General features: G+C 42.0%; 1 long non-coding RNA gene across 1 annotated transcript; it reads left to right on the forward strand.

Annotated features, from left to right (window-relative positions):
- The first annotated feature begins 33,082 nt into the window (after nucleotides 1–33,082).
- On the forward strand, nucleotides 33,083–46,242 carry LOC142828950 (uncharacterized). Its single transcript, XR_016349557.1, has 3 exons — nucleotides 33,083–33,264; nucleotides 41,545–41,578; nucleotides 44,889–46,242. It is a non-coding gene; the product is annotated as an uncharacterized LOC142828950 (long non-coding RNA).
- Nucleotides 46,243–72,089: the final 25,847 nt, after the last annotated feature.

Genomic DNA, 72,089 nt, shown 5'->3' on the forward strand with positions numbered 1-72,089 from the left:
TCAGGGCTCAGGGTCGGGGGTCTCACTGGACCAACTTGATTTTCATGCAAACCTGCTCCTGGGTTCGCATGTGGCCTTTGGTGGCCAGGCTGGCAGCTATCCTGCCCTAGACAGCCCCTTTCCTGTGCCTAGTGTGGAGATTGTGGACGTTGGAGGCCTCCCCCCAAACCTGGATGAGGTCCATGGTCTCTGCACTAGGCCAGGTGGGCGCCCGCCTCTTGCCGCCCGGGGTAGGCTCCTGGGAGCTGCCAGCCTGGTCCTGGGAAGAGGCAAAGGGCTGAGTGGCAGCGGGTGGCTGGCTCATGCCGTGCCAGGTGCAGGGTCTGCTGGCTGGGTGCTGGCAGCTTGCACCTGGCACGGGCACCGTAGCCAGATCATGCCCCTTTAAGGGCTCTGGGGCTGGGAGGGGGGCAGAAGAGTTTCCTTGGCTTGGCCCAGAGTGGCCACCAGGGCAAGGTGGGAAGGGCTAGCTTCCAGCTAGTTCGAATTAAGTGGCTACACAGCCCTTAATTCGAACTAGGCGTTAGTCCTCATAGAATGAGGTTTACTTAGTTCGAATTAAGCGCTCCGCTAGTTCAAATTAAGTTCGAACTAGCAGTTTGCATGTGTAGCGCCTATGAAAGTTAATTCGAACTAACGGCTGTTAGTTCGAATTAACTTTGTAGTGTAGACATACCCTGAGTGACTTTCCAGCAGCTTACTGGCAGGTGCTCCCTTCTCCAGCCTGCATGCTCCTCTGGCAGACACCCCATGCCCTCCTGATTCCCAGCTCTTTTATTTGCCCAGCTGCTGTGAGGTTGCCAATCAGCAGTCACCAGCAGTACCTTCTCTAACCCTTTGATTGCTAGGCTACCATTGCGTATATATACCCCATGACGTGCTCCTATAGCCTATAGCTGGACCTGTCAATCACACAGGAAAGCCTTAGTTAGGGTGAGATTAACATTAAAGCCTACGGCAGTTAGATGCCCAATTCCCATTGAAATTTAACAGGAGCTGGGTGACTAAGTCCCTTAGCTGCCTTTTCAAATGTTAGCCTTAAAATCTTTCTTGGTTTCAGATCCCCTCTAACAATAATTTGGTCACATTGTGCCATAGACAGGGGTCTGTGTTATGTTAGAAAAGAGCTAAAAATAAATCTCCTCTTGCAATGCAATTGTAGGGAGGAATCCAGATGCTAAGTGATACACTCAGTGTTGGTCTATGGACAATATTGTGCCAGACCTAAAGACAAGTCAATATCAACTGCTGTGCACCAGCTGTTTTGGTATGGTAAGACGGTTCCATAGATCAACTCACACATGACCTGCCTGTCCCTCGTTCAGCATGTGCCTATTTGTTCTGTCACTACTGGCGTGCAGAGATTCTTCAGATATAGATTATCTTTGTCTGTAGGAGTTCTCCTTTTTCATTTCCAAATAATGCTGGCCTGAGGGAAGAAAGTCTTGGCTATGAAGTCAAAAATGGAGTAACATGCTGACTGCAAATCAGGCTCATGAATATCACACTAATGCTCTCCCTGGTTACGTCTCCACCTGACCTCTCCTTAAAGGACCAGGTGTTGTTTTGCATCATTCCTTTCTTAAATGAAAGTGTGAATCATAAATAATAATTTTCTAAAGATACCATAAAGGATCCAGGAAAAGGAAATATATGTATTGGTTTAATTATTGAATTAGAAACCACTCAACACGCTGCTGATTATACTCAGTAGTAGTAATTAGAGGTGGGGTGAACAAGTTAATTAACGTTGGCTGTTAGTCTTGACAGGCAATAGAATGTATGACATGGGCAACATATTGGGATATCTATATGGTGTGCACTAAAACCTCTGTGTTAATGAGAGAAATCTTCCCTAAATGTCACATCAACTTTATTGACCTTTTTAAGTTCACCCTTAATTAAATTTTCTAAACAGATCGTTTTATACTATGCATTTTTCTCTTTTCCTTGATATTAAACTAAAGAAAAATCATAACAATCCAGGATTTTATCATATTAGGGATATCTTGTTCCTCTTCTTCATAGTACTGAATTGTGTGCTTGGTAATTTTGAAAAATGTGGTCCCTGCCCCAAAGATTTCAAAGTCTTAGAGGCAGGTTCCTATACCCTTCCTCATGACAAGCCCCATGACTTTATAACAAGAGTCCAACTGACCTCAATGGACCAGTTTGTGGAACTTGGTAAACAAGATATAAAAAATATCCAGAATCTGGTCCTGATTTTAGTTTATTAGATATTAAATAGAAGCAGGGGGGCTGACAGACTCAGGATAAATGTATGTATGTCTTGGGGCAACCTTTTATTACAGTGTGGCATCATACAAATCACAATATAGACTGGAGGATGCTGTCCATAGAAATCATTGCACACTTATTTTGTAGGACTTTGTAAACACTGAAAATGTGGCTCTAAATCAATGGGTGAAGCAGCTTTGTTTGGATTAGGTGAATGAGAAAATAGGGAGTGTGGCTCCTATTTTAAATACATTTCCTTTTTATCTTGCAGTTCAGCATAGCTACTGTGCTGGAGATGCAATGAAGATGAAACTAATCACACTCAGGTGAGCCACAGCTGAATGGGTTGCACAGGCTTTTGTTCAGATGTTTGTATTTATTCAGGCAACAACAAACATACAACACATTACTGCTGGATGGTATCTCTTTGGAAAAGGAACTAGCACTAGAATAATCAATAATGGTAAATATAATGACAAAAGCACAAAGCCTCAGTAGAAATTATACGTGTCTTTAGCTCTGTTATATATATTCCAGTGCGGAATATTCAGCCTGGTGGATAATTGTCAGTTGGTGGTGGTGAATTGTGAGATAGTCGAAGCATAGGTTAAATGAGTGACACAAGTAAACAGCAGCAACTGCAAAAATCATTTTACTTTCATGATAAGAGCCATGATCTTCAAACTCTGTTTCTACAGCAGAAGTGACTTAATGTTCAGAAGCAGCCACCAATTTTGCACCTGCATATAATAATGCCTATAATTTTCTACCTCTACACAATCACATAGCCAACTGGAAACATTTAGACATCTAACCACCTGACTGAGCATGCAAATCAGTGGCTTAGATATCTCTTTCTCTTTTTATGTGTGGCTGTAACTAATTAGGGGGTGCAAAATGCTGCCCACAACTGGAGGCATTTTTTAAAACAATCAGGTAGCTGATACCAGAAATGTACTGTAGGGATCAGTCCAGAATGTGCACAAAGAGACCATCTGATGACATAAGTTTCCATCCCTAATTTCTGTGATAGGAAGTTATTGCACAAAAGTCTAGGTATTTTTAGAACTCCTAGTGCAGGAAAGTGATATAAAACATTTTGTAAGTAACGAAAGCTCAAGTGTATTGTATTTGAAATTCTTACCGCTGCAGTGAGTCAGCATTCTGATGCGCTAGCTCTGATTAAGTTGGCATAATATCCGTACTAGAATGCATTCAGTGAGCAGCAGGCAGAGCTCACCCACCTTGCATTTAAACATTCGCTCTGCTTTTCAGGGCAACAAGGAAACTTGGATAGCAAATTTTAAAACTTGCCATTTGCCAAGAATCCGAAGTCATGCAGTAGACTGGAAAGCGACCATCAGTGGAATTATACATGCTATGCTGCTTTCTGAGTTCCCCAAAGCAGTTAAAGAACCAGGAGACTGTCATTCCACGGTCTCCCTCCCCCTGGTTAGGAGAATAAACCTCTGCCAGACACTCAGGCAGAACAAAACACTTAATCAGTATTAAGGATGCATCTGTTCTCCCAAGAGAGATGAGCTGTTCATTTATGCTTGTTTACAATATGTTTATAAACATTAGTGGACAGGGATAGATTACCTCAGTTTACTGCCACATAAAGGAGTCAGCTGCTTTATATTTCCTGTCATAGCAGTGTGCTTTTCTTTTACATTACTCAAGTGGTACCTTATGGCAAGTGAATTAGATCAGAAGTGAGGAGCAACCCGGTAGGTTTTCTACTATTTTCTCCTGCAACTGTCTCAAAAAAATCTGAATTTCTGATCAAATCCCCGTTCCTGCATGTGCCAACCCTTTCTGAACAGCTCAGTTCCCACAATTTATTCAGTCGGTGATGGAGGGACATTGACTAAGTGCCCCAGATTAAAAAGCATGTTGTTTATTTAAGCAGGAGCGGGAAAGCTGTTGTTATAACTACAACAATCCTAAGTACACCAGATGTTCATAATGTTCCAAAGAAAGGAGTGTTTGTATGAAAACTATTATTTTTGTTATTGGTGGTGGCAAACAACTGACCCAGAAAATACAGTCTCAGAGGAGTAACCATGTTAGTCTGTAACTTTAAAGATGAGTAGTCCTATGGCACCTTAAAGACTAACAAAAATATATATAGTATCACAAGCTTTCGTGGGCAAAACCCACTTCATAAGATGAGCTGGAGTGGAAATAACAGAAACCTAGAATTTATAACAGAAAAAGAAGGGGGTGGGAGGAAGGTACCTGTCAGTTGTAGGACTAGTGCTAATGAGGCTAATTGAATGGTCTGGAAGTGTGCCATACTTAGCTTTTGATGTAAATCAGGTGTTAAATGCAGGGAAGGCTGGCTTTATAATGTGACATCTAATTAATATATCCGCTGTACTAAATATGCAATAAATGGAAGGAAAATATATGGTGTTGATCATGTGATAGTCATATGATGAATTTCCGTTTTGTTTTGTGTGCATGAGAGTGAGTGTCAGGAGTTCTTGGTTCAATGAGTTCTTGCTCTGCCAAAGACCTGTGGCAAGTCACCACTTTTATGTCTCTCTCTCTTGCATCTCCTATCCTTTCTCTGTCTTGTCTATTCAGGCCACTTCTCCCTAAACACTTTACTGGTATAGGAATACCAGTAGCTTATCACAGCACAGTTTTCCTAGTGTACACACAACTATATTGGCAAAACTGTGCTTTGTGCTGGTAGTAAAACCACTCACTGGGCGTGAAACAAGTTGGCCAGATACAAATCCAGTTTTACTGATAGAATTGCGTCTACACTAAGGATTTGTGCTGATATGTTGCTCATGCCAATGACCAATGTAGCTGAGCGTGTAGAAGTGTGTAGTCCTGGTCTTAGATTGCAAACCTTCTAGGGCAGGAATTGTCTCTCACATTGCATTTGTACAGTGTTTTACACAATGGGGCCCTCAGCTCAGTAAAGACCAAAAGGCATTAATATAGTAATAATAATAATTGAAGAAACAAGAGAGGCAATATCATAATACAGAACTGTATTGCTGGAGATATGGCTAATTGGAAGCAGGCTGTTGTGATGAATGTTTAAGTGATGATGTCTAGAGCATCTGCAAATCCACCTACTCCACAAATTGCAAAGATGGAGTTGGTAGCAGGTCCTTCTGCTTAATTTGATATTTAGCCTAGGCTGTGTCCAGACTCAAGGGTTTTTTCGAAAAAAGTAGCCTTTTTTCAAAAAAACTTCACCTGCGTCTAGACTACAGCCGCGTTCTTTTGAAATTAAATCGAAAGAACGCAGCTTTTCTTTCGAAATTAAATCGAAAGAATGCAGCTTTTCTTTCGACGGCGGAAAACCTCATTTCACGAGGAAGAACGCCTTTTTTCGAAAGTACTCTTTCGAAAAAAGGCGTTCTTGAATGCAAACAGGGCTTTTTCGAAAGAGAGCATCCAGACTGCCTGGGTGCTTTCTTTCGAAAAAGCGGCTTGCTTTTTCGAAAGTACTGCTTGCAGTCTAGACGCTCTTTTTTGAAAGAGCCTCTTTCGAAAGAGGCTTGCAGTCTAGATGTAGCCCTAGATCTTAAATTTTTCATTAAAAGGAAGAAATGCCGATATTATTGTGATACGTTCCCCCAAGGATGCCACCAGGAACTGGGTACCATGGAGCACTCTGACCCACCAGCCTTGTGGTAACCAGAGATTCCTCTCATGTACTCCAGCAGGGCTCTCACAGTGATTCAAAGGGCCCAAGCCTCCAGCCACCATCCCTGCCACAGTGGTTTAGATTAAACAAAACCAAGTTTATTAAGTGATTACGTTTAGCAAACACATCAACACAGATTATCTAGCAAATAAACCAAACTGCAAACTGAACATAATATAGTAAATGCATTGGCTCTGAATTAGCAGATTCTCACTTAAAAAACAACAAATGGTCTGGTAGCACTTTATAGACTGGTACAGGCAGACTTAAGGCACAAACTGCATTAGCTTTACAGCTTGGGTTTCTCAGGTTAGAAATCTCTCTAGCCTATGTCCAGCATTTGCCCTAGTTCAGTCTCTGTTCTCAGGGGTTTCCAGGAGTCCTCTTATGTGGCCAGATGATGTCACTCTCTGCCTTATATAGCTTTAGCATCTGGAGGTATCTTTTGTTCCAAAGCTTCGTTGCCAGACCAGTTTATGGAAAAATACTGACATCCCAAGATGGAGTCCAGAATCCTGCTGTTTGGTCACATGTCCTTGCAAAGTCATAGCAGCCATTACTTATAGGCTGTCCGTAGAGTTCTCAGGAAGGCTCCCCAGATGGGAGATAAGCTTCTCCCAAGGCCTGTTGTTTTCCCTAATGCCCTGAATAGGCTCTGCTCAACCAGCTATGTAGACTGAAAGCATCTTGTCTAGTGAGCGTGACTCAGGTGTAACTACGTTTGAAGTACAGATCCAAAGCCAGTATTTATAGCTTCAGATCCATAAATGATACATGCATATGTAGTCCCCTTACTAAAGAGGCCTCTGTTTTATTCTGAAAAGACCCTGTGTGCTACAATCCAGACTACAATTCCCATGAGCCCTTGGGAAAAACAGGAAGGACAGACTCTTGTGTGGGAGAGGTCTGCCTCTCTCCATGTGCTTGAAGAAAGGAGGCCTAGCAGTCTGGGACTCTGCCTTGGAGTTTGGAACCGAAGGGGAGCCAGGCTGGTGCCAAGGACTTTGATCCAGTCCAGGGGCTGTTGGATGCAGCTACAGACTGGGACTAGATGCCTGTTGGAACTGAGATTTAGCAGGCTGCTTCCAATAGGCACAACATGAGGCAGTAAGTTTCTGGACCTTGTTGAAAAAGTTCTATCTGGGTCAGAGCTGCTGTCTAGCCTGGACCGAATCTCCGCTACTGCTGCAACATCAGCGCACGCCAATGCAAGCAAGAGTCTGGGACTGTGAGTCCAGGGGTGTGCATACTCCGGGGTGGGGTCACTGTTTTACAAATGTTAGCTATATAAGCTTCAATTATTGTTATGTTTTGTTAATGCTATTCATTGTTAAATCTGTTAATCCCTGTTTATTTAAGTAAAGATTGTTTATTTTAAAGTATTCTATTAGATGTATATGATTTGTAGTTGTTCTGGAATTAGATCCAGATTTATGTTGGAATGAGTATGTTCCTGGAGGCTCTCAAGGCACACCAGTGAGTGTGTACAGGGCCAGCCAGGTGGAGGCACCGCCATTTTACATTCATTGCCAGCAAGGGACTGCAGCAAGGGGGTGGATAGGGCTTTCCCCAACTAAACACCAGCACCACTGGGGTGCTCAGGATCTCTTTTGGGTTAAAACATCAGGCGCCCAGGCACAGCTGTGAGTGTGACCTGCTCCCCAGTAACCCGGGGGGAGGGGAAAATGGGGATTACACATACAAATAGGATGATTATAATCAGAAACTCATAATTTTTCCAAAGACACTTCACAATTTATCCTGCATAAAATAATCATAATTATGCTATCATCATGTTATAATAATATCACCATTAAGAAGATGGGGTGCAGTGTCACAATTAGGATATTGTAGCACTTCTCATTAGACAATCATCTTAAATGATCCAGTAAGTCTATGGGTGTGTCTAGACTACATGCCTCCTTCGACGGAGGCATGTAGATTAGCCAGATCGGAAGAGGGAAATGAAGCCGCGATTAAAATAATCGCGGCTTCATTTAAATTTAAATGGCTGCCCCGATCTGCCGATCAGCTGTTTGTCGGCAGATCGGGGGAGTCTGGACGCGATGCCCCGACAAAGAAGCCTTTCTTCATCGACACAGGTAAGCCTCGTGAAACCAGGTTTACCTGTGTCGATGAAGAAAGGCTTCTTTGTCGGGGCATCGCGTCCAGACTCCCCCGATCTGCCGACAAACAGCTGATCGGCAGATCGGGGCAGCCATTTAAATTTAAATGAAGCCGCGATTATTTTAATCGCGGCTTCATTTCCCTCTTCCGATCTGGCTAATCTACATGCCTCCGTCGAAGGAGGCATGTAGTCTAGACACACCCTATGTCTGTGGACATGGGGCAAATATCCATGAGCTCGCTATTCCCCAACAAAAATTCCTGAGTTACCATGAGGTATGACAGCACTGAAGAGTGTGTAACTTATGGAAATCTAGATATAATAAATTATTGACTGGGAATGCCCTTACTCTTTTGAGGAGGGCAACCTACGTAAAAAATATGCCCCTCCATAAACTGTTTTCATGTTCAGAATTACTGTACAATTAATGGCTCCAAGTCTAGTAATCCAGAATATTTATTTTGAAGATAGTCTTTTTACTATACAGTAGGATTCTAGCTCTGCTGTTTGATGTTACACTACTTCATGTCAAAAATCAAGGCCAGTGCAAACCTGACACAAGCAATTTCCTACTCTGTTTTCCCTGCCACATACAAAACAGTGCTTGCCAGGTAAATAAAGGGCCTTTCAACACATACAGCTTCTTTATTCTTAGTATTCAGGTGACAATGAGGCAGGGGCAATCTGGTTCTCTTTATTTAATCTTCAGATGGCAGTTGAAGAAGCTATTTAGTTGTCAGATTCATCAAGGCCTCATCTCAAAAGAATAAAACACAGAAACAAAAGGTTAAAATTCAAAACCTATCTATAGCAGACATGCGCATGGAAATATGATTTCTTTGCAGGTCAGACTAGCTTTGGTATATCAGATTCCAAAGATATGGATAGATACTTGTGATTTTCCTTTATGTTCAAGTAATGATTGTTGCATTGTTGCATATGTTTTGGGCACAAATTCATGCACTAACCTTGAGCTGAACCAACATTCCAAAGACTTGGGGTTCCCTCTGGTGCTGATTCTACAAAGCATTGAGGTCTTTCTCTTCTTAGTACTGCATGGTAAGTTACATTAACTTCAGTGGGGCAAAGAATCTGTTGAACTTAAGTACTTTGCTGAAAAAGGATGGACTTAGGCACATGCTTAAGTGCTTTGTTATATCAAGGTCCCTGACATCCAGAATAATGTTTTAACTAGCCAGTGCTCTTCAATCTGCACATTGTCTTCCTGTCTTCTACGATATAATGTTTAAACGTCTTCTCTTCATGTCCCAAGTGCTCTATACAATACTCTACTCTCCTTTCCTATCCGGACACCCCAATCCTCCATTCAAAACTCACTCCTTATGGGAACTGTCTGGAAAATAACAGTTCCTTCTCGTGAAATGTTCTGAGGGTTCAAAATGTGTTTTCATCCAAATTCAGAATGAACATTAGACCTTTCTGGAGAGGAAGTAGGCAAGAGAAAGGGAGCAGATAAATGACACTTACTCTATAGCCCAGTGTCTGGGGCTCTGACTTGGTCCAACTCAGGTGCAATGTTTAAGTTTTGGTGAAGCAGCATTTTTGTCTATAATTTCATTCAAATATTTCAACTAGCTCCATCCTTAACCTTAACCTTTGGTCTGAATTGCATCTCGGACTCCATAACATTGTAGAAGTTTTGCCACTCACTTCATTGAGACCAGGATTTCAGCTTTATTCTTGCCATTCACTTCCACTTTCGTGAAGTCTTTCAGGCTCCCAGGGGCAGCCTGCATCCTGAGCCCCTCATCCCCAGCCCCACTCTAGAGCTATGATTTAAATGAAGATAAACAACAATTATTGAGTTAAGAACTTGAGTAATTCCGGGAAAATATATATTAATAAATATGTGTTAGAATAGCCAGCAAAAATGACAATGGGCACTGTACAGATGGAAAAGAAAAAGTAAAACCTCCCACTTCCTTGAAGTAAAAATAATTCTCAAATGGAGTCTGAGGTTAGAAATGTATTCCACTCATTTCATTATCTGATTTATGGTGGCACATAGGTTGCCAACCAAGTTTGGAGTCTTATGACTGTACAAATACATAATAAGTCTAATGCCTTGCTCTGAACATTTTACAAGAGTGACAAAAAGGTGGGAGCAAGGGAGTATTTCTATTCCCATTTTACAGATGGGGAAAAGCGGCACAGAGTAACTACATGAAGTTCCCAAGGTCACATAGAAAGTCAGTAGCAGAGCTAGAAGCTGAGCCTACCTCTCCTAGCCCAGGTCTTAATCCCAGATAATATCTTCCTTTCCTGGTGTTTGTTGGGTTTGAGGTAGTGAATTAGAGGCCAGTTTCTACACAGCCTGGTTTGAAGTTTCTCATTTTGAAAACCAGTTTTGGCATAGAGGGCTTTTTTATGATTAATATGAAAAATGTTTAAAGATATTTTTCATGGCTGTAACCTCCTCAGTGGAATGTGTGGCTGATTTGAGCAATCCAGCTAGTTAATGGGCAGGCCATTAATTCCTGGTTGCACCCTCTATACATATGAATTGAATTGCATCAACCATTAAAAAAATCCATATGCCTATGTTTTCCTTCATTTTCCTCTTATAATAGCACTAGCAACCACAGAATGGGGCATTCTTGGGGATTAATGACCAACTGGGACTAATGGCCCCCTTGGCTATACCTCTAGGCATTAATGCCAGTCAGTCCACCATTAATCCCCATCCTAGATCATTACTGCTTAACTGATAGTTGGAATGGCCAGCAAATGTAAAAATAGGACTAAAGAATTCTCAGCCATTTATATGTGGTACACTGTGTGTGCCCCGCTCAGAAAAGTTAGCCTTAATAATGCTTCACAGAATCTGATATTTACTAACATTCTTTGAATGTGTCTGACATTCATTCACTAATTTTTGTGTAATTAGTAGTCTTGACAACCAGCTAAACTCTGGAAAACATGGGGAATAAAAATGTAGTGTGTGCTAAGAGTAGTCTATAGACTCTATATTTACTCCTGCTTGTAAATGGGAGGAGTGGAATGCATGCGCTATTTTTCAAAGCTTTTTTTTTTTTTAAGAGTGTGGGGAAAGAAAAAAAAAAAGGGAAATAACAAAAATATTAGGGTGAGGCCAGGTTCTTCCTTTTTTTCTTGCCACCCATATTGATAATCCTCCCCTCCCCCCAATTTTGGAATTTTCACAAAATTTTGAAATTTCAAATATTGATTTAAAATATACCAAAGAGGGAACAAAAATGTTATAACTCTCCGGTTCCTCTCCCCTCAGTTTTTCATTTAGCTGTTATCAAGACGCATTAGAAGCTGGATAATGTATGTAGCATTTTGAGGTTTGATTTACCTTTCAAGTGGGAATAAGAGATCCTCCGGAAAAGAGCTTATTTTCCGGAGGATCGCGTCCAGACTGGCGCTTTTCTCCGGCTTATCTACAAGCAGGAAAAAAGCGGCAGCCATGAAAATGCAAATCCCGCGGGGGATATTTAAATCCCCCGCGGATTTGCCTATTCCCAAGTGCTACATTAGCATCCCTATTACGGAATAGGGGCCAATGTAGACACAGCCAAAATGTATAGAGCATTTACATGTGCAAAATGCTTTACAAACATTAATTAATCCTTACACAACTATGAGGTAGGCAGATTATCCTTATTTTACAGAAGAGGATGCTGAAGCTGAGAGCTCAACTGACTTGCTAGAATTTCCAGAAGTGACTCAGTCGGTGTCAGAAGCAGAATTAGAAATCAGGGCCTCCTGAATGTCAGTTCCAGTCTGCTCTAAAACTTTACTGAAAGAGTTTTTCCGTTAAAAGCATTTGCGGCAAAAGAGCATCTAGATTGGCACGGACGCTTTTACGCTAAAGCAGTTTTTGCGGAAAAGCGTCAGTGCCAATCTAGATGCGGTTTTGCGCAAGAAAGCCCCGATCGCCATTTTCGCCATTGGGGCATTTTTGCGCAAAACAGTTTTTAGCTGTCTGTACTGGCCCTCTTGCGCAAAAGCATTTGTGCAAGAGGGCTTTTTCCCGAGTCAGTGTTCTTGTGCAAATTCAAGCGGCCAGTGTAGACAGCTGGCAAGTTTTTCCGCGGGAAACACTTGCCAGTCTAGACACAGCCCGATGGCCATATTTTGCCCAGTGATTTCATTGACTGAGGTGATCTTTGTTTCTTGTCTCTAATGTGCACTATAGTGTGGCTGTTATCAATTTAATCAATGCTGACCTCTTATTTCTGACCCCAGAAGCAGCTGCATTTTGGTAATGCTTGCAGAAAGCTCTCTCTCCTACAGGAAGAAGGGGCATCTCTATCTTGGGTCACTTAAAACTCAGCTAAAAAAACCCAGTACATTATTCCATTGGAAGCAATCCTGCATTAGGCAGGAGAAGGGTAAACAGTCCTAACTTGTCCTTTCTATCTCTATTGTTTATGTTGTTGTGTTTCCTGCCATGCTGCTTGGCGGGGGCAGAAATGGGGATTTTTTCCTTTTCCCTATTTGTTTAATTTTTCAGAAGAAAATGATAGAAACTGGCATTAGAGTGTGAATTGAGGCAGTTTGACCTGCAGCAATCACAGAGGCTAGAACAGAGTGCTTAGCTAGCAAAGGGATGACATGCCTCACTCTGCAATATAGAAGTATCCTTTCTGTCCTGAGACTCAAACCCCCGAATAAATGTCCATCATCTCCACAAGTTTGCATTCATTTATCCTCCACTCTTGTGAAGAAGAAAGGAAAAGAGGATATTTAAATCAATGGGATTAAACGGCCCTATAGCCATTTGCCCTGAACACCTGTCTCCTCTTAGATAAGCCACAAATGAGCACTGACTGATTCCAAAATACACACTCAAACTGTTGATCTAACTATTTAAGCTATCCTCTATGCATTCTTGAGATTTGGATGAGTGACCACTGGAACTAATCCTACCCATTGCATGCAACCGTATGCTTAGGCAGGCATCCATAAAACATAATAAACAGCATGTGCAAAAGTATTTCAAAATAATTTTTTATCATTAGCCATTTTTAAAGGAAGGAAATCAACATGAAATGTTAACAAATCCAATTATAAAACAGCTCTGTGTACTGCAGTTTATGTAAAATAATAACACAGACTTTTGTCAATAAAACGGTATGAAAATTAAATTATAAAATGAGTATAAAAGACATGGGAAAGCTCCCCCCTCATCCCTCAAAAAAGCAAGAATAAAGGAAAATAAATGAGACCTGGCAATGGAGCTCAGTGTGGCTCCTTGTTGCCCTCCAATGTCTAGACCATGTATAGATGTGGATATTTATTACTCCCTCTAAGTTAATTGGCTTGAGCTTTCCTTAACCAAAGTAATTGGGGTTGTTTATATTAGTGGTTTTCAAATATATATTTTTTTAAATTTGCAGGCCGTAAAAAAATTTCAGCTGGAAGTGCAGAGCTCTTTGGAAAGCTTAGACATAGTTTGCAGACCCCAAGTGTGCTGCAGACCTCAAGTTGAAAAACACTGCTTTATCTAAAGCAGTTAAGACTAGGGCACTTAGCTCCAGAAGTACCAGGTTCAATTCCCCATCCAGTACCTCAGTTCAACACCTTTCAGTCTGCTCCAGTGTTTTTCATAGTGGTCCCTGGATCCACTCTGAGAAAGCTGCTACTGGGCCATTCTGGTTTGTTTACTTACCAGGGGCACAGCGATGGAGCCTCATGGCTTCCTTTGGTTGCGGTTTGCTGTTTGCTGTTTGCCATCCATCAAGGCCTTGAATCTAATTTCCAATGTCTTTAAATCAGACAGGATCCTTGTGGGTGGGTTCTTTTTCCTTATTTATTCTGCACCCATTTCCCCATCACCACCAAATTGCAAATAGAGGGTCACTCTGGGATCCATGAAGGCTTTGTCTACACTGCAGGGTTTTTGCGCAAGAAGCTTTTTGCGGAAGAGATCTTCCGCAAAATATTCTTGAGCAAAAGCGTGTCCACACCTCAAAAGTGCATTGCAAAAGCAATGTGCTTTTGTGCAAGAGGGCATCCACACTGCATGGACACTCTTTCTTTTGTGCAAGAAAGCTCTGATGGCCATTCTGCAAATGGCCATCAGAGTACCTGTGCTTTTTCTGATAGGCTCTTTTTGCACAAGAAACCCCTGTTGAGTGTCCACACACACCTTTTTTCATCATAGAACTTTTGCGCAAAAAGGAGTTATTCCTCATAGAAAGAGGTATACCTACACTGCAAAAAGCCTTCTGTTCTGCCATGTTACTGTAAATTTTGTTGTGCAAAAATGCTCTTGAGGTGTGGACACTGCGGATTTTTGCTCAAAACGGCTGGTTTTGAACAAAAACCCTGTAGTGTAGACATAGCCGAAGAGTTGCATTGGTAGGAAGGTAGGAAGTCATGTGAACACAGAATCTTTGCACTCAAGGTACAGCTACACTGCAGGGCATAACTCAAAATAAGCTACGCAAATTAAGCTACGTCAATTACATAGCTTATTTCAAAATAGATTATTTTGGAATAGGGAGTGTCTACACAGCACTTAGTTTGAAATAGAGCACTTTTTCTCTGACTTTACTTATTCCTCAGTTCAGTGAGGGTTACAGGAGTTGGAGTAAGAAGTCCTCCAGCTTTACAGTATTTTGACACTATTTTGAAATAAGTTCTTGTTGTGTAGATGCAGACTAGGTTATTTAGGAATAGTGCTAGTTATTTTGAAATAATGTTGCTGTGTAGATGTACCCTAACTGAAGAATTACAGACGAACATAAGGGAGAATATCTTTTAATACTTCTAATAGCTCCATGTCTGATAAGGCTCAGAACATGAGAAATGTTGGCAAGCCATGAGCATGTAGTATACTTTGAAGAGGTACAGCATTATGTGCATACTGAATATTAGAATTAACTGTAGTATTATTTAGAATCTATATTGGACTTTTAGCTATTATCTGTGGCTCCCACACCATATTTTCTATATGTTCAGGCTACTTAGGGATAGAAGTTGCTATCACAGCAGTATCTCAATAATGAGTAGATTTATACAGAAATCTTCACCCTTTTTGTTAATTATTCCTATCAATTAAGGGCTTACCCTAGATACAATTATTGTAGGAATAGAAGCCCTTGTAATCAGACAACATGCTTTTATAGTGATAGAACTTTGTTTTGCAGCTGTACCTCAATTAGAAATTGAGACCCATGAAGAAAGCACTGTTGGTTAATTATGCTAATAAGGAAATTAGCCACCATCTATGTGAGGTGTTGGTTGGATAACATGTCACTAAATGGTACCTCACTTCATTGCAAACATATTCAAGGGGTTTATTTAATTTCTGGATGCATAACTCAAGGGAGTACACATTTTTTATGCACTGTTCAACCAATTTTAAAATCTGCACTCTGAATTCTTGTAGGAAATATTCAAGGGTACAGGAAGTTGCGGGATTATGTCATAAAACAGAATAACAAATTATAATTACTTTAAAAGTTCAAGGAAGAAAAATTGCTTTGCTGAAGTCCAGCCTATGATTTGTGCTGTTGATTCAGCATCCATCTATTTATTTCAAAGAACTACTTAGTACTTAATGGCAACAATTTAAGCCATCCTTCATCTTAAAGTTGCATTTAAAAATGGCTTATAAAGGTGACTATAAAAATGATTTTATAACTGTTATAAGTACGGAACAGTCTTGAGCCATGTTACATGCTGTGGTAGCTATAAGAAAATCCACAGAAGGTGTTATGAGTGATTTTAAGCTACTATTATAAACAATCTATTGTATTGTGGGATTCTATAAATAATCTGTACAAAGAATTAACCTCACTTAAAATATGCTACTCATTTATTATGAATGGAACTTTCATATAAATTGTGATTAGAATGGGTTTATGCTGAAATGAAACTTCACAACCACATTAGAGCTTAGGACACATGAAACCTAATAAAGTCTTTCCTTGTTAATATTACTACTGCCAGCTAAAAATGATGTTTGTTGATTTGTTTTTACTTTTCTGGTTTCGCAGTAAGGTTAGGTAGGCTAAAATCATGTAAATTAGGGACAGGAACTCCTAAAGTTTCAAATGTTCAGCTTCCAGATTTGGGGCCAGGTTTCCAAAAAAGCTTAGCATCACAAAATGTTGAAGTCCTCTGCTTTCTTATGTTAGGAGCCATCTTAAAGAGGTTGATCCATATCCCCAGCTCTTGAAAGTCAGTATATTTACATCAGCTGAGGGTCTGGTTTTTCAAGAGTAAATGTGAATACTCCTGGTACTATGTGGTTGGTGTGAATTGACATCTCCGCTACAAAGACTCTGCTGCAGCTATTGTTTTCTGGACAACATTATTTAAACTCCTCGGTGAACAAATCCACATGGAACTTACAATTGTTAATTTAAATTGCTATACTTTACAGTAATTTGTAAACAACTCAATACAAACTATTCTTGTATATATTTAGTTAATTGAATTGAATTAAAAGGATTATTATTGATATTACCATAGTGACCCACTGAGGAAGGCACCATACAGATATATAGTAAGAGAGAGTCTCTGTCTTAAAGAGCTTACACCCTACATGAGACAGGCAAGGGCACAGGAAACAGAGGTCAAATAAGTTGTCTAAAGTCACATGGCTAGAACCTTGGTCTCCTATGTTAGGGTATGTCTACACTACCCTCCTATTTCAAAATAGGAGGATAATGTAGGCATACCGCAATTGCAAATGAAGCCCGGGATTTGAATTTCCCGGGCTTCATTTGCATAAGCGGGGCGCCGCCATTTTTAAATCCCCGCTCGTTCGAACCCCGTGCCGCGTGTAGCCATGCGGCACGAACTAGGTAGTTCGAACTAGGCTTCCTAGTTCGAACTACTGTTACTCCTCATTCCACGAGGAGTAATAGTAGTTCGAACTAGGAAGCCTAGTTCGAACTACCTAGTTCGTGCCGCGTGTAGCCGCGCAGCACGGGGTTCGAACGAGCGGGGATTTAAAAATGGCGGCGCCCCGCTTATGCAAATGAAGCCCGGGAAATTCAAATCCCGGGCTTCATTTGCAATTGCGGTATGTCTACATTACCCCGCTAGTTCGAACTAGGAGGGTAGTGTAGACATACCCTTAGTGATTCTCAGTGACCAATCCTTGGACCGAGGCCACTCCCCAAAAGTTCCCTGATGCAGTTTAGGAAGTTGGCAAGCCAATCTCTGGTATCAAAATGTTGAGAAACCCTGTTCTAAATTATAGTCTACTTTTGTGCGGGGAGGTGCGGTTTCCAACTTGAGTACCTGTACCAGCTCTTACTCTCCTTCAGTGTCTAAAATTAGCAGTGTGTCTGTGACAGTGTTGCTGTGAGGCAGCTAGCCCAGTCCTCCGCCTGTACCACTGTGGACACACTGGTTGCTATATGTGCTAGTGTATCCCACATACCTAGTGGGTGTGGTTCACTGTCCCATATAGTGTCACTGGGACCATTTACAGAGAGAAAGAAGGCATATGCTCTATAGCCTTAGCTGAGAGCCAGCTGTCTTTTAGCTCAAACTATAGAGGTTCGTGCACTAAGCTCCAGAGGTCTCAGGTTCCCTTCCACCTGTCAGCACTATACTAGCTTGGAAAGAATTAGCATAGGTACCTCTGCACCAGCTGGGAATTACCCCTCCTAGTTTACCTGGAGATGTACCCATATTCTGCTACCCATCCACTAGAACAAATTGCCTCTTGGACAGCAGACAAAAAAGGCCATAGTTCAGCCCATGAGGACAGACCCATGTCTATGCAGGGACCCAAAAACTTGGTGTCTAAACACTGAATCCTCCAGGAAAATGTCATGACATTTTTCCTGGTGAAATTCCCAGTGCAGCTTTCTAAAGTACTGATGAGCCCTCATATGCCTGGGTCATCTGCAAGTGATGGGTAGGGGCATGGGAGTATTCAGAGCTGTCTGGATCACAGCTCCAGTTATAGGCAGTCTCATGGTTGGAACAGAAATATATCGACTTGGAAACAACAAGACCCTAAATAGAGACTTTTCCTTTGCCCCATTTAGCCACAGTATTTAAAAAACCCACCCTTCAGCTGCCTGAAATCAATTTTAAATGGTACTATTTGCTTCAGGCAGGAAGAAAAACACTTGTCTGTAAGGTCTCATTTACTAGCAAGAATTTGTTCTTGCACATACTCAGCCACCAACATGGTAATGAACCCATTTCTGCGAAAACCAGTCTTTAGTGTTCACTTTTACTAGACCTGAAAATATTCATGAGCCGCTTATTAAAAAATGTGAAACTATTGACCTCAGATCATGATTGTCACTAAAATGCCTTATATGAAAGCAGCATCTCCAGATTCTACCTGTACTCCAACAAAACCGAATTAAATTACCCCTAAAGTTAATTTGCAAATCTCTATTTGCAAGCATAAAAGGCGGACATAACATTCCAAAAGCTGCTATTACATGTCCGGATGTCATATGCTTTGGGAATATCTGATCCAATTCATAGCTCATAAATGCCTAATTGAAGAAAAATATATACAGCAATTTTAATTGGTTGATTGCATCATTTGTTTTTATTGTGCTTTTCAATAAAAACAGCTAAACCACCTCCAGTTCACAGACAGGAAAAAGGTTCTTAACAATTTAAAGATAAGTAGGAATTCAGTAATTGCTGCATGCACAATAACGTGTAGAGGGCTAGTTGCTTGTTAGAATATAAATCTGGGTTTTAAAACATCACTAAGTAGGATGAATGTATCTATTTATTGGCTACATGCTCTAATACTGCTGGAAAAGTAGGTGTCTAAATTGTAAAAAAGTCCACATAGTTTTAAATCCAGTCCAAAAGTTTTAGTCAAGCAGCTGGCACACAAAAATAGTGCAGTCGGTGTATCTAAAATAGTCCTTTATGCCCACTCCCCAAAAATAAAAAGTAATGCTTTGGTTTCTTTCTTTTGTTATCACTATTGATTTCCAGCTCACACAACAAAAAAACTTAAATAAAGATTTCTTACTGTTAAAGCAGTTTACATCTCATAGTTGATAAAGAAAATTCAATTCATAATTATTTATGAGCCAGCATCAGGGAGTTTATTACTTTGATTATTCACTAATCATTTCCCGTAAATGCAGTGACCTAAAAATCCCATATAATCAATAAAGTAGTAAATTCCAGATTTAAATCATTGCACCTTGTATTCTTGAGTAAACCTTTGGGTAATTTACAAAGGCTGTTGAATTTTATAGTAAGTGTTTTTCAAACCAAGCTGGATTCTAAACAATAATGACTTTTTAATGTGGATCTGTGATTACATTGTCATAGTGAAATACGACAGTCTTTGACTGCATTCGAAATGAGGCAGAGTGTGAATTACTCCAAAGGCTTGGATTACCATAGCCTCAGGTAAAGCAATCTTCATAAATTAAACTCCAATCTAAAGTGACTTGTCACTATAAACCTGTTGCTACTACTAGTAACTTAAATTTCAATGTACAATTTGTACACAATTTCTTTCCTTATTGTTGCAATAGGGAGTAGTTACTTTGCTAAAGTGCATTAAAGTGATTAGAGTGGGAAAATAATACTCCACAAGCATTGTGTGGGTTTCATTTCCATAATTTGGAAAGGCTGGTGTTTTAGAAAATGCACCTGTTGGCGGCTAAAATGTTTCTGCCATTAAGATTGTTAAAGCTGATAGTTGTAGGAGCTTGTGAAGGGGTTCACTCATAGCAGGTGATGCCTCTTTGTGGCTACATCTAGGATCAGCTGGCACCTGGCACCCCTTCCATCAGTTACTCACACTGTGACCCCTCTCTCTTTTCTCTGCCACTTCTTAGTTTGGCCTTCCTACTAAATCACTACAGTTCCTCCTGCCCCCCACCCCCCAGCATCTGACTGGTTGGTATCTTCCACAACCCTGTGCCATTGCCCTGGGGCTGGTCAGGGAACAGCAGCCTGTCCTTTACATTGGGTTCCTGCCCGGGAACCTTATATTGAGCAGCTAAGGTCTGCTTCATCCTTCTCCTTGCTGCTTTCTCTCTCTCTCTCTCTCTCTCTCTCTCTTTTTTTCCTAATCAGCCTTCTCAGGCTTTCTTTTCCCATATTTCTTCGGGGTTTTCCTCTTTTCTAGGCCTAGAATCCGAGGACTTATTCTCCCTCTTGGATTTTCTCCTCCATATTACTCTTCTCCCAGAGAGCAATGGCAGACTCTTTCCCTCCAGCCTCCTTCTGCTCTTAACGTCCTGGCTTTCTACTACCCAGCCTGCTTCTGCCCAGCTGGCTTCGTGTTCAGTTAAGCCTGGCTCTCTTCTACGGCACTTTCTTTTAGGCATACGCAACACATTTAACATAACTTACATTTCACACTCTTAGCTCATAGTGTAGACATAGTCTAAGAAAAATGTAGGAAAAATGTTTTTTAAGTGTCTTGACTAGCATCATGACAGAACTCCACAACAAACAAGGATAGAACTGAATTCTCCAGAGCAGCATTCAACTGTCTTAAGCCTGAGGCCACCCTTTTTCTACAGTTCCCTGCCTCTTTGACTTCCAAATTCTGCAACAAACGCAGTAGACTACTGAACTACATAGCCCTGGTCCATCCCCAGGGAATGATTCATCCTGTGCACTGAATGAAACAGAAGGCCTGGGGAAAATAGTATATAGTCAGATAACTAAAGACTCTATCATAATGCATAGGCACAAGGTGGCTGAATTCAGCTTGCCTTATTGCTATTATTTCCTAACCTTTGAACTGCTTTATTTGAAACCTTACTAATGTTCTTTTGCTGCAGTTTGTGGTGTGTGGTAGGTTAAACAGAGTCATGTCAAGTTGAGGTGACCTACCAGGCTGAAATACTTACATTATATTTTAAGTCATTGTAAGCTAAAGTTGTAGTTAGTCTAAAATATATTTTAAGACATTTTAACACTAACTACAACTTTAACTTATTTTTTTCTTAGAACTTCAAACTGATATTTCATGAAAACCAATATATTTTCAAATTGCCTTTATAAAGCCAATGTTTTTGAACTGCAGCCTCTCCCAGCTTAGTCAGATAGAATTTTTACTGTTGAATTGTTAACCGCAGGTTTTTTAAATATGCTGTTTTACACAGCTAATAGAAGACCCTTTCCTATTATAACAAGAATAGCACCACTAAAATAATTAAAGCAGTAAGCTATGAGCTTGCATCATCACAAGTCAAGATGTCATAATCCAGTGTCTGAAGCCATTATATGACAAATAGTATAATCATCAACAATATGAAAATACTTCAGTCAACTTCTCCAGGCCTGTTGTGTAAAGGTTTTGATCTCGACTCATCACACTGAGTCCAAAAGATGCTAACGTTGCCATTTCCATCTGTCTTTCACTGGCTTCTTCACTGCTGTGCTAATTGTTTTTCTTCTAGTATGTAACCTGTCACCCTTCCGAGATAATCGCTCAGTGTAATGTTCATCCTCTTAAAACTATTACCTCAGCTGGTGTTCAGTCAGTCACATGGTATATGCAGATGAGCAGAAGACACCTGATTGACTTAGTTCTTGAACACCTAAGCAGCACGGCAGGGTGTCTCTCAGTCAAGCTCTTCCTCTCCACTGAGATGATTTTAAGGATTGCTTCCAAGACATTTAAAATATGGCTTCTTTTGGCTCAGAAGCATTCCCAGCTGTGTATTAGATCTGCAAGGATTATTTCAATCAGGATTCCCCTCTCACCAGTCAAGCACATCAGGGAACATTATAGGTACGCTGCAGTGCAACTGACACACATCCCCAGATACAAATCCAGTTTCATATCACAGTTTGTTAACAATTGAAGCTACTACGTTCTCTCCTTCACCAACACAGAAATCAACCGAGCCTAGAGGAATCATGGTGTGTAATGAATCAAAAAAGAGAGAGAGGCTTGAAAACCAAAGGGTATATGATGATGTACCAAAATAGATGGTGAACTGATCCATCTTTAATGTTGTCCACTCAGTCACTTGCTTTGAAATACTTGTACACATCATCCCAGCTACCCCTTTTGCAGACAGTCTTGCTAGGATCTGGTGTTTTTAAAAGACAAAATACCTGAATTGATAAGAAATGAGGCATCAGACCATGAAATAGCAGCCTAACCTCATTCTAAAATCCAGCCAGGATCCCATCAGCATACACACAAGGCCCTGGTGGTGGAAAGTCCACTAAAGGATGAGATTGCAGCCTCTGGAAAGGATCGCAGCCTTCCTCTCAGATGGGGCTGGAAGAGTGTTAGGGTCAGGGCAACATCCAGAGGAGAGGGCTGTGTGGAAGCAGTGTAACCCCCCACTCCTTTGAAACTCATTCTGCAAATGAAAGCAATGTGTAGCAGAAGCACTGGAAGAAGGTGTTTGCACTAAGGCAATTAGCCTTACGGCAGGGTGAATGCAGGAGGATCATTGACCCAGGGGATGTGTCATTTCTATCTCCCTGCACCAAAGCCAGTGAGTCGATCCCCAGCTCTGAAAAACAAATATTCGAAATGGCCACAAGCATAATCATCCTACCACTCCTGAAGTACAGCCCCGGCTTTGTGTATCAGCGTTGAATCCTTTTGGGAACCAACCATTTGTAAAATGAATGCCCGTCCCTCTTGTAGCTAGCTAAGGTGCTTCTGCCTCCGGCGGGGACCGCAGTGTTACCGAGGCACTTGACACATTGTGACTGCAGGCGCTTGCTTGTTTGCTCTGCTGCCAAGAACATCAATTGGCCAGTGCTGTTGTTATTGAGCCAAAAGAAGGTGATTTCTGAAGAAGTGTGAATGTATTATCTTATATCAGACAATGCGATATTGTAATAGACCAATGAAAGCATGAAAAGGAAACAACAGCATTCCCTGCAGCAACACCACAGCTTGATGGAATTTTGGGCCTGTGATGGGACTCTCTGGTAGACTGCTAAAAACCAAGACATGTAAGTGGGCATCTCATTCCCCAGCTGATTCAGCTCTTTTCCAGCTATCCGCCCTTAGGTGTTGTTATAACATGCAGTCAGCTGTGCCAAGATCATTAGTTGATAACACTGCACCCACAGCTTCAATAATGTGGTTTGAGACATCTCTTGGCTTTTCATCTCCATGCAAGGGCTGAGCAAAACCTGTCCTCCTCTGAGTTCCCAGAGGGTACACCTACAGGGTGCATCTAGACTGGCAAGATTTTGCGCAAAAAATTGCCAGCTGTCTACACTGGCCTCTTGAATTTGCGGAAGAGTACTGACTTTGTAATGTACAAAATCAGTGTTTCTTGCGCAAATACTTTCATGCTCCTGCTCAGGGATAAGCCCTCTTGCGCAAGAATACTTGCTCAAGAGGGCCAGTGTAGACAGGCACCTAAATTTTTTGCGCAAGAAAGTCCGATGGCTAAAATGGCCATCGGAGTTTTCTTGCGCAAAAGCATCCTTGCCAATCTAGACTCTCTTTTGCGGAAATACTTTTAACGGAAAAGCTTTTCCGTTAAAACTATTTCCACAAAATCATGCCAGTCTAGACGTAGCCACACAGACATTATTTGGAAATAACAAAGAGCGCATCTATACTACAAGCCTTTATTTTGACAGAATGTCGAGCTGGAGGACTTCTTTACTCCGACTGATGGTAACCCTCATTTTACAAGGAGTAAGAGAAGTCGAAGGAAGAGTGTTCTTCCTTTGACTTCCTGCTGTGTAGACAGCTCCGAAAACTGAAATAAACTATTTCTTCTTCAGCTACGCAGCTGATGTAGCTGAAGCTGTGTAGCTTATTCCGACTTTAGTCCTGCTGTGTAGACAAACCCATACTATGCAAATACATGTGACCCAAAGGCAGTGAGGATAAGGCCACAGTCCCCTCCCCACTGTTTGCTAGTGGAGGGGGTCACATGCTGCACCCTCTAATCATGCTGGCCCAGGTGAGTTTTCCGGTACACCAGGGAGATCTGGGAGGCACAGTTCCTAACACCTCCCCCCCCCCCCCCCCCACAAAAACAGGACGATGCCTTGCAGCCAGACGAAGAGGGCAATATTAGTGTTTCTAGAATTAGAGGCAGTTACTGTTGAGGTCAAAGATAATGCAGGGCCAGTTCACAAGCATGGCAGATCTAACAGTGAGAGAATCGTTGAAGGCTCAGATTTTATTTTCAAATAGGAACACACCAGTTTGGATGCACATAGGAATTGCACTAGAACTAGCTGAGCCACTCTAAATGAGCTGTTACCACTCAAAAGAGAGGTCTTGGAGTCATTGTGGATATTTCTCTGAAAACATCCGCTCAATGTGTGGAGGCAGCCCCTCCCCCCAAAAAAAGAATCTTTGGAACTGTCAGCCGACGGTCAGGGCAGTGTGTTTGTGTATGCTTTTGAGAAAAGGTTTAACGTCTGTGTCTTTACTGCTAGGACCGGGGTCCCATCGCAGAGGGTGGCCAGCAGGCCAACAGACGCCTCGTTATATAGGAAGAGCTTATTACACTTTAGATTTTAGCTGCTAGAACACAGGGGTTCCTTCGCAGAGGGCAGCCTAGGAAAGGCTGGAAAGGTGCCTTAACGGATCTTGTCACCTGGGAGTGACACAGATCCAAATGCCTAAGCTTTCTTTATGTCTGTCCTTTTATGACCGGCTGAAGTTCTTTTAAATTGTGCTTGGTTCTGTTACAGCAACTGAAGGAGTCAGGTTAAAGCTTAAACAGTTACAGGTTTATTAAAAGACTTATAAAAGCATATGGTTACAATGGCTATTGCTCTATTTCTTAAATGCTAACAAATACAGATTTTAAAAAAATGGTTACAAAGAAAATAAAGATAGAAAATAGAAATAATGGTACCAAGTGACAGCTTAATCTTTAAAGAGCTCTAAGTCTATGTATATATATACTTAAACAAAGGACCACATCCAGGTACAATTTTTACCCCTTTCTGTGCCTCTCGACTCCAGCGTGTCAGGCCAGGGCCGGTCTCTCAATTCCTAGGAAAGACGAATACGAGGTGGGCGTCCCCTTGGAACCTCGGGAGATCAAACACCTAACCCGACCAGCAGATAGATGGTAGATTGACACTCAAAGAGAATGCGCTGCTGGACCTATCTTTATACCCCTGGGGGCCCGTATTCTCTTTCTTATCTAAGATGCCGAATTCTACTGGTCCGTTTTGTGGCGCCAGTTCTTACAAGCAAGTTTCAAGTTCATTTACACTTGCAAGAGAGAGAACTAAATTGTGAGCACTAGACATTTTTTTACTGGGCGAGAGATTCCTCCCCCCACGGATGGATGTGTGTTCGTATCAATATGGGTTAAGTCAAGGGCACTCCTTGGCAGCCTCTTGGTCAGCAATTGGCATATCTCTGTTTATAGCCATTCACGGTCACACAGCCTAGGCCTTCTGCTCTGTGTGCCCTGTATGCTCCAGGCAAGCAAAAATGATTACAACAATTATAATGGTTAGAACAGTGGTTAAAATAAAGTGTAGGAAAGGAGTTAGGGAAAATTCTAGCTCTTGGGCTAACTAATTTAGCCATGAGATGTTTACATTCTTAGTTACAGCATGTCTTACTTCATACCATCTGTTGCCACTTCCCTTGCCCTCCCCCCAAAGTTATTTTGAGGATTGCGGTGGTCGCTGTCATCGAACCACACCGGTCTCTATTGGAAGATGTCACTCTTGTTCTATCAGTTGTTTTGGGCTGAGAGGGACAAACTCGATTCGCAGTCCAGTAGAGGAGTTAAGTAAGGTGTTTTGGTACAGCAGTAGCAGTTGGGATGAGGAAGAAGACCATGGCGAGTTGGAGTACCATGTCTTGCTTCAGCTTAGGTTTCTTTTTCTATAGTTCAGTCTATAACAACAGCGATTGCAAGCACTGCAACAGCAAGCGGTATATATACAAAAAGTTCATGATGGTTTCCCGGATCCACACCAGCGCTGGGAGGGATACATCCCACTGGAGCACTGTTCAGGGCTATTGCCTCAGTTTCCTGTAATAAAACAAAAAGTTCGCTGGTCTTGGATACAATCCAAGCCTCAGTAATGGTTATTGGTGTTAGCCCAGCGTCTGCAGTGGTCCAGACTTTTTTTCCCTTGTAGGAGTGCAGTACGCGGGTTTGCATTCTTAAACTGGGGTGTTTGATTACTACAGTGTCTTCAGGTGCATATTTAGAATCTTTGAGTGGCACAGTGTGGCCAGGAGAGGTTCTCCCTGTAGGGAAAAATTCTTTACTGATCGGACTGCCCGTAGGGGTCTGCCGATTATTTAATCTTTGCATCACAGTATTTAATCTGTTTTCCTATTTGCCATCTGTGGGCCTTTGGGTCTTCATGGATTCTTTACTTCCCCACTCCCATGGGTAGGCACGGGGGAGATGGGGACTCACCACCATAAGGGCTGGGTGGTCAAAGCTATCTTATTCTTTAATACTGGCTTCTTAATTTAATTTAGTTCCATTAATTAACAATCTAATTAGTCTCTGGTCTAAATATCTGGTTAGATCTAGTGAAGTGGACACAGAGCTGGACAGATCCTTCAAACTATCTAGGATCACTTGGTTGGCTTGGCTGGTGTGTAGGCCTTTACAGGCACTGGATATTACTGCATCTACCAGCCTGTATTCTATACAATTTCTGGGCTATGGCATAAGTGTTGCTGACAGAGTTTCCAGGCTCAAACTAATCTGCGATTGTATCTGCTAAGCCTCGTCGTTGCCTAATTAGGCACTTGCCAATTTGATTAGCCAGTCTAGCACACAGCTGGTCTATACCAGTGTGGAACATCACTAAGGTAAGGACTAGTGACAGTTGTCCTGGTTCTGGGACAGGGGTCTGTTCAGGGCACAATTCACAATTAGGAGGCTTTTATTTTGTCCTCAAGGTCTTGGTTAATAATATCTAAATAAAAGCAAGTTAGCAATGGCCATTGTTTAACAAATGACAGCCATGCCTCAGGGGTTACTTTGTCTGGGCTTTAAATGGTAAGCCCCAGTGGGAGTCAGTAGGTCCAACTTCAGTGGCCTGATGTCAGTGTTTAGCTTCTTTCCCACAAAATTCTACACAAACTTTAACTCAGAGGACTGTGTATTCTTTGTCCTCGTAGTGTTCATGTTGTTACAATAAACAAAATGATTCTGTGTGAATGAGGGGCGGCCCAAGGCCGTGTATTCTCATTGCCATTAGCGTGTATTTGTTCTATATATGTGACTTGAAGGAGGTTACGTTGACTAGAGTCACTGTTTCTCTTTATAGGACCAAGCATGGTTCACAGATGTTTAATTGTTAACCCATGCAATTCTATAATTCTTGAGGCCTTTTAAGGCATCAGGCACCAGTGAGTAGCAGGGCAAGTAGCTGTTATTGCAATGGTGAGGTTACTAGTTTCCTCATTGTTGTGGGCATCTTTACTTAAACATGCTGATGTCCCACTTGCCTGTGTTGTTTCGTATAGATTTCTTATTATCTCTGGCGCTCTAGAGCTATTAAAGCAAAACTAATCTGGTGGGGGAGAGGGCTGTTACCCCACTCCCAGTCTTTCTGTTCACGTGATGCACTCTTTGCTTCTTTCCAGTTTCTTCTTTATTCACCTGTGGAGACATTGTTAACATTCTCCTAGCCTAAACAATTTCCAAACTATTATCTTTTCACTGAATTTTAAAGTTGCCAATTGATTGGGCCCAATTATTAATTTTGATGGTTTAAATTAATGCTTCTGCTTTACTCAAATTATCCTTTCATTAAAACACTATCCTACACACAACAATATTTGCAATACGTATTACAATTAAGACACACAAGACAAACTTGGACAGAACACAAACTTATTGTGTCATGACACAGAACCATGGTTTTTTGTCGTTGTTGTTTGTTGTTTTTCTTCAGCTGGCACCAGCGCTTTCTGATGATCTGAAAGACAAGAAAACATTTCTACCCCCGTCGGGGTGGTCTATTATAACTTAAAATACTGCCTAAGATCTGCTAGGGGAATCGGTTACAGCTAGTTCTTTAACACTTCTATGGGCGAGTGAGCTACAACTTTACGAGAACAAGAGCGCTTCATCGGTACTCGTGACCTTCCACTCCCTCGAATTACCTCTAGAGTTGCTAGCCTTCCCCAACAGTGGCATGCCTCAGTTTCCCTCTTGTACCACAGATCAGGCTTAATGTGTAAAGCTATAGTGCTTTTCCTTAGCACAAGGTGTTGGTTGGCCAGTTACTGTTCCTGCAAGCAAAAAGCTTTTATTTTCCTGAAAAGAATCATATGTACAATGTTACAGGCTTACTTATGAGGGACAGTTGGTTTCAAACCTCTTCAGAACAGACAGGCAGTCTGCACCCACTTACAACCTTGGATCTGAGAGCAAGCTAAAAGTGTTATCAACTCAGCCTTGAACAAAGATACAGTGAATTTTCAGAGTTTGGATTCTTAAAACAATAACTTGGTTTTCTTAGAGAGCAAATTTAACCTTAAAAGTTGAATGCCTAACACAAGCACTAACTAATTTGTGCTTTGTCTGTTTGCAATTTTAAGCAAGAGGACATTATCCAAAACAAAATAAAACTAGTTCATTTGAAACCCACAAAATAAAGTTACAATATATAGAGCTCATTCTTTGGACAGTCATTTTCCTTTGGGCTATTCCTGGTGGCAACTCCTTTCCCTCCAATATGGGCTTAATGATTGGAAGAGGATTGTGAAGTGTTATGGCTTGAGCTTGGGTTAACTCCTCTGTTTCTCTTAGGGCTGTGTAGGCTGCCCGAAGCACTTTTTATAAAGCGTGTAATTTAAGTGTGACCCTTGCCATAACTTCGAGCCAAACTGTATGGGGCGGCGGGGTACAGTTTCTCCTTCTTGCCATAAGGCATAGGACATCTCTGTGTTTCCCACAGTGAGGTTCAAATGAAATGGGGCATTAGGGTAAAATCGGACCTATAGACTGATAAGTGCGTATCTCGTTATCAGCTGTCTCAGAGCTTCCTCATGGGGGGGGGGGACTCATTCCTAGCGAGCATGCTTCCTGAGCAAATTATACGGGGAGTAGGTACGAATTAAGATTCCCTGTTTTTCTAGATCTTTAATTAGTTCACAGAGCGGAGCCATAGCTTCGGCTGGAATGCGGTACTATTTTATCTTGGTTACAGTGGAAGGCGGGAGAGCGGGGGTTTGAGCTAGCAAAGTTTTAAAGCCAGCTCCAAAAGCTCATTTTTCTCCATTAATTACTTTCTCCTTCCCCTCTCTAGCTTCAGGAGGAGCCGTTCCTGTAGGTGCTCTATGTCCTTATTTAGGGTTCGCACCCGGGTATCCAGGTTCTGGCATTGCTCTAAGAGTTCGTATCTTTCTCTCTGCACCTTTATCAGCACTGTTTCTAAGTTCCAGTAGCGAGAGCAGGCTGCTTGCCACACACCCTGTAACAGCCAGATGCAAGCGCCTTTCCCTAACATCTCTTTATCCCACTTAGGGTTGCCCCATCCCTCTCGGGCAAACTCCTTTTCTATAGAGCTAAAATCCATGTCAATCGTGACTGGCTTCATGCTGCTGTATTTGAACCAATAGCACAATCCTGCCGACTACGCCAATTCTGTCAGCCGACGGTCAGGGCAGTGTGTGTGTGTATGCTTCCGAGAAAAGGTTTAACGTCCGTGTCTTTACTGCTAGGACCGGGGTCCCATCGCAGAGGGTGGCCAGCAGGCCAACAGACGCCCCGTTATATAGGAAGAGCTTATTACACCTTAGATTTTAGCTGCTAGAACACAGGGGTTCCTTCGCAGAGGGCAGCCTAGGAAAGGCTGGAAAGGTGCCCCAACGGATCTTGTCACCTGGGAGTGACACAGATCCAAATGCCCAAGCTCTCCTTATGTCTGTCCCTTTATGACCGGCTGAAGTTCTTTTAAATTGTGCTTGGTTCTGTTACAGCAACTGAAGGAGTCAGGTTAAAGCTTAAACAGTTACAGGTTTATTAAAAGACTTATAAAAGCATATGGTTACAATGGCTATTGCTCTATTTCTTAAATGCTAACAAATACAGATTTTAAAAAAATGGTTACAAAGAAAATAAAGATAGAAAATAGAAATAATGGTACCAAGTGACAGCTTAATCTTTAAAGAGCTCTAAGTCTATGTATATATATACTTAAACAAAGGACCACATCCAGGTACAATTTTTACCCCTTTCTGTGCCTCTCGACTCCAGCGTGTCAGGCCAGGGCCGGTCTCTCAATTCCTAGGAAAGACGAATACGAGGTAGATCCTTGGAACCTCGGGAGATCAAACACCTAACCCGACCAGCAGATAGATGGTAGATTGACACTCAAAGAGAATGCGCTGCTAGACCTATCTTTATACCCCTGGGGGCCCGTATTCTCTTTCTTATCTAAGATGCCGAATTCTACTGGTCCGTTTTGTGGCGCCAGTTCTTACAAGCAAGTTTCAAGTTCATTTACACTTGCAAGAGAGAGAACTAAATTGTGAGCACTAGACATTTTTTTACTGGGCGAGAGATTCCTCCCCCCACAGATAGATGTGTGTTCGTATCAATATAAGTTAAGTCAAAGGCACTCCTTGGCAGCCTCTTAGTCAGCAATTGGCATATCTCTGTTTATAGCCATTCACGGTCACACAGCCTAGGCCTTCTGCTCTGTGTGCCCTGTATGCTCCAGGCAAGCAAAAATGGATGTTACAAGGAGGTTCCTGTCTGGCTACAGGAACCATGAGTCAAGGCAGAGATAATAAGACAGAAAATACACCCACATCTTAAAGATTGCATGCAGATCTGGTCGCCTCATTGCAAAGAGTGTAGACTGGAGTTGGCAAAGATACAAAAAAGGGAAACAAAAATGATTAGGAATACAGTACAGCATCATGGGTGGCAGGTGAATCCCTCACTGTGGGTAGGCTAGCCTGCTATCCATGCCCCCCACCTTGTGGCTGGAGAAGCCCAGAGATGACAGCACTCCCCTGTGCCTGGAGGAGCCCCGAGACTGCCACCCATGCCTGGGGGAGTGTAAGCCCTAGTGCTAGGCCAAGTTGCTGCCCCTCTCAGTACCGTCCTGAGCCACTGGTCTGCCCTGCTTGTCCCCCAGGCTAAGCACTAGATTAGACTGAGCACTAGCCCCAGAGCTGCCTGCTGCAGCTGAGCTCCTTCCTGCTTCAGGTTATAGAGGGAGAAAGGCAGAGCTGCAGGGCAGAACATTGGCAGGGCCATGGCCTAGGTCAGAAGTGGCTTAGCCTGCCCTGGCCTTTGATATTTGTTGCTATGAAACACCTGCCATATGAGCAGAGATTAATAAAACTGGGACTTTTCAGCTTGGAAAAGAGACAGCTAAAGCAGTATCTGGTAGAGGTCTACAAAAGCATGACTGGTGCAGAGAAAGTAAGTAAGTGTAATTTATTCCTTCTCATAACACAAGAACTAAGGGTCATGAAATGAAATGAATAGGCAGCAGGTTAAAAACAAACAAAAGTGAAAGTATTTTTTTCAGACAATATAGTCAGCCCGTGGGACTTCCTGTCAGAGGATGTTGTGAAGGCCAAGATTATAACAGAATTCAAAAGAGAAATAGAGGATTCATGGAGGATAAATCCATCAAGGGTGGTTAGATAGGATGGGAAGGATGTAGAACCATGTTCTGAAAGTGTCCCTAGGGTCTGTTTTCCAGATGCTAGGAATGGACAACAGGGAATGGATCACTTGATGATTACCTAATGATTCCGTTCATTTCTTCTGAAGCACCTGGCATTGGCTACTGTTGGAAGACAGGATACTGGGCCATATGGACCTGTGGATTAACCCAGTATGGCCATTCTTATGTTCACTTAGGAGCTCTGATTTGCATGCCTCATGCACCCAAAACTCTACCTTGAAATCAAGGGGAGTTGGGGCAGTATAAGGTATCAGAGAATCAGAGAATCCTAGGGCTGGAAGAGACCCCAGGAGCCACCGAGTCCAGCCCCTGCCCCAAAGTAGGACCAACCCCAACAAAATCATCCCAGCCAGGGCTCTGTCTAGCAGAGACTTAAAAACCTCTAGGGATGGAGATTCCTCCACCTCCCTAGGTAACCCATCCCAATACTTCACCACCCTTCTAGTGAAATAGTTTTTCCTAATATCCAACCTAGACCTCTTCCACTGTGACTTGAGACCATTGCTCCTTGTTCTGTCATTCGTCACTACTGTGAACAGCCTCTCTCCATCCTCTTTGGAATCTCCCTTCAGGAAGTTGAAGGCTGCTATCCAATCCCTTCTCACTCGTCTCTTCTGCAAACTAAATAAGCCCAAATCCTTCAGCCTCTCCTGCTAGGTCAAGTGTTCTAGCCCCCTTATCTCATTTTGCTTGCCCTCCGCTGGACCTTTGATATGCAGGACCAAATCTTCTGTCACTAAAATTAGGCTCCCTTGCAAGATACTGGGCATTTTCTACCGTCAATCAGGCTGAAAATGCCAGATGGTCAGTCAGCCTCTTTCATTGTACTTGTGTATTTGCATCTGTGATCCAGACCAGCATCCAAAAGGGGAGGTATAAGTGGATACTAGATAATGGGGGGTGGGGGAGGTGGGCAATTGAGCAGCTACACACCTTTAAAGGGGTTCTGTATTAGACACTGGGTAAAACAGTTGAACTTAGTTCTTATTTTTTGAAGCAGTCCACCCCTTTCTCTGTGGAACACAAACAAAGATTCTGCATTCTCATTATATTCCTAGAGTGTATATATATCAGCTTTCAGAGAGAGCAATAATAATTTACCAAATGAATGGAAAGCTGAAAAACTGAAGTCTAAATATTGATCAACTCAGATCTTCAGCCAGTGTAACTCAGTGTGCTTCAGCGACGCTATTCTGGTTTACACCAGAAGAGGATCCAACCCCAAATTGGGAGGGTGGAGGAGAACAAACCGATTATTAATCCATTAGTACTTACTGGCTGAGCTACATCCATAAAATCTTGTTTTACACACATACTCCTGCAATTCCCCAGTAGAGATAATGAGATTACATGTGCAGTATTGTTCAAACCAGAAACTTGTCACATTCTAATGAGTTCCTTCTTTCTGCCCACAGATATAACGAAAATATCAGCCTTTTCCTCACCTACATAAGAGGTAGGCATTACCCATCGTGAACCTTCCGTATGCGCACACACATACACACACAGTAGTGTATGGAGAGACTCCATCTGGAGTTTTTCATCTGTCGCTTTGCATCACCAGGAATGTGACATGGTAACACAATGTGACACACACTGCATCAGAATGTGTCACCCAGAAACTTGAAAACATAGCATCACCTCACACCTGCAGGTAAGTTATTTTCAGACTGAAATGATTTTGTTTTTTTCCCATTTCCTTTTCAAAACTGGGAGGGCTTTGTAAGCCACTAATCAGTTACTTATTTCTGAGTGAATTCTTTTTTCTTTCTGTCAGTTGAGCTGCATATTTATAGACTTTATACTGCAAGACTTTAGATTTAAAATGAATGCACATGGGGGAAAAAAGATAAATATGACCAATTTCTGCTATATTTATATGATATTGGCTTCATAATACTTTACAGTGACAGTCTTGATCTGTTTATAAATCCTTGGATCCATATTCAAGGAGATTTTTGAATAAGACTATTTTAAATCCACCAATATTAGTAACATTTTTAATTGTTTACATTCATATTTAAAGAGACTAAAACTTTAAAGAAAAAAATACATGCCTAATCCTGAGCTATTTATCCAAATGCTACTGCCCACTAACCCCAACTGTGGTAGGTGCTGGAGTCATCTCTAAAGAAAGCAGAACCATTTTGATTTTTATGCACAGAATGCAAGCAATAGGGGCTTGCATAGGGAGACTTCTCTTCATGCCACTGTGCTTTGTTCCATGGTGACTTTACCCATCCGGGATTGTGGAACGGCAGACCAAGGGCGGAGCCAAATGGCACTCATTGGATGGACCTCTGTTGATCTATGGAGTTATGAGATACTAATCCTTGCAGTATCTATTATTGCTGCATGAATCCATAAACCTAAATCTCCTTGAAGGGCTGCAGAGGTGGTTCTGTTTCTACCACAGCCAGTGGGCTGGGGTAATAGATCTGGTGCACCTCACAGGTGTTCTGTACCAAGCTATTGGATTAATGAGCCATTATTTTCTTGGAAAATGAGAGAGACCAATTTTATTATTCTGAGAACCCCATTACTTGAATCATATAGTGTGGCATTGAAAACACAACTAGACAACGGGTTTTATGGGACAATACTGCATTTGTAGCAATTGAATTAGTTAACCTGGTAATTTTTTCCATCTCTAATTCCTCTGATTTTATAATATTAATTAAATATAGGAGAGGCTACTGAACATGCTATAGTAATGGAAAGATACAAAAAGACTCTGCAAACAGATTAACAACATCAAGGATGGTAGCTAACGGAGAGGGAAGAAGTCAGCAATGAGTCGCATGAAAATATTCAGCAGTAATAATTGGGATTAAGTTAGTAGAATTGTCTGATAACAGAAAACTATTGCCCTTGTAGAGCTATTACAAGAATAAATAATATAAAAGAATCATATGTTTGCATTCATACAAGATTTTGGTTGGGAGTGCATTCAATCACCCCCCATGAATGTCACCAGAAAAGCCAGCACTGGTCTCCAGTGTCATGGCTGATCAACAATACAATGGGCTTATCTATAACTGTCCAAAACCTGGTCCCATTGTAGCCAATCAGAATATTGTGATTGACTTCAGCAAGATAAAGATTTGGTCCAATATTTGTAATCTTACACAGTGAAAGTTACGAACTGCAGTTGACATTTTGTGGTTCACACCTTCAGAGGAATTATATAAGGCCTCCACCTTGTAAAACATTGAAACTCACAAGGCAGTACCTACTGTACCAGATGGTTCGGCCTTTGGTGGGTTTGAACTGGCCAGGCATGAAGAAAGTCATCATAAATAAAGGTGGCCGATAAAAATGCATTTAGAGGCAACCTGTAGATGAAATAATGAATGAAATTGCTTTTATATAATTCCAAAGCCTTTTAAGATCACATTTTGAAGCATTATAGTGGGAAAAAAATGTGCATGCATAGTAATAACATTGTCTTGCATTTTTATTGTTAGCCTTCTGCCATAAAGCTGAAATGTCTTCTGAGACATTTACTATCAGCCTCATAATGCCCTTATGTAAGAAGTAAGTACCATTGTGACCATTTTACAGGTGGAGAAACTCAAGCATAAAGTAACATTTACCCAAGGCTACAGTGAATGTCAGGGTCAAAACTGGGAATATAATTCAAGTCCTGACTTTCAGCTTCTTGCTCTAGGTGCTAATTTAAGAAACCATTCAGGAAGGCTGCTTAAGCATGTGCTTAACTTATATAAGGTGCTTAAATTAATGGGACTTATCCTAAACATGCTTAAAGTTAAGCAAGTGCTGAATAACTTTTTTTAAAAATTGAGGGCCTAATCCCTACACAACACAAAACATCTTCCCATAACTAACATACTCAGTTTGGGCATTATACTATTTTCATTTTAGAAAAAAAAACCTTTCTAGGCTGAGACCTGCAGTTCTAAATTGAACACTAGAAAGAAACAATGAGCTAGAGAAGGATTTTTAATGGAAGCACTGACAGGAATATGACCATATTGTTCTATTGACAATACAGCATAGCATAAGGTCACCCTCCAGAATCTTTTGTTAAGGTCACCACAGTTGTTAGTGAAGTTCACTGTTTCAGGAGAATCATTAAGAGAAAAAGTAAGTAAACCAAAAATAACTGAATGTCTTCTTTCATTGAAATAATCTTTAATATAAAGTTTTTCACAAAGAATTTTGTCACAAGGCATATGACAGATAGCTGAAAGAACAGAGTGCCTCAAAGAGCCAGTGAAGCTATTAATTGCTTTAAAAATAAAATAAAATAATCATAAGCCAAATTGCCTCCCATCAAGACATCAGAGAAACCAATTTAATTTTTGTAATATAAGACAACAATGAATATTAAAACTCATGAGAGAATAAATTCAGCCACTTTGAGGAGAATGTAAGTGCTACATATATCATGTCAAAAATTACTATATGAACTTCAAAGCTATGCACCAATTCAAAATCTGATTTAACAAACTGTTCTTATTAAAGTCAGTTGGAAAGCTTTCCATTAAAAAAACAAATGAAATCTTAACTGTATATGAGATAAATATTTTTCTTTCAACACCTAAGCAGAATGCATTAACAAGCAATGATCTAAATTATGTATTAAACTGAATTACTTTTTATTACTTCATTTCACTGATGGTGACATGCTTAACTTCACTTTTATGAGTTTCAGTTTTGATGCTACCTGTTTCTCAACTTTGATATCAACTAAAAAGAAATTGGTTACAAGGATGTTTGTACTTGAGGAGGAGGGCGGCTCATAACCTGGAAGGGAGGGGGAATTGGAGTGGCATGGGGGACAGCTGGATGTGCCACCTCAGGTGAAGGGACCTTGTCGGAATTGGGGTTGGGTGGGTCCTGGGGCCACAAAGGGGACAGAAGAGGGGGCTAGAGAGGGGTCAGGGATGGCAGGGGGAAGGGGCATGGGCATCACTTGGGGAGGAGGCGTGGGCATTGCTTGAGGAGGGAGAAGAGGCATTGCTTGTGGTACAGGGTGAGGGGGAATGGGCATAGCGGGGGGGCAGCAGGGTGGTAGGCAGAAGCAGCGACCACTGCCGGGTGTGCCATCATGTCATGCATAATGGCACACATGCTATCGCACTGCTGCATGAGCTGGTCCCACGCACAGTTCCGCCACTCTGCGTCCTCCCGCATCTTCTGCACTGGGGTATGCTGCATGTTGCGCAGGATGCTGACATGCTACCACATCAGGTCTTCCTGGGCCCTGGTGTGCTTTCGGGTACCCCGGGCTCTGGCAGGTGGCTCAGGTGGCGTGGCTCGCCACTCAATTCCAGCTGGTCCAGCTGTGGAGAACACAAAGAGGGAGAGGCGGTCAGTCATCCATGCAGACACTGTCCCTGAGGCTGTGCCCTCCTCTGTGAGCAGCGACCAACAATCCTTGGGCCAGAGGAGGGGGATGTCCCGGGAGCATGGCCATGTGTGGGCTGCACAGCAGGCCCTGCCTCACAGGGGCCACAAGGTTCCTAGGGGATCATGCTGCCCGTTTCCCACTCACCCCGCCCCCCCGGATCATGGACAAGCAGGCAAAGGGCTTGTCCGGCCACAGTGGGATCTCCCCATGGGCAGCAGAGGAGGCAGAGCAACCTGGCTCTCCCTGGGATCCACACAGACACCTGTGCCTGGCAGCGCTGTCTCAGGGAGCAGGTGGTGCCTCACACATGCAGGCATGCCTGTGTGCTGTATGCGGCACTCCTGAGTGTGTCTGGGGTCGTGCCTGAGCCCTTGTGGCTAGCCTGCTTCCAGCCATGGCAGGTAATGGGAGGGCCCTCCTCCCCTGGGGCCAGACGTTTGTGTGGCCTCCTCTGAGCCTGAGAGCAGGATTGCGTCCATGCTCAGGGGCTGCCTGCTGAGTCCGCATGGTGCACACTAACTCTGCACATGGTTCCGTATGCACAGACTGCAGCACGATGTCCAGCCTGAGCAAGCTGAGTGATGTTCACACCTCTCTCCCCCTCTGCACCCGCTTCCCCCACCCTGTGTGTGTGACAAACTGAGAGCACTCACCTGAAGATCCCTCCCTGGCATCAGAGGATGCCTGGGAGACGTCCAGGCTCATGGGAACTGGCTCCAAGGAGAGTGTGACAGTGGCTGTGTTGTCCGCCTCCTCCTCCTCCTGCTCCTGCTCCTGCTCCTTCCCTCATCGTCCTCCTTTTCCGCCATGACCTCCGGCCAGGCAATGACAGGCATGTCGAGACCAGAGTCCACCACGATGGGTGGGGAAACAGCTTCTCCAACCCCAGGGTCTGGTGCAGCTCCTGATAGTAGGGGCAGCTATGGGGTCCTGCCCTGGAGCATGAGCTGCACTTGGTGGCCCTCACGTATCCCTGGCAGAGCTCTTTCACCTTACTCCAGAGCTGTTCCAAGGTCCAGGGTGGGTGTCCATGTTCTGCAAGGGGCTCAGCCATCCTACCATAAATGTCGGCGTTGCGGTGCTTGGAGTGGAGATCCTGGAGTGTCTCCTTGTCGCCCCACAGCTCGAGGAGGGACAGGATCTCCGCTCCAGACCTGGAGGGTGCCCGCCTCTTGGGTGGGTCCTGGGAGCCCTGCTCAAGCTCCTGGTGAGGGCCAGGGAGTTCTCGAGGGGCTTGTGGCTCTGCCATGGGTGAACAGGCATGTGGCAGGGAGAGCCACATGGTCAGGGTGCTGCTCCAAGGCCGGCTTCCTGCCACAAGGCTTGTCCAGGGTGCCTGCCGCTTTAAGAGGTGCCAGGAGACAGAACTATATTGTTGTGACTACTTCGGATGGGGTGGCCACCAGGGCACCTACGTTATTTCCTGGAGGCCTCTTCTTTCGAAAGAAAACCATTTTTCCCGTCCACACACGCCTTTTTCCAAAAGAGCTCTTTGGAAAAAGGCTTCTTCCTCATAGAAAGAGGATTATCGCTCTCAGAAAAAAACCTCTGTTCTTTCAGTTTTCTTTTGAAAGAACATGATTGCGCTGTGGACATAATTCAAGTATTCTCGGAAAAATGGCCCTTTTTCAGAAAAAACTCTGTAGTGTAGACATAGCCCCAGAGTTTGCAAAGAAATGAGTGCTAATGCATGATAGCTAATGCATTTTGCCTGTTGCCTGCCCCTACTGCATGGGACATTAGCCTGATATTTTTAAATTGCTTTGCATTTGTGGGCTTATCTCATAGCAGTTTATCACAGCTAAAAGTAATATATTTGAACTTGCCATTTTTTTAACATCATAACATAGGAGATGACTGGGAATGTGTTAACACTGAAGATGTGATCCCCATTGACACTGAGGAATCATGTTAGGGCTTCTTATGGTGTCAGAGTCACATAAAGGGGCTCTGGTGCAACAGAAAACCTAGAGCTCTTATATTCTGGAAAACTTTGTCGAATATACACAGCAAATGAATACCGTGTTAAAAATGTAGGGCAAATTCTTATTCATAGATTCCAAGGGCAGAAAAAAGTCCATCATTACTTTTCTATGATTTACTGCTGTCGGCTGCCCAGGACTGATAGCAAGGGTTTGTGGCTGACTTCAGGAACATGGGGCTAAAACCAGGGATGTCTGCTGTCAGCTGTCCAGTGAGTTACTCGGGCAGCTCTTTTAAAACTCTTGGAAGCAAGTTATCCAGACCTGGTGATTTTAAAGTATCTTACTTTAGCAGCTGCTGTTTAACATGATCCTGAGAGATGTCCTGAATGGAAATAATCTTATCAGCATCATGTGATAACAATACATAATCTGTATTTCCCAAATATAGAACAGAACTATTTATTGAGTACTTCAGTTTCTTCTGCATAAATCTAACATTTCCATTTAGCATTGGGCCAAAATTATTGTTAGAATTCTTTTTGTCCTTATTGTCCGTAACTCTGCTGGTCATAAATTGTTTTCATGTTCCTTTGTTTCCTTTATCAATTTTCTACAAATATATATCAATAAAACAGCTGACTTCACTTCATCACTTGTACTTCTTTTTCTGTGGACTTCCTACTTTTCTGAAGTCATCTATTATCTGTGAGATATTTCATGATGCAGTGAAATTAGTGCCAATATGAACCATTAACTTCATAAATCTAGCCAATCTTAGTATGATGTCTTGTGTCTTACCTCTGAAAAGATAGCACACCTTCCTGCTGCCCACTTGTCCCTCACAAAATGTTCTTAGGATTTTTATGGAATACTGAATCCCCAATAATAATTGTTTTCTTTGGATGGTTTGGCCGTGGACAAGCCAACGTTTCTTACAATTGGGCTGACCTGACATCCAAATGTATGTCCCATGCACTTCTTCCTTTCCTTGGACCAGATATGTCTAGTGTCTTCTGTGGTATTAATTGGAAACTTCTAGCTTTTAGGAATTCCTCCTGGTCATCTTCTCATCTGTCTGAAGCCATGAAGAATGGCAACATCATCTATTGCCTCTGTTGTATATGAACTGCCAGGCCTCCTCCCTGACTTCTTTTGTCTCTGACTCCTTAATGGCTAGCTCCTGTCTTCCTTGAACCTGGGTTATTGGTGTTTCCCAAACCTGGCTGAGAAACTCCTTGGCATCTTTGATTCTCAGAAACATTTCTATTCACTTTACCAGTCTAGGAACATTTTCCTCCAGTGCAGCCATCCACTGGAAGGTACTTCTGACTTCATGCGGGCAAGAAAACATGGCCCATCTCTTGCAGGTCATGGCCACTATTCCATCACTGGCCATATTGTAATCAGACATAGAGGTGAACCAGGATGGAAGGTCTCTCACACACTTTCTCCAAACTCCCTCCAAATCTGTCCTGTTGGCTACCTCTGTTCATAAATCTCAAGTTTACCTCTTTTATAGCTCTTACTGCTTCGCCCCTGCTTAGTGCTCTGCCCCTCACTATCAGGGACTTATTAATCAGTTATTAACTTCAAACAGTGAGGCTTATCAAAGCTCCAAGAATTGTGCCCTCATGACTTTATAAAGGCACCGAAGAAAGCTCCAAGAGTCAGAACCTCCTTGCCCTTACAAAGGCCTCTCTTCCCACTTACATTGGCATAGTTGCATTAACTTCATGTAGCTGTCTCTGATGGAAGTTTTGCCTGAATACGAATGGGTGGATTTGACTCAGTATCTTTTTAATTAATAGGGCCCCATCAGTGAACCAAGAGTACCAACACAAGGCTCAGCCCTGCTTGCACTGAAATCTTTTGTGAAATACCCATTGATTGACTTGCATAGGAAGAATATTGTGTTTGTGCTGAATGCTTATCTCCTGGGAACAAATCACACAATATTGTGTGAGTGTGTGTGTGTGTGTGTGTGTACATCAGAGTATGCTTTTTGTTTATTCGTTTGATGGATTTCTTTGAGTTTAAAGAAAGAAATTAATTTTACTTATTCCTCTGTGTGATCATTAGAAAAGCATTTAATGAACACTCTAAAACCCAACTAATTATCACAATGGCATTTAACTCTAAATAAAATTGACAGGAAGCAAGAATATGATACATATAATTTTGCACAGTTTATTAAAACACATTTATCACTTTTTCTCCTAGAGTAACCTGATCGTATTATTTGATGATAATTTAGCTAATATTTTTTCTCTGTGTTTAATATTTAAGTGGAGTTTACTGATATTAAAGTCATAATGCATTTTATGGAAATTACCTTGCATTCTAATTACTTTTCTTGGTGAAGAATAGTAAATAGAATTATCTCGTTATGCTTGTTGTAGATGAAAGCAAAGGAATATTTAATGATAAGAGATTTCTAACAGGAAGAATTTCATATTCACTTTTTTAAAAATTGAGTCTATTCTGCCATTAATGCATACACGCACATCTTCTGTAACTACTAATGGGAATGATACATGTGTAGCAATGATAGAACAAACCCCAAATAGCAAGTTGGATGCTTTTAACCTCAGAATTTCTCCTTTTTCTGTATGTTTTGGCTGTTCAAATCCAGTCTGAGGAGAGCTGGAACTTGTGAGCGGCTTGTGGTAAGCACGAAATACCAACAATGATGACCTTGAGCTACACTGTGCTTTTAGTAAATTAAATCACTTTGACTAAACTGCAAATTACTCCTAGCAAAAGATGAAATGTTTCTTTACATGTCAGCCCCTCGCCATTCTTTGCTGTTATTTTTATAGGAAATATATTTAGTACCATAAACAATTAAAGGACTGAGCTAATTTACATGCTAAAGGCCAAATTTTGGCTTTAGTAACAGTAGTGAAATCCTATGGATTGCTGTGGTTTGATAGAGAGTGAAGGGTAGAGTTAATCACTTTAAAGATTCGGATTCGATTAATGGTGAGTGTGAAGTTCAGAGTCAGTTCCGCTCGGAACTGGCTTGTCTATCTCTACTGCACAGTCTTTGCTGAGATATGAAATGGAGACTCTTTCCTGAAAAATAACTGGACTGTTAAGAAAACCCCCTTTTTAAACATCGGGGAAAGATCCTTTGCTTATGTACGTTCTTCTTGCTCCATTGCCATGATTTATAGGCCTTCACTAAAACTGTAACAATTCACACAGTGGAAGATCTGCCCCCAAGCAAGAGTACTGGAATTAGAAGTGCAGGGTGTGTGACAGCACCTCCCGGGTTGAAATGGTTTCCATCACATACAGGGTTTACAGTATGGTTCAATAGCTCCCAAAACCCCCCTATAAAAATTGTTCCAATACCACAACCCATAGGAACAATGGAAATATCACAAGCAGAACAGAAAATAAAGCAAAATAGAATGGAAAGAAAGAAAGAAAGAAAGAAAGAAAGAAAGAAAGAAAGAAAGAAAGAAAGAAAGAAAGAAAGAAAGAAAGAAAGAAAGAAAGAAAGAATCCCTGAATCTGGATGAAGCTCTAACATCACAAAATTTTGGGTCCATTGATGCATGATGAAATCAAGATATTGCAGGGCCATCTTCTTTTGTTTGACAGAAATACCATATGTTCTTATGAAATTATATTGTCAGGAGCATACTTCTGAGCCCCAGAGGCTTCACAAAAGGCAAACAGGTCATGAGGCACTGCAAAATTCATTATAAACTAAAGCAAAGAAAATCTCACTCCCCCATACCCTCACTCTTCAAGGTCAAATCCTCTTGAAACACACTAATATATTATCTAAGTTTACCACTGATATATTTGTTTTTACTTCTATAGTAAATGTAAGGTATCAGGAGAAGTTTTGACTTCTAATAAGGTGTCATCAACCTGGTATGGTTGAGAAAGTTTGTTACAGGACATAAGAGTTACCCCGTCTGTGCTACATCTGTTTAGCTTAGTTTTAATCAACATATCCTCAAACTATGTATCAGCACTAATAAAAACAAAATACTCACAAAAATATTTCACTCTTATGCTAAGGATCAGATTATCAGAGCAGCATCTTTAGAAAGGTCAATGTCTCATATAAAATTCTGGGTGGGAGAGGAAATAAAAGTAACGTGGAATGTCATTAATATTTACTGCAAATGCACTAAACCTTTCTGAGTTTAAGCTGCACATTTCTCCCTATAATAGATCACGTATCAAAAATGGATTAAATTCTGATTTGATTTCACTATTGTACACATTAAAAATGAATTTAATTTTAAGTGCCAAAATAAAATAAAGCTTCCGACATAGCGCTCAGATGTATGGCAAGTTTCATTAGCAATCCCACATCTTTTTTGTAAAAACGTCAGTGTTGTCTACTTCAGTTCCACAAAAGAGTGTAATCCCAGCAGTGCTGTATCTGAGGTGGGGCACAATGTGTGAAGCTAAAAATAGCCATGCATACATGGAGTCCAGGCTCTGAAATTCAGAGAAGCATGTGGATCTCAGAGCCTAGACTCCAGGCTGAAGGGGGAATGTCTACAGTGCTATTTTTAGTCCCACAACCTGAGCCTCTTGGACTAACTCAGTTGACCCTGGTTTTGAAATTCGCTGTGGGAGGGGGCGGAGCTTGTTGTGTTGCCGTACTCTGACAGTCCTTTAATTTACCAAACATTCACTAACCTGAAAGGCTCTCACCAGGGGTGTCTACACAGCAAAGTTATTTCTGAATAACAACCGTTATTCTGAAATAACTATGCGAGCATCAACACAGCAATTCTGTTATTTCGAAATAATTTCAAAATAATGGATGGCTTATTCTGACTTCTATAAACCTCATTCTCTGAAGAACAATGCCTATTCCGAAATAGCTATTTTGAAATAAGGCGTGTATAGATGCTCCACTTCTGCTATTTCAAAATAGCCCCTTATCAGACCCATTCTAAGTTATTCCTCCTGGGACTCTAAATCGAGATAGCACGTCTACATTAGGGAAGCCTGCCTCAGACTAATTTTGAGGCTTCCCTGCCATGTAGACGTGCTAATTCGAAATAAGCTATTTTGGAATAATTATTCCTGAATAGCTTATTCCAAAATAACTGTGCAGTATAGAAGTAGCCCCAGGAGAGACAAAAGTGAGCTGAAAGGGTTCCATCCATCTTACAGCATGCTTCCTCTCCAGTCTTGTGATCCAGTTTATATACATAGTATAGAAACAGGTGCGGGAATGTTTCTAAGGGCTCATAGAAGTCACCGGAAGTTTTGCCATTGACTTCGAAAGCAGCAAGATCAGGCTGCGAAGGGAAGAAAATTGTCATGCAGCTTTGTATCAAAGGCAAAGTCTTATTTTGGAGGTCACCATATGTCTCTAATTGAGAGCAAATAAATAAGTAATAACATTAACCGTCTGATTGGGTTATGGGCATTATTCGCTAGAGAATTTAAAGAATTTTGATGTGTTGACTTCAGCAAAGCAGAATCCTCTCAGGGCATCCTGACCATGTTGACCCTTTTCCTCTCAAATTATGTTATTCCTGAATAACAATTATGGAAATTAACTTATCAGTGCAAATTGATACATGGAGCTGGTGCTGCAGAATGAATAACTCTGTATTATTTTATTTTTTATTCCCCTTTGTAAGCCCATCATAGTGCAACAAAGAGGGAGTGACACTTTCATTAGTGTACAGGGACATTGAGGTTATGGATACTACAGAAACATTCAGCAACACGAACTTTGCACAAGAAATACCAAGGAAGGTTTAAATGCTACATGGGACTAGAACCAGGTGAAAAAATAGTAAATGTTTTTTTGTGAAAAAATAAATCAAGAAATTAGAAATCATTTTTTTTCCTTCAGGTTTGGAAAGGGAATGATTTTTTTAGAGATTCCATTTTGTGTGTGTGAATGTTTTAAAGAAAATAAATGTACATTCCAGTGGTCAGTTTCAACCTTTTTTTCCCTCTTCTATCCTTATTAACATCTAGCTACTCAATATGGAGGAGAGGAGGAAAAAGGGGAAGAATGGAGAGAGGGAAAGAGAGGCAAGGGAAAAATTAAAAATTGAAACCTGAAAAATGAAGCATTTTGGAGTTTGGTTAAAGACTGGAAACTGAATGAAGCCTGAGGCTTGCTGCCGCCCAGGAGATGGAATTCTTGTCTAAAAGCAGGTGGGTAAAGTCCTGGTGTGGATAATGTTATACAACTAGCAGCTAATAGAGATTCTCCTTAGAGGTCAGTTCATGTTTCAGTTCATGTTCACACTCTCTTTTTGACCACATATCCACATCCACCAAATAGGGCACGGTGTTTGTGTTTGGTTTTGCACATATATTGGAGAATGGGCTTTTTATTGCATGACTAGGAATGAACAAGAATACATTCTTCCTTTTACAAAAGCTCAGGCCTGCTAGCAGAAATTAGAAACAATGACATGTGACTTTTATGGTCAGTCACACACTATAAATAATAAATTTCAAATAGGCATAGTGAAGAGCTTCAAAAGGATCTCAAAAAAACTAGGTGACTGGGCAACAAATTGGCAGATGAATTTTAAAGTTGATAAAAGCAAAGTAATGCATATTGGAAAACATAATCCCAACTATACATATACAATAATGTGGACTAAATTATCTGCTACCACTCTAGAAAGAGATCTTGGAGTCATTGTGGATAGTTCTCTGAAAACATCTACTTAATGTGCAGCAGCAGTCAAAAAAGCAAACAATATTGGGAATAATTTAAAAAGGGATAGAGAGTAACACAGACAATGTTTTATTGCCTCTATAAAAATCTATGGTTCGCTCACATCTTGACTATTACATGCAGATATGGTTTCCTTGTCTCAAAATAGATATCTTGGCCTTGGAGAAAGTTCAGAAAAGTGCAACAAAATGATTATGGGTATGGAAAAGCTGCCATATGAGGAAAAATGAATAAGGCTGGGACATTTCAGGTTAGAAAAGCGAAAAGATGGATATGACATATAAAATCATGACTGGTTTGGAAAAAGTAAATAAGCAAAAGTTATTTGCCTGTTCCCATAATACATGAACTAGATGTCAATAGGTAGCAGGTTTAAAACAAATAAAAGGACGTATTTTTTCATACAACTCACTGTCAGCCTGTGAGAACTCCTTGCTAGAGAATGTTGTGAAGACCAGGATTTTAACAGGGTTCAAAAAAAGAACTACATACATTCATGGGGGTTAAGTTCATCAATAGCTATTAGCCATGATGAACAGGAATGGTATCTGTAGCCTCTGTTTGTCAGAAACTGGAAATGGGTGACAGAGAAGGAATCTCTTGATGGTTACCTGTTCTGTTCATTCCCTCTGGAGCATCGGGTATTGACCACTGTTGGAAAACAGGATATTGGGCCAGATGGACCTTCGATCTGACCCAATATGGCCATTCTTATGTTTTTATAGGCTACGTCTACATTGCGCATTCTTGCGCAAGAAGATATGCAAATGAGGCGTGGCAATGAATATGTGCATACCTAATGAGCCGCCATTTTTGCTCAAGGGGCTTTTGCGCAAGAAGGAGCATTCTATACTGCTTCTTCTTGTGCAAAAGCCCTCTCTTCCACAAGAGCCATTCTGCCGCTTATTTTCAATATAGACTGCTCCTTCTTGCGCAAAAGCACCTTGTGCAAAATGGCGGCTCATTAGGTATGCAAATAAGGCACGGCGCTATTCATCGCCACGCCTCATTTCATAGAATCATAGAATACTAGGACTGGAAGGGACCTTGAGAGGTCATCGAGTCCAGTCCCCTGCCCTCATGGCAGGACCAAATACTGTTTAGACCATCCCTGATAGACATTTATCTAACCTACTCTTAAATATCTCCACAGATGGAGGTTCCACAACCTCCTTGGGCAATTTATTCCAGTGTTTGACTACCCTGACAGATTAGTCGCAACCCCTCCTAGCTTGGTATCATCTGCAAATTTAATAAGCATACTTTCTATACCAATACCATATCCAAGTTTCCTGTTTCTGTTTCTCCCTTCTCACTGACCAGTGGGCCTACCCTCTCCTTGGTCTTCCTCTTGCTTCTAATGTATTTATAAAAGGTTTTTTTGTTTCCCTTTATTCCCGTAGCAAGTTTGAGCTCATTCTGTGCCTTCGCCTTTCTAATCTTGCCCCTGCATTCCTATGCTGTTTGTCTATATTCAACCTTTTTATTTGTCCTAATTTCCATTTTTTATATGACTCCTTTTTTATTTTTAGATCATGCAAGATCTCGTAGTTAAGCCAAGGTGGTCTTTTGCCATATTTTCTGTCTTTCCGACACATCGGAATAGCTTGCTTTTGGGCCCTTAACAATGTCCCTTTGAAAAACTTCCAACTCTCCTCAGTTGTTTTTCCCCTCAGTCTCGATTCCCATGGGACCTTACCTATCAGCTCTCTGAGCTTACCAAAATCCACCTTCCCGAAATCCATTGTCTCCGTTTTGCTGTTCTCCCTTCTACCCTTCTTTAGAATTGTGAACTCTATGATTTCATGATCACTTTCGCCGAAGCTGCCTTCCACTTTCAAATTCTCAACCAGTTCCTCCCTATTTGTTAGGATCAAATCTAGAACAGTTTCTAGGTAGCTTTTTCAACCTTTTGAAATAAAAAGTTGTCTCCAATGCAGTCCAAGAACTTCTTGGATAGTCTGTGCCCTGCAGTGTTATTTTCCCAACATATACCTGGATAGTTGAAGTCCTCCATCACCACCAAATCTTGGGCTTTGGATGATTTTGTTAGTTGTTTAAAAAATGCCTCATCCACTTCTTCCACCTGGGTAGGTGGCTTGTAGTAGACTTCTAGCATTACATCACCTTTGTTTTTAAATCCCTTATAGCCTAACCCAGAGACTCTCAACACTTCTGTCTCCTATATCCATCTCCATCTCACTCCAAGTGTGTTCATTTTTAATGTATAAGGCAACACCTCCTCCCTTTTTTTCCTGTCTATCCTTCCTGAGCAAGCTGTACCCTTCCATACAAACATTCCAATCGTGTGTATTATCCCACCAAGTTTCTGTGATGCCAACAATGTCATAATTGTACTTATTTATTAGCACTTCCAGTTCTTCCTGCTTATTTCCCATAGTTCTCGCATTTGTATATAGGCATCTAAGATTTGACCTTGCCTCCCAGTTTTGCCCTGACCCTCCTTTCTCTCTGCCATTGTAGCCCATGCTCCCTCCCATTTCCAACCCATCTCCCAGGTCTCCATGTTCTCCACTTACCTGTGGGCTTTGCTCACCTGTCCCCGTCGAACCTAGTTTAAAGCCCTCCTCACTAGGTTAGCCATTCTGTATCCAAATGGGGTCTTCCCCCTCCTCGTAAGGTGGACGCCATCCCTGTTTAGCAGTCCTTCCTGGAATAGCATCCCATGGTCGAGGAAGCCAAAGCCCTCCTGGCAACACCACCTTCGCAGCCAGGCATTCACCTCCAGGATGCACCTGTCTCTGCCCAGGCCCCTACCTTCGACAGGAAGGATCGAAGAGAATACCACCTGCTCTCCAAACTCCTTCACCCGTACTCCCAGAGTCACTCTTGATCCGCTCAGTGTCACACCTCACAGTATCATTAGTGCCCACATGGATGAGTAGCCTGGGGTAGTAGTCAGAGGACTGGATAATCCTTGACAATGCCTCCGTAACATCTCGGATACAGGCCCCCGGCAGACAGCATACCTCCTGAGATGAAATGTCAGGGCGACATATGGGTGCCTCCGTCCCCCTCAGAAGAGAGTCTCTGACCACCACTACCCTACGTTTCCTATTCACAGAGATGGCAGCAGACCTCCCAGCCTTGGGGGTACGGGGCTTCTCCTCCTCCGGTGTAGAGGGTGATTGCTTATCTCCTGTATAAAGAAGAGCATAATGGTTTCCTAGTACCACGGCAGGAGGGTTTGGAGCAGGGGTGGAGCAGTGCCTGCTGCCAGAAGTAACCAGCTGCCACTGTCCACTCTGAGCCGTCTCCTTCTCCACCAGTGGTGTGTCCCCAGTCCTGTGTACCGGGACAGCTACCTCAGCTGACTCCTCATGAACACAGTCCAGGAATTTCTCATGGATGCGGGTGCTCCTCAACCTAGCCACCTCCTCCTGTAGCTTTGCCACCTGCTGCCTGAGAGATTCCACCAGCAGGCACCTTTCGCATTGGATGATCTCCCCAGCCTGGATATCAATAAGTGGGAATTGCAATCTACAGTCCCTGCAAAACCACACCAGGATCTGGGTAGAGGCATCCATGCTCAGGTGCTCTGTCTGGCTACAGGCACCAGTGGAGGAGAGAGAAGCAGTGCTGGCACAGGTGTTGCAGGTCTTCCTGACCATCATAGGCCTCCCTCTGTCAAACTCCCTCTCAAACTCCCCTTCCTGCAGCTCCTGTCCACTTCGCATATCTTCTTGCACAAGAATGATTTGCATATCTTCTTGCACAAGAAAGCACAATATAGACCTAGCCATTGTGAATAGTTTGGGAATAACCCTTAAGCTGAAATGGATTCACATCAGCTTTTGATGAACAATTACAGGGTGGTCAAATATTGGAATAAATTGCCACGGGAGGTGGTGGAATCTCCCTCTCTGGAGATATTTAAGAACAGGTTAGATAGACATCTGTCAGGGATGGTGTAGACGGAGCTTGGTCCTGCCTTGAGGGCGGGGGGCTGGACTCGATGACCTCTCGAGGTCCCTTCCAGTCCTATTATTCTATGATTCTATGAACAGACTCTGATTTAAACAAATTTACTCATATGGAGAGGGAAAAAAAGAGCTAACTTTGTCAGGGAATACTGTAAACAGTTGATTCAATTTCATTCATGACAATGCAAAGAGGCAGAACCAAACCTGAGCTCTCTGGAGCTTAGTGCATGAGCCTCCACCGCATAAGCTACAAGCCAGCTGGTTGTCACCAGAGGCTACAGAGCAGATTAGTTATTCTCTCTGGGTATGTCTACACTACCCCGCTAGTTCGAACTAGCGGGGTAATGTAGGCATACCGCACTTGCAAATGAAGCCCGAGATTTGAATTTCCCGGGCTTCATTTGCATAAACTGGGCGCCGCCATTTTTAAATCCTGGCTACCCGTGCCGCGTTTCCTAATCCGAACTAGCTTCTCCGTGCCGCGTGTAGCCGCGCGGCACGGGGTTCGAACTAGCCAGGATTTAAAAATGGCGGCGCCCGGCTTATGCAAATGAAGCCCGGGAAATTCAAATCCCGGGCTTCATTTGCAAGTGCAGTATGCCTACATTACCCCGCTAGTTCGAACTAGCGGGGTAGTGTAGACATACCCTCTGTTAGTGGTCTCAGTGCCAGTAGGTAGGATACTTTACCACATCAAGAAGGTGTGTGAGTTACACATAGCTGGAAGTACAATACCAAGCTTTATATTTCAAAAGCACAGTGAAAATCTCAGCTAAAACATTGTTATGCCAAAATAATGATTTTTTTACCCCCTCAATGAAATATTTTTCTGCTTTCCTTTGTCTCATTAAAATCTGCAAAAATCAAAATTTAAATTTTTCCAGTAATTTAATGAAGAATGACTGACAAGACTAGCAAAAATGAGGGGAGACTAAATTCTTGCACTATCTCAGTGGAGAATGACATACTTTGATTTTCCCTGTGGTTTTGGCTTCATTTTGTTCAGGTAACCCTGAACCACTATCATTCTGATAATTTCTTCAAGCTGAACTTTGCTCAGTGCCAACAGAGAGTGTTGTCAAAGTGTATTCTGGGCCTTGCCAAAGCTTGATCTGCCCTAGATAAAAACTGTAGCAGCCTTTACAGGATCCTACACCTGAAATAGCTGAGAATAACTGGAGTGTAGCCCTTATGCACTTTCTCTTGGCCTGCCTCTTGTAGGAGGGTAACATAGAGTTGTATTTAAGGAATTTTAATTAGCTCTTCCCCCATTGCTCAGCCTGCTGGAGGGATGGACTTAAGGCAAACTCCATCTCTTTCTCCTTCATACACTTGAGAAAAGGGTAAAGCTATGAACCCTATATAAGGTGACTCTTTTGGTGTTCCCTGATATAGGGAAAGAGAGGGAGCTGGCTAATCTTGCATAGGGAAAGGCTAACAGACACAAAAAGATGTGATACTGCTAGCAGGTGCTTGTGCCCTTTCTATCTGTATAGTAAAGGCAGGGAGTCATATTAGCTTTAGCTATTGCTAACATGTACATTTCTCTAGTTTAGATTGTTTCTTACAGCATAGGAGAGCTGACTAAAGCCATACACAACACTCAGACTGAATTCCACACAGTGCTCCCTGTGTATCTTGTTAATGGATTTGATATGAAATGTAAATGATTGCACACAGTTCAGTAATTAAAGTGAACATAGAGGCTACGTCTAGACTGGCATGATTTTCTGCAAATGCTTTCAACAGAAAAGTTTTTCCGTTAAAAGCATTTGCGGAAAAGAGCGTCTAGATTGGCACGGATGCTTTTCCGCAAAAGCACTTTTTGCAGAAAAGCGTCCGTGCCAATCTAGACGTGGTTTTATGCAAGAAAGCCCCGATGGCCATTTTTGCCATCGGGGCTTTTTTGCGCAAAACAGTTTTCAGCTGCCTACACTGGCCCTTTTGCGCAAAAGCATTTCCGGAAAAGGGCTTTTGACCGAACGGGAATGTCAAAGCATTTGCAGAAGAAGCACTGATTTCGGACAGTAGAACGGCAGTGCTTTTGCGCAAAATCAAGCGGCCAGTGTAGACAGCTGGCAAGTTTTGCTTTTCTGGAATACTTGCCAGTCTACATGCAGCCAGAATGTCTATTTCTTCACACTGCTAAAAAGTGAAGAATGGGCCAATGGATCATCTCTTGACTTGTAAATCCCTCTGTCCTTGGGAAGGGAACTCACTGGGGGGACAAAAATGACTTTAAATTTAAAGAAGAGAGAAAATGGATTTGAAGTAGGACCATCATTCATAACAAAATATTTATGAGTTTGTTTAAAATTACCCAAATGCCAAATGTTAGGTGTTGGTTGTGTTTGTACATTTGTGGACACACTCCCAAACTATTTTAATTTCAGGAAAAAATGAAATGATAGCAAGGGATTTGTTAATGGGTCTGGTCTGCTTTGGGTAATTAAAAAGTGATTAAGAAAAGTGGGGCCCTAATCCCTGAAATGTTACTGATGGGGCATGTCCAGTACCATATGCCTTGTAATAATCCAGGACAGGGGTGGATGGATTGACTGGTTTTTAAGATAGTTGTCATTACACTGTGATACAAAGGTGTAAACAGCACAGAGTGGTACTAAAATCAGAGGAGAAACCATTCAGCTAGAAAACAGTGCAGTAATGATACATTACTAAGTTTGAGTGATGCTGCCCCCAAATCCTCCTGCAAAAGGTCGTTGTTAACCACTTTGCAGAATTCTTCACCTTCAAGTCAGAGTGGCTACAGCGGGGTTAGAGCTTTCTCCAACACCAAGCCCAAATGGGCAGATGTGGTTCAGGGAGCTTGACGGGGGAAGAACTGAATGCTGCTCTCCACTCATACTGCTTTAATAATAACAGCTTGGAGAGTATAGATCCTCAGGCTGCTGAGCCCCTGCTTTCATAGGCAGTTGTTATGCATAGAGGCCAGTCCAGAAGCTGCGTCTTCTATGCCTCCTTTGGAGCATTTCTTCCTTCCAAACACCCTGGAGATACCCCCCTAGCTTGGTTCCCTGTCTTTTTTCTCTCCACTCTGTCTATCTTCAGAAGGTTTGGAAGCATTTAGCATCCTTTAGGCCATGAGAAAGGGGGTGGGATTTGCTTATAAAATGCTCACTGCACACTCAAGGACACCCCAGCTATGCCCTTTGGTGGGCTTGAAGCATAACCTGGTTCATTTAAGCATCAGAATCCCCAGCCTTTCCTATTTCCTAAGGCGCTGGCTGAAAGGCATTTACCTTTGCCCAGTTCCTCAAGCTCGGGACATATTCTTCTGTGGGCTTGCTGGGCCTTTTACCAGTGAAAGAGCCTCACACAGTAATAATCTAAATATATTTGATAACAGTTACCAAAACAGAATGCACATGCTAAGCATACAATGCTCACCACTCTCCATAAGGCAGATGATTTTTTCCTGATGGCCAGTCAGGATCAGATCATCAGGACTCTTCCATCTTCTGCACAGTGCGGTTGGCAGGGTGCTGAGGTCTGGCAGCTCTGATCTTGGGCTGTGTCCAGGAATTAGGTTCCAAAGAACTTCCAGTTGGACCCCAGTTTGTATAGCTAAATGAGAGTCCTGCTTAGCGGTACCTTAAGCAATCCTTTTAAATTAAAGTACAACAAAATAATTTGACTACCCCTAATATATTGCACAGCAATTCTTTAGCCAGTCAGCCTCCACCACCTTAGTTTGCATAAATCTTGCAAAATAAATTGTTCCTGTTAGTTGCATAACTAAAGAACCTGACGGAAACCAACAGAGAAACAATAGAGAAGTAGGATCCATTAAGGTAAAACAAGAAAGGAGTATAGATTTCGCAAGCACAGCTGCTGCTAAGTGATTCCTTGCCAGATGGAATGCTATCAGAGTTTGCTTTAGACATCTTAAGATCTGTTTCTTCACCTGGTGATGGTGGGTACTATTTAGGATAGGATTGTTTTCTTAACAGCCTAATATTTCAGCCTTCTAGTGTAATTTGGGTGTAATGTGGGAATGTGATATTCTGCTTTTTATCTCATAACTACTGTTGTCCTAATGTTGCTTGAGAAAAAGGCCACTGACCAGGGATGACTGGTGAAGGGAGCAGGGGGAGTCACTGGCCATGTAACACTCTCCTACCTTCAGCCTAAGGAAAGCTGGGGGACTGAACAATATGGTCTGGGAGACTAGTGAGGCTGGAAGCCAGTCCTGACAGCAGGGATCCACCTCCCCTCCACACAGTGGCAATAGGAGGGCAAGCAGAGCAATGGCCCCAGTTCACTTTGCTCCCTCAGCCACGTTGCTCCACTAGCCACGGGTGAGTGTGTGTCGGTCCTGCCCCTCCCATAAGCAACCCAGCTGGAGGAGCTCAGAAAGCTGGGATGATTGCTCTGCTTGCCTCACCACAGGTAGCGAGTGCGAGTGGGTGCAGGCGGATGCTTGCTCCCACTAGTTCCTCTGTTGACACGTAAACCATCTCCCTTACAAATTCTTCTGCCACGAAACTTACGAAAACACTAGACAATGGTTAAGTTGACACCACCACCTATCATTTTCAGTGCTTCTTTGTACTCCTCATTGTGTCCATCTCCATCTGTTGTCTCTTGTTTTGTATTTAGAATAAGCGGTCTTTGGGTTAGTCTTTTGAGTACAGCACCTAGCACAATGTGGACTTGGTCCATGATTATGCCTCCTGGGTGCTTCCGTAAAACAAATAATAAAAGTGCAGTTTTGTTTCTTTTTGAATTTTATGGTTTTGTTTTACAGTATAAAAACGAGAGACAGGGGAATATACCAAATTTCCAAAATATGCAATGAACATTTGCAGTAATACAGGACAAAACAGCATCCTGATACACAGATATATTATTAACGAGAGCCACAGAACAATATTTTATTACAGACTAGCTAAGGTGGGAGAGATGTTTAGATCCCCTTTAGGTTTCAGGTAGAGTTTGGATTTGGGACTGAATGAGGACTGTAATTGTTGCAAACAGTGTCAGAGCACTTTGTGGAAATTCAGGTAGGAATCTCCACGATTTGAACATCAGAATGACTTTCCCATTGTGGTGAAATTGATTAGGATCTGCTCTCACACTTCAAACAAATCACTTTCTATCTTGTAATGCAACCTAAGAACAGCTAGGAGCTCTTAAATTTATTATTATTCTGGTTGGACAGCAGCATCTATTTCAGATTAGCCTTGTAAGATTATGAAATGATGTCAATAGAGGTTTATGTTTTTCTGCATAAGGAGGGTGGTGGAGTATCAGGAATCAAAGCCATCACTTGGGAAAGATTTACAACTGCTGCTTCCATGCCATAAGTCAACACTGAATAATTAAGAGACTTGTAATTAAAGGCTAATTTAGTATTGATTGTATCCTTGAGCAAGGGGCCAATTCAGTGTTCTCACATAGTCCTGAATAAGAGTCATCAGCCAGAAAGCAAGAGTGCAATTATCCAAAGTTGCCTGTAGCAATGGGGCAACATGGGCTCAGTTCCATTTCCTTGCATTCTACAAGTGATCCAACAACCTTATGGAACTGGGAAGCAAAGTTACTATCTTTTCAAGTCTCTTCAATATTGTGGGTCCCCATGGCGCATTAAATGCTCAAGATAGAAATTTCAGATTAACATAATTTAGAAAATGGAGGGTCTCCCAAGGGGTGCTGCTGAGCATTGTTTCTACCTGTGACTGTTGCAACACAATTGTGGTTCTGAAATGGTAGAATCCAAGGGCTTGGTTATGGCTGTTTGGATGCTGTTGGTTCTGAGGCTCCCCAGAGTGCATGATCTCCCAGAGATGTTGTCTTTGAGGTAGGTGCTGTACCTTCTGGAATGCAGGTGGAGTGAGGCTGCTACCTTATCCTTTTGACAGCATGTGACATATGTGGAGACCTCATCTACTGTCACCCATTTTGGCAAGATGTGTGTAGCCCTTGGGATCTCTGAGTATGAGACTGAGATTGAGCATGACTCTAGGCAGTGAAATAGTTTCGAAAAAGGGGAAACTTTGTGCCAGTTCTCTAGTCTAAGGACCTCTTAAACACCTATAAGACCTCTGACAATTAGTCCAGACACTCTAACCCACTCCTAAATAAGTGCCCTTTGAATGCAGGCATGCTTTAAGCAGCTTCTGATTGTGTACAGCACACACTGGTGACCAGAAAATGAGTATACATATTAGAATCATAGAACCATAGAGCTGGAAGAGACCTCAGAAGGTCATCAAGTCCAGCCCCCTGCTCTAGGCAGGACCAATACCAACTAAATTAACCCGGCCAGGGCTTTGTCAAGCCGAGACTTAAACACCTATGGGATGGAGACTCCACTACCTCCCTAGGTAACCCATTCCAGTGCTTCACCACCCTCTGAGTGAAATAGTTTTTCCTAATATCCAACCTGGACCTCTCCCACCTCAACTTGAGACCATTGCTCCTTGTTCTGCCATCTGTCACTACTGAGAACAGCCTTTCTCCATCCTCTTTGGAACCTCCCTTCAGGAAGTTGAAGGCTGCTATCAAATCCCCCCTCGCTCTTCGCTTCTGCAGACTAAACAGACCCAACTCCCTCAGCCTCTCCTTATAGGTCATATGCTCCAACTCCCTAATCATTTTGGTTGCCCTCTGCTGGACCCTCTCCAATGCGTCCACATCCTTTTTGTAGTGGGGGGCCCAGAACTGGAGACAATACTCCAGATATGGCCTCACCAGAACCAAATAAAGGGGAATAATGACATCTCTGGATCTGCTGGCGGTGCTCCTCTTAATGCAACTTAATATGCCATTAGCCTTCTTGGCTACAAGGGCACACTGTTGACTCCTATCCAGCTTCTCATCCACTGTAACCCCAAGATCCTTTTTGGCAGAACTACTACTTAGCTGGTTGGTTCCCAGCCTGTAACAATGCTTGGGATTCTTCTGTCCCAAGTGCAGGACTCTGCACTTGTCCTTGTTGAACCTCATCAGATTTCTTGTGGCCCAATCCTCCAATTTGTCTAAGTCACTCTGGACCCTATCTTTGCCCTCAAGTGTATCTACCTCTCCCCCTAGCTTAGTGTCATCCGCAAACTTGCTGAGGGTGCAATCCATCCCCTCATTCAGGTCATTAATAAAGGTATTGAACAAAACTGATCCTACAACCGAACTTTGGGGCACTCCGCTAGAAACCGACCACCATTCTGACATTGAGCTGTTGATCACTACCCGCTGGGCCCGGCCTTCTAGCCAGCTTACTGTCCATTTACCAATCCACATTCCCTTAACTTGCTGGCAAGAATATTGTGGGAGACGTATCAAAAGCCTTGCTAAAGTCAAGGTATATCACATCCACTGACTTTCCCACGTCCACAGAGCCAGTTACCTCATCATAGAAGCTAATCAGATTGGTCAGGCACGACTTTCTCTTTGTGAATCCATGCTGACTATTCCTAATCACTTTCCTCTCTTCTGTTCCAAGTGCCTCAAAATGGATTCCTTAAGGATCCCTTCCATGATTTTTCCGGGAACCGAGGTAAGACTGACCGGCCTATAGTTCCCTGGATCGTCCTTCTTCCCTTTTTTGAAGATGGGCACTACATTTGCCTTTTTCCAATCATCCGGGATTTCTCCCGACCTCCATGACTTTTCAAAGATAATGGCCAAAGGCTCCTCAATGTCATTTACCAACTCCCTCAGTACCCTCAGATGCATTAAGTCCAGATCCATGGATTTGTGTACATTTAGCTTTGTGTACATCTAAATAGTTCCTAACCTGTTCTTTACTCACCAAGGGCTGTCCATCTTCATCCCATCTTGTGTCACTTAGCGCAGTAGTCTGGGAGCCCACCTTGTCCGTGAATACAGAGGCAAAGAAAGCATTGAGTACTTCAGCTTTCCCCACATCATCTGTTACTGGGTTATCTCCTTCACCCTTTAGGGGCCGCACACCCTCTCTGGTCACCTTCTTCTTGTTAACATGCCTGTAGAAACCTTTCTTGTTATCCTTCACCTCCTTAGCCAGTCACAATTCCATTTGCACTTTCGCCTTCCTGATAACCCCCCGGCATTCTCAAGCTATACATTTAAACTCCTCCCTGGTCATTTGTCCAAGTTTCCACTTTTTGTAAGCTTCCTTTTTGTGCTTAATTTCACCAAGGATTTCCCCTGTAAACCAATCCGGTCTCCTACCATGTTTGCCTCTCTTGCTACGCATCGGGATGGTTTTTTTCTGTGCCTTCAATAAGTCTTCTTTAAAATACTGCCAGCTGTCCTGGACTCCTTTCCCCTTCATGTTAGCATCCCAGGGGATTCTTCCCATCAGATCTCTGAGGGAGTCAAAATCTGCTTTTTTGAAGTCCAAGGTGTGTATTTGCCTACTTTCTTTTCTTCCTTTGGTCAGGATCCTGAAATCTACCATCTCATGATCACTGCTTCCCAGGGTGTCACCCACCTCTGCTTCCCCTATTAATTCCTCCCTGTTTGTGAGCAGAAGGTCAAGCTGCACACGGCCTCTGGTCGGATCCTTCAGCACTTGTACTAAGAAGTTATCCCCAACATTCTCCAAAAATTTCCTGGGTTGCCTGTGTACTGCCGTATTGGTTTCCCAACAGATGTCAGGGTGATTAAAGTCCTCTACGAGAACCAGGGCCTGCGATCTGGAAGCTTCTCTCAGTTGTCAGAAGAAAGCCTCATCTACCTCATCCACCTGTTTCGGTGGCCTGTAGCAGACACCAACCACAACATCACTGCTGTTGTTTGCTCCTTTAAACTTAACCCATAGACTCTCAATAGATTTTTCTCCCTCTTTATACTGGAGTTCAGAGCAATCATAGTGCTCTCTTACATATAGTGCAACTCCTCCTCCTTTTCTCCCCTGCCTGTTCTTCCTGAAAAGTTTATACCCTTCCATGACAGTGCTCCAGTCATGCGAGTCATTCCACCAAGTCTCTGTTATCCCAATTAAATCATATTTCTTGGACTGGGCCAGGGCCTCCAGTTCTTCCTGTTTGTTGCCCAGGCTTCTCGCATTAGTGTACAAACACCTCAGATAACCAATTGATTGCCCTATCTTCTCCATTCGAATCAGGGGTCCTCCTTTGTTGCTTGTTCCTCTTTGCATTTCTTTCTTTCCCACTGCCCTCAAGGTTTTGGTCACCATCCCCTGATGAACCTAGTTTAAAGCCCTCCTCACTATGTTTGCAAGCCTGCCCGCGAAGATGCTCCTTCCTCTCTTCGGTAGGTGGATCCCATCTCTTCCTAACAATCCTTGTGCTCGGAACAGAGTCCCATGGTCAAAGAAACCAAAGCCTTCTCTGCGACACCACCTGCGCAACCACGCATTTACTTCCTCAATTCGACGATCCCTGCCAAATCCTTTCCCTTCCACTGGAAGGATGGACGAGAACACCACTTGCGCTCCGAATTCTTGGATCCTTCTTCCCAACGCTACATAATCTGCAGTAACCCACTCAAGGTCATTCTTAGCCGTATCGTTAGTTCCCACCTGGAGAAGCAGGAAGGGGTAGCAATCAGAAGGTTTGATCAATTTGGTAAGCCTCTCAGTCACATCTTGAATGCAAGCTCCCGGTAAGCAGTACACCTCTCGAGACTCCAGGTCCAGATGGCAGATGGATGGCTCAGTCCCTTTTAGGAGGGAGTCCCCGACCACCACTACCCATCGTTTTCTTTTGGGGGTGGTGGCCGTGGAACCCCCATCCCTAGGACTACTCATCCCATGCCTTCCAGTAGATGGTGTTCCCTTCCGGTTTCTTCCTTATAAGGTCCCTTCCAAAGCATCCAGCACTGCAGAGCCTGTGGAGAGAGCCTGAAAGCGATTACTTACCTCTATAGCATTGGGAGATTCCCGTGCTGGCCTTTTTCCCCTTCTAGAAGTTACATGCTGCCAGTTCTCTTCCTGGTCCCGTACTGCCCTCTCCGGCTCTTCTGCCTGCTGTGCTTGAAGGATCAATTGCTGCCTTCTATCGAGGAAGTCTTCATCCTCTCTGATCGAGCATAGGGTCGACACTTGGGCCTCCAGTCCTCTAATTTTTTCTTCCAAAAAATGTTACAGTGTGGCAAGGCCTCCTTTCAGTATTCAGCAGTCATATTTCCTGCCCTGACATTTTATGATCTTCATTTAGTTTTACTGTCCCATAAATAAAAAAAGCTTAAAAAACCGAGTGGTCCTGTAGCACCTTAGAGACTAACAAAAAATAGCCAGAAGCTTCAGGGGGTAGCCAAGTTAGTCTGTACAGGATAAACTTAATAAATAAATAAATAAATAAACGAACAAATAGTCTGGTCGCACTTTAAAGACTAACGAAACATGTGGATGGTATCATGAGCTTTGGTGGGCACAGCCCAATTTTATGTTTTGTTAGCCTTTAAAGTGCTACCAGACTAGTTTTTTTTTTTTTAAGTTTAAAAAAAATAGTATCATGAATTTTTGTGGGCACATCCCACTTCTTCAGATGACAAAGAAGTGGGTTGTGCCCACGAAAGCTCATGACACTATCTATATTTTTTGTTAGTCTCTAAGGTGCTACAAGACCACTCATTTTTTAAGCTTTTTTTTTTCTTTTTAAGTTACAGACTAACAGGGCTGCCCCTCTGAGACTTTCTCATATAAATAGTGTGCCAATGATCTGTGGGTGTTTTTTTCAGGATCTCATTTGCCACCATTGCATCATATGTCTAAATTAAAATATATACAAACAAGGTCATTTTTAATATATTGAATCATTGAAGTCAGAGACAGAATATCATAAATCACCCACGCCTTTCCTCTGGCAATGCAGGAGTAGTCCCATGTAGAACATGTTTTAAGCTTTATCTGGTTTAATTTTAAACATTCCAAGCAATGAGCCTTCCACCATTTCCTTTAGGTCAGAGGACATTACCAACCCATTAGAACTCACTATCTCTGTTTTTTTTTCCTGAGAAGCTAAATTTTATTCTGTTGAATGTCATTCTTTTGCTCTTAATTATACTTCTCAGTTACTCCTTTTCATGTATGGTTTTTATACCACTTAAAATATCGCATTTGTAGATAATAATGAGTACATCCAGCCTTAGCAGACCTGTTCAAAATAGGGGAGGAAATCCTACAAAATACTTTGGAATTTCAAAGTTGTACTTCATATGTCATAGGGTTTTAAAATTTTTTAATGAATCAGAATGTTTGTTTTTATTTATATTGTCTATTATGAACAATTTTAATTTCTCAAAAGTTTGATAAAATGAAAACTTTCAAATTTCCTTTTTTAACAGAGGTCTTCTTTTGATGAAAATACCTTTTGTTCTAAAGTTTTGACCAACTTTATGCTAGTAGTTGCTTAGCTAAACTGTTTGTTATAACTCTCCTTATAAATCAGTCTCTTCAGCTAGTATAATATCTTACTTTCTGTAAATATCTTCCAACTCATCAATATTATCCTATGTCAGTGAAGGCAAACAACAAGCTGAACTTAATGGGCAATTATTAACATGAACTAGGAACAAAGTGCTACCTCAGTATTCAGGGGTGGCTGGTGTGTGTGGGTGTGTGCACGTGCATGTACATGTGTGTATGCCAGAATCTTCAGTATGGGCAGAATGAAATTAGCACTTTCACACATGATGATAATGATAGTTTCACCCATGCAATTGTCACATCTTGATCTGTAAGTGCAAACTTGAATTCTCTATTAACTTCTGGCTCCTTCAGCTTCTTGACCTTCTTCCTCAACTATCTTTCAGGCAAGCCATTTGGCCATTGCACTGCTGACCTGTAGACCTTGCAGCTAGGTGGAAAAATGAATTGCAGGAAGGTGCTCTGTTGAAAAGTTTAACACTGATCAGTGGAAAGGAGACTAAAAGCACAACTTGGGAGTCCCCAGTGGCATCTCTCCTCTCAGTGTATGTGTAAGCCCTGAGGAAAAAGTACTCCTATGCCAGGAGGATTGTAAGGGAGCTATTTCGGAGTACTTCCGGTATCCCAAATAGCTATTCTGCATCTTTGACAGCAAGCCCGTTATTTCAAAATATCTTTTGAAATAACAGGAGTGTTATTCCGACGTTTATCTAAGCCTCGTTCCACAAGGATTAAGGGACATTCCAGAATAGCAGTTTATTTTGAAATGTAGCACTGTGTAGACAGCACCACGTTACAAAATAAGCTATTTCGAAATACACTCAAAATAAGCTACACAATTTGATCTATGCACATTTGCATAGCTCAGATTGCGTAGCTTATTTCAAGCGAAGGGTGCAATGTAGACGCATCCTAAGTGAATGCTGAGTGTTTTATTGCATACAAATGGAACAGCACTGAATCCTGGTAACATTCATGGGAATCCTGTATTTTGCTTAGAGCTACATACACATGCATAAAGAGTGACATTGAGAGACTTTTGTTACTTCATGCTGATGCAGGCACTTGAATCAAGATTAGCAGCGATGCTTCTGTTTATTGTCTGTAATATTGTTGATGGAGGAGCCAAATCTTGGCATCTGTTTTGCCCCTTTCCCTCCAAAATGGACTGTTATGCTTTGCAAAGGATTGGAACTGCATTTGACTCCCCCTTTCCCTTATTTTGCTGTTTTGTATGTCATGGTTCCTCCTGCTTTATGATAATTGGTGTATTAATATGCATAACCTGAAGACACTTTAGACAAAATGCCTCATGTAACATATCAATTTTAATATTACAGTCTGCTGAATGTGTTTATCCTATTTTTGTGCATGTATCATTCTTGTCTGTGAAGTTAGAAATATGAAATGTGAATCTGTTTATAGTTCTAAATGTGCACATAAGGGCCATCTAATGCTCTGGAAACTTAATGGCTCCGTGATCAGATCAGTGACCTGTGAATAGTCTTGTTTGCCCGATAAGTCCGAACTGTGGTTGGTTCTAGAAAGACATATGGCCAGGCTACATGATGCTGAAACACATTTTGGATCCTGCACTTCTCCACTTGAGGTAAGAAAAGTTTGAACTGAGAACTAATGATTCTTGCCTTGGGATATAAGATGGAGGAAAACAAACAATAAGGACAGTTGCCAGATGCCACGAGACCCCTCCCACCTATTACTGCCTGCTGGAAATTTCTGAGATTGAACAGGAGGAAGAATCAGGCCCAAGTCTGCTTAACTTGTGAAAAAGGTATTTAGATCAACTGCTTAGGGTAAGAATTCACATGTAACAAGTTTCTTAGTATATTAGAATTAGCTGGTGTTCTTTTATTTATTTTAACTTAGTAACTTACTTCCATCTGTCAGTTTTCACTTGTAATCACTTAAATCCTATTTTTTATACTTAATAAAAACTCTTTTGTTTATTATCAAGCCCAGTGTAAATAACTGTTATGGGGGGTGGGAGAGAGGGAAGGGAAGAAGGAAACCACTGTGCATATCTCTCACTGATAAAGGGGGAGAATTTTGGGAGCTCTCTCTGCATAAAAGCTTTACACAGGTAAGATGGATTCATTTGGGGTTTTGGTCCCTTTTGGGGATTGGTTTCCAGGATGCTGAGCCCTTAAAGCTGAACCCTCCTGGAGCTCATCTGGTTCAGCATCTGTGCTGCTCTGCAGGGGATGGTAAACCCAACTCCGAGGTGTATATGTGGTCAAGAGGTTTTTACACAAAAACAAGCAGTGTGGGAGGCATAAGGATCTTGTGCAAAAAGGGATTTGTGCGCAAAAAGGAAATGTCCACATTGCTTGTTTTTGCGCAAAAACAGACTGGAAGAGATAATGCAAATTAAGCGTGAGAAAATGCTAATCTGTACTTCATTTGTATTGCCTCTTCCGGCAAAGTGCGTAGAGTAGCCATAGCAAGAGAGTAACCATAAAGAGGAAGCAAGAGACAGATAGGCCCAGGAAGAAGAATCACATCCACATCTTTCTTTGGTCTACGTTCAAGACTATTTCTCGCTCTGGTGGAGCAGATTAAATAAAGCAGCCAGAATGCAGCACACCAGAGATTACTAACTAATGTCTGTGGATCTTCTCCTTATGCACGAACATTTTACAACCTAAAAAATGACTGATTTTTTAAAAAGCTGGTCACAATAACACCTTGAATTGATTTCACTGGCACCTTTGGCTGACAATTTCTGACCAGTTTCAATATTTTCTCCACCTGCGCTGCCGACACCATCCCGCCTGACCTTTTCAAAGCAATCCATCTTGAGATACATTATCAAATAATGTCCTGAAATCCAGGTGAAATGGGCTCATTCTTTAACCCTGCTCCTTTCTTAAATATTGAAATTACTTTATGGCTGGTACTAACACTGTCATTAGTGAGCTATCAAAAATCTTCACCAAGGGCCTTTCTATTTCACTCACTATTTCCATTCAAAATTCTGTGATGTATTTCATCCAAGCCTGGTGCTTTGTCAACTTTTAATAGTGCTAAAAGCTTTAATTGCCTTATTATCTGCACTGGTGCAGTGGAAAATCTTTTTTAGCATTTCTCTTCCCCTCCAGGAAAATGCAGGCTCCTGGGATATTAAAGTACTTTCTACTTCGAGGGATGAAGAAATCACTTAGCGCCTCAAGGAAGTCAACCTCCTCTGTCATCAACTCTTGAACTTTTGTGGCCCATTTTCTCTATGTTAATGAATTTATTTCTTATGTATTAACGTCCCAAACTTAACAATTTCACACAAGTTGCGGATTTTATTATGGCGGAGTCAATCCTATGTCAACCCCCTAATGAACATCAGACCTTCTTTCACTGGGTACCAAAATGTATACAGTGAATATTTATAGACAGTGTAAAGTGTATAGTTTATATGCTAGCTAGTCAATTATTAGTTATTTGTACTATGTTAGTACCTAGAAATTTTAGACAAAATTAGGGCCTCATTGTGTTAAGTCCTGTATACACACACACACACACACACACAGTGATAGATAGCTCCTGTGTAATGCCCAAGGATCAGGCAGGTCAAACGACAATCCAGATCAGTGGTCTAAATTCATGCAAGAAGTCCAATAGCTAGGACACCCAATACAATGCAGCCAGGCTGCTGGTGGAGTCAGCAAGGCAGCAGCTTTGGATCCTGCTTGACCCTGGTAGCAACAAGTGGGCTATCATTTGACCATGCCTTGCTACCCCAATCATTCCTATTTTACTGCCTTGCATGGCCCCACCAGTTGTTTTGTTGTACATCTCCCTTGGACTGGATCTCCTGGCTATTGAATCTCTGGCATGAACTCTGACCATTGATCTGGACTGCCTTTAACCTGGCTGCCCTCTAGGCATTACAGTGTGCTTACATTAAGCAAGAAAGCAGCAAGAGGTGTATATGTGGTCATCAACCAATCAGGGTCAAGATCACGAGACCAGCCAAGAAGCAGGCTGTAAAACCCTAGAAGCTGGCCCACTCAAGTCTGATTTCCCCAATAGCTGGATGAGTTGGGGGTGACCTAGTGGGCTGGATTCCTGATATTCTGCATCAAAGTACTATAAATTAACAAGATAGGCCAAGACTGGTAGAAGTAGAAAGCAAATTGTTATTATCCCCAGTTCACAGAGGTCCAGAAAGTTTAAGTGACATGAATATACAAAAAACCTGCTGGAGATCCAGGAAATGAATCTTGAGCTCAAACACAAGTTACCTTAATACCTTCTTGTTGTGAATTCCATGTTGTCAGTCCTTTGCTATGACTTCATCACACTGAACTCACTAAAAAGTTCATATATGACTGATCCCAGAGTTGATGCTTTCTTGACATTGTGGGACAAATGGGATTTACTAGCAGAGAGATACTGGGGTTTAAACATGTACTCTCAATTAATGGTAATCTAAAAGTGTTTCTTTGTTCAGTTCCAGTGACAAACTTCTGCGCATCTCCATGCCCTATTTACAAAAAGTCTCACACGAAAAGTCTCACACCTCTTCTCAGGTACCAGTGCTGAAGAAACTAAAAATAAGGAGATGAATAACATCAAAGCCTGAAAATAGTTATGGAAATCATGCAGGAAGGAAAAAACATGTATTCATGCTCAGAGATGTGTTAACTGGAACTTGTGTTATTTATGTTTTTACCTGAGAGACACATACACAAGCAGAAAGATCCAGTACTTAAATCTTCCACCCTCTCTGTTAGATGCTTTGAATAGAGAGTGCTAGTCTGGTTGTCTCAGCAAGGCGGGGAGGTGAGGGAGCTGTTGTTTCTGCCTAAATGAGTCATTTTCTCTGAATAAGAACATTTAATTTCAAGTGTATCTGTTTGTGTTGTAAGGTAGTTAACAAAATAAAGAAAATATTAGGCCAGATCCCTTCCTGGTGTTAAGTGGCAGAGCTCTCTAGAAATCAGTGGCATTAAGCTGATTTATAAGGATTTGGATTGGCATAGTTACTTCCCTGTGGAACTCAGTTTTATGCTATACACAGGTTTTCTGAATGATTATCAAAGGAAACAAAGCACAGAAAATCATTTGGAGCTGGTGGTCACGGCTGTATAGAATATTCCATCTGCTTGTACACATTTTACAGATATCTGATCTCCAGCCCCTCCCCCCCCTTTTTTTTTTTTTTTTTGCACGTGAATAGACTGTTGCAAGCCCAAGAACAGAAGTTTAAGTGAGGTCTTTCATTCCAAGGCTGTATGTACTACAGGAAGCTAGAATGGCACCACCAACCTAAAAATCCACTTCTGTCTAAATACGGTTCACCTGCTGTTGCTTGCAATGCCTGAGATTACTGAAGCAGGAGGAGACCTCTTGTTTTCTACAGCAGATTCAGTGTGGGCAGCAGCAGTGCTAGTTTTTGCACGTAGCCTCACAGTGACAGCATTGAAGCATGAGAGGGCAGTTCAATTGCCATAGCATTTCTTTTTTTCACCTCTCTGTTATTTAGGCTACCAATAAGTCTGACATTGTAGTAATAAGAGAAGGGATTAAGAAAAAGACCTGGAGCTGAACAGCCTAGTTTTCGGGGCATTTGAAATCTTCATCTAGTTTTAAATTCGGAGCCTCATGCTCATCTCTAGTCGTCATCATCTGGGCTGGAGAAAATCTGCATTGCTACATGGACTTACTTGAGCTAAACTGGCTTGTCATAGTGCAGGATCCTGTCCTGTGTTCTTTATCAATGAGAGGGCAGTTGTTTAATTAACACTGGAACGAGCTAACCATTTCATTTCACAGTGGCTACTAAATAGTTCTTTAACTGCAAGGACCTCGAGTAAGGTAGCTGAATGAAGATCTATAGGTAGAATTCTCCGTACCCCATGACCACAGCTAATTGAAACATTGTTTACAAATCTTCCTTATTATTTTTATTCGTGGTTATATATGTGTATTATCATTGTCCATAGAAGCACCAGTCATCAGCCAGGTCCCAATGTGCTATGTAAGACCCTTTCTTTTTGATTAGTGAAACATTCACAAAAATGATTTGATTAGTGAAACATTCTTGAAATGTCTTCTTCCTTATGCCTAAGTATTTGCAGACTATTAGAATTAATAATTTTTCAGACCCTGGACTGTTTGCCATCCATTAACTTTTATCTGTTACTTCTGTGCAACATAGTATCACTTCTACTCTCCACCTGGGCATTGGTAAGGTAAATTAAAAATGCTTTTTAAATAAACAATGTGTCAATTGAAATTATATTTTAGAAAAAAATTGATTCTGCCAAACCTGAATATATTCAAGGCATTGGCTCCAGGAATAGGATGTGGGATTTAACTTCCTTTATGGATGCTGCAGTTTATATCTAATCCACGTTTTTAAACTACACACATCATTGAGGTGTGTGAATCCCTTTACAGGTTGACTGTGTGTCTCTTTAAATTCAAGCCAGGATAACTGTTTATATCAGTGTATTCAGAGAGCAAACAGGAACATGTTATGAGACTCAAGATTCTTTATCACCCTTCATGTGAATTACTTTTTAGGGCAACAGGAATTGCTATTAAATAAAGGGGCAGTAACACCTGTGAATAGCAGGGAAACATTCCTATTGCTGCACATGAGGACATAATGGCCAATAAGAGAGGCCATGACATTTGCTCAAGATTTTTCATCTTTTCAATAATGTTTCACAATATAAAGGACATCCTAGATGTCAGATGATAAGGAGGAGTAAGTAGAACTGACACCACATTAGTTGTGGAGGACAGAGAAATTGGCTAGACTCTCTCATATTGCAGTGTGATAAACCACACATACATTTGACACGGCCTACCTTGGTCACACATTTATTTCACTGGCATATATTGTCTAATCATCCAACTATCCTTTGGTGGAAAGAGGGTTTTGAGTTTAGGAACGTGGAGCAAATGTCAGGGTTTTTTTCAGTGAAATATTGTGTGAACACAGACATCCTTGCCCACACACAGAACGCACAGCTGCGTAGGGCAGTCAAAAATTTGGGGCACTACTGGGTCTTAATGTCCATCCTTCTGCCTCTTCCTAGCCCTGTACTGAGGCTCTGCTTCCCCTGGAGAGAATTTAGTTAACTTAAGAGTGAAAAATTTTGAGTGGCAGAGAAAGAGAAGGGATGCGGAGGGAAAGGAAAGGACCATTCATTCTTTTTTAAGTTTTTTCTGTTACAGACTAGCATGGCTATTCCTCTGAAACTTTTAAAAATGAAAAAGCTACCAGAGCTATTCATAAATCATCAAAACTGTGAAAGCCATTCAAATAAAGGTTGAAACTCTCTAGTCCAGAACTATCTGGTTTGGAAATACCCATGGTCTGGAATGATTTTAGGTAGCTGGGTGTCCATTTTTCATTGGTGTGGCCAAGTTTCCTGCTGCCCTATAAAGTTTGTTTGCAGTCACCAGTCCTGGCTCTGTGTTCTGTGCCATTATTTAGCTGTAATTTATCCCTAAATGTCCTCTAACAGACCAGTAAGCAGTGGAAGCGTTGATAATGCTGCTAGGCAATATTGACCTCCCGTGGTCCAGAAAATTCTGTTTCAGAACTGGTAAGGTCCTGACGGTGCCAGGCGAGGAAGGTCCAACCTGAAGTAAAATAGTGATAGAAATGTAACAGTGCTAGTCTGGTGTAGCTGAAACAAAAAACAGGACTATGTAGCACTTTAAAGATTAACAAGATGGTTTCTTAGGTGATGAGATTTCGTGGACCTGACCCACTTCCTCAGATCGAATAGTGGAAGAAAATTGTCACAACCATATATACCAAAGGATACAATTAAAAAAAAAAGTGAACACTTTTTTTTTAATTGTATCCTTTGGTATATATGGTTGTGACGATTTTCTTCCACTCTTCGATCTGAGGAAGTGGGTCTGGCCCACGAAAGCTCATCACCTAATAAACCATCTTGTTAGTCTTTAAAGTGCTATATAGTCCTGTTTTTTGTTTCAACCTGAAGTAATAAAGCCATTTAACAGCATTGGTCAATCCCAGGTATATATTATCAGTTTCTGAATTAACTATGATAATGTACAGGACCTTACTTTAAAAATTGTTTTAAAATATTTCAGCAACGTGTTGCTGAAAATTATAAAATCACATTCTTAAAAAAAGTGTAGTTCCTCCCCTTGCTGCCATCCGGCATAGGGGCCCATAAACAGTACTACATAGGTCGCTATAAATCCTAAGGATGGCCCCGGGGGCTAAAAGTCCATTTTAATTCCTTCCTCCTTTCTTTTATTTCAAAGATTAGTTATGTTTGGTCACAAAAATTATGGGTTATTGGTTCTGGTACTCTGATTGGCTGAACTTGCCCACATGTGGTCAGGAATGCTAGCATAAGCCATGAAAAGAGTTAAATTGTTTATTCAGTTAGTACGATAGGACAGATCTAAACAGAGTGTGCTGCCATATAACTATAAATTAAATGTTTTATATGTAAATGTGAGGAGGTAAACTTTTTGAATAGGTCTGCTATGTTACCAGGGCAAAATGCTAAACAGACAGTGGTGTACTAAAGAGTAAACTGAATTTAAACACTTTTCATTTGGAAAATATGGAGGTTAGGTTACTCAATTCTGTTTTGTTACTATAACACTGCAGAGAAGATTGACCTCTATGTACCTAAACCAAAAAGACCAAAACAAGATTTTTACTACGTTACCCACGTTGATATTAGTGTGTATATTTGTATTCCTCAAGGGCACATCTTGTGCTTCCGAGCGAATGGATCAAGGTGGTTTCACCCAGGTGTCAGAGGTTCATGATTTTCGATCCAGAGCACTTTAGTACAGACCCTGGAGATGATTCAGCCAGGGAATCATTGCATACTTTGCACAAGATACAGAAGGCAACATACACTAACGAGGCTATATTGAAGAAAAGAGGGAAAACAATAGAAATCATCATTTCACAGGTATACTCAGAAATAACTTTAATCCCAAAACACTTCATGTGTCAAACTTCATGTACAAATTGATTGCACTTTCCACAGCTGAAACTTAGCAACTGTTTAAGAGTGTATAACAGCTACGTAACAGGACAAAGGTAAGTGCTCCAGTTAAAATGGCAAAGGAATGAGGCAGATGTGAGATTCTGTACCCCTGGGTTTGCCACTTACAAGGTTATAGTGGCTGTGTCTAGACTGCATCCCTTTTCCGTAAAAGGGATGTAAATTAGACACATCGCAATTGAAAATGAAGCGGGGATTTAACCCCCCTCCCCCCCCCCCCCCCCGCTTCATTCACATAAACATGGCTGCCGCTTTTTTCCGGCTCGGAGCTTGGCCGGAAAAAAGTGCCAGTCTAGACGCGGATCTTTTGGAAAATAAAGCCTTTTCCGAAAGATCCCTTATTCCTCTTAAAATAAGGAATAAGGGGTCTTTCGGAAAAGGCTTTATTTTCGAAAGATCCGCGTCTAGACTGGCGCTTTTTTCCGGTAAAGCTCCGAGCCGGAAAAAAAGCGGCAGCCATTTTTATGCAAATGAAGCGGGGGGGATTTAAATCCCCGCTTCATTTGCAATTGCGATGTGTCTAATTTGCATCCTTTTTACGGAAAAGGGATGCAGTCTAGTCACAGCCGATATGTTTTCTAGAAAATATATCTTGTGAGATATCATTTGATAACTCATAATCTGCTGAATATTATTATCCTGTTTGTGTGTGACAACGCTTTGTGTAAAGCTATGAAACTTTATTGTATGATCAGGTGCGGCCCATGACTATAGGCCGACTCAGCCGTCGCGTAGGGTGCCGCCTTCAATGGTGCCCAATGATGATGTCATGGGGCGCCCAACAATGATATCACCCCATTGACAGCTGTGCACACGGGGGCGCCGATTGCGCGTTCCGCCTGGGGCGCCAGTTTCTGCAGCCCGCCTCGGGCCGCTCCTATGTATGATTGATTCTGAAATATATGTAGTTCTTGGTAATGGCCATGAACCACTTTTTCAGAGTCTGAGGCACTAGCATGTCAGCAAGGTGTTAAAGGGCATTTCCTTGCTTATTTAGCCAGTCACCAGCAGGGGAGAAGGTATAAACAAGGAATTTGTACATTCTCCCAGTGACGGTTTAAATCTCACATATACCAAAGACTATTTGTCTATACCAGGTGTGGATAATAAGCAGCCTGTGGGCTGGATGCAATTCACCACATTTAGCTCCTGGCAGGCCATCAAATGCTTTATTTACCTGAGCATCTGCAGGTACAGCTGCTCACAGCTCCCATTGGTCGTGGTTCACCATTCCTAGCCAGTGGGAACTGTTACCTGAGGATGCTCAGGTAGATAATGAGCGGCCCATCAGGAGCTACACCTGGCAAACCTTATCCAGAACTTATTGCCCACCCTCGGTTTATACCCTGGTGGGAGGTAATCCTCAAAGAGAGAAGGAAGTTAAAAAGTAAGAGATGGTGACTTCCATGTCACTCCTCTGGGCCCTCGCCTCCTGACAAGCATCTGTTTATGAGATTAATGAGCACTTTGAAACTGGGGGACAGATCTTTGGCTGGAGGAAATCCAGCCTGTGAACTGTTGCAGCTTATGGCAACAGAGACATTTTGCTTTTAAGTTCATTTAGATATTAGCTTGTGGTTTTGTCTTTTATAACCAATTTTGACCGTTATGCCTTATAACTTATCACTTAAAAATCTATATTTCTCTAGTTAATAAACTTGTTTTATGATTTTTATTCACATCAGTGTGTTTGGAGTGAATGCTGGTGGTACATAATACCATGCTTCGTGTTGGAATTAGAGACTCACTATAAGCTTACACTGTCCAGAAGGGTACTGAACAGGGTAAGACACACATTTCTGGGGAAAAAGCCTGGGACTGAAGACTATTTGGGCATCACCTTGACTGTAATTCAGTGTAAAAGGTACCCCAGAATAGAGAATTAAGGGGACATAGCTGTCAACAGTCCGGATTATACCACAAGGAATGTCACAGTAGAGAATTGCCAAGATTAGGATTTGGCCAAGGCACTGGGGATTAACCCCCCTGTACATTATTAAAAGTACCAAATAAGCTGTTTAGGCCACAGGTTGTCAGGAGGTTGGTTTTTACATCTCCTCCGAAAGAGGTGTTTCAATAGGCACTCTAACTACTTTCTACAGATGGCATTTGGTGATTCTTTTGTTAGAAGGCTGAAAATATGCAGTCAGCTGCTCTCAGATTTAA

This window comes from Pelodiscus sinensis, chromosome 5, assembly GCF_052426305.1.
Source record: "Pelodiscus sinensis isolate ZL-2025 chromosome 5, ASM5242630v1, whole genome shotgun sequence".
Classification (NCBI taxonomy): Eukaryota; Metazoa; Chordata; order Testudines; family Trionychidae; genus Pelodiscus; species Pelodiscus sinensis.